Below are 72,089 nucleotides of genomic sequence, written 5' to 3'. Positions count from 1 at the left end.
TTATTTCCAAAAGTGATTGGTCATTTATGGCTATTTTGAGTGGAGAAGCATGTATAGTCATAGGAAGCCCTTGATAGTTCAACCTAATCATTTGATGAAGTGATGATGGTATTGCACCAAGCTCATGTATCCAAGGACTTCCAAGTAGAAGGTTGAATGTAGGTTTAATGTCCATAACATGGAATTCAACCATCTTTTGAATTGGGCCTGTGGTAATTGGTAGCTTAACAATTCCACACACCGATCTTCTCGAGTTGTCATAGGCCCTAATACTTTGTGATGTTGATTGAAAGTCTTTTTCTGGAATAAGGCCTAAGTATTTTGCAGTTCGCAATGGGCAGACATTTACAGCTGACCCATTATCTACCAAAGTAAGAGGGATATTGTATCTCTTGCACCCCACAGTTAGGTATAATGCATTATTGTGGGTAGTGTCTTTTGAAGGTAAATCATCATTAGTGAAAATGATTGATTTGTCAAATTTTTTGCTAGTAAGCAAGCTAACGAGATCCTAAGGGGTCGTGTCTGTGCATACAGACAAGGCCGTTAGAGCATTCATAAGAGAATTCCTATGTTCTTTAGAAGTACTTAAGAGTTCCCAAATGCTAACATTCGCCTTAGATTGGCGAAGTTATTTAACCAATGGATCTTCCACCTCAAGTGGAGGTGGTATTGTGTTTTGCATTTGACCTTGAGTTTGATTTTGTGTGGTCGAAGATCCATTTGGTGGTGGTGGTGCTTGATAAACTCGCCCATAACGAGTTAGATGATCTACTTCATTTGGATTAGTCGTAGGACTCACAAACAAACTTTCTTCTAGAATATTTGGATGTGCCTCCATTTCAAGATGTTCCCTGAGTTGTGCTTGATGCCATTGTTCATCCAAGGAGTGATTTGATAGGTCTTGTGACTTCCCCAAGAAATGATCCCAATCAAGCGCTCCATTTGTCTTATTTTGTAAACAAGATGGAGGTGGGACGGCGGCATACTTAGAGACATATAAGTCTTGAAATTCGTCGCCCCATAATCCACATGCTTTGTTAGTTCCCCCTATGAGTGTTGTGGCTAGAGGTTTTTCTATAGGTGTGATATAGTCCAAAGGATTGAACGTACCACTTCCCATATGATCCTCATCAATATGAAACACCCCTAATGGGATGCATTATTGTTAGGTTTAGGCGTGGGAATTCTCCCATCGTCTACTAAATCTTGTATTTTGTGCTTTAAGACGTAGCAACGTTCAGTATCGTGCCCAACGCCTCTATGATAAGCACAATAAGCATTACCATCCCATTGAGGAAACCTTCTTTCCGGTGGAGTGGGTGGTGTCGGCCCTGTTGGCGCAAGTAAGCCTTTTTCGCTAACTTTTTCTAATAACTCTTTATAGATTACAGGAAATGGAGTAAATTTTCTTTCCTTTGTCCACTTCCTTCTAGGATCATTATTGTTGTATTGATTTGCATTATTGTATTGTGTGGTGGTCGCAAATACATCAATAGAGGATGATGTATTATCATTCCCCTTTTTGTAGTTATTCTTAGGTTGATGATGATAATGGGGTTTATTTGCTTTCTCTTTAGCAAGATCATCTTCAATCCTAGTAGCCACAGAATAGACCTTTTGAAAAGTGTCTAGAGACCAAGGTAACATAGATGTTTGTTGTACTTTTCATGACAGTTGTCGATGAATTTTTGTACCAACTCAAGTTAACGTGGCCTTTGGGCAAGGTGGGCCGCCTTTTCTTTCCATCTACCATAGAAAGCAAGGAAACCTTCATCGTCGCCTTGCTTAAGAATTTCAAGCTCACGTAGAGTCGATTTGAACTCTACGTTACTCTCATATTGGGTAATGAAAGGCGAAACTACATCTTCCCATGTTTTTTTAAATTTTGGATCTAACCCATAATACCACTCTCTTGCGGTTGGGTCTAAAGATAAAGGGAAAGTCAAAGCATAAAGCTTAGGATCAACTCCCTTTAATGCCATGGTGCCAGTAAAACACATTAAGTGGTTTTGTGGATTATTGGTCACCTTAAATATTGGCAAGTCCGTAGCTACGAACTTTTCTGGCAAAGAAAGTCCCGAGGGAGGAGCAAACTTTTCTGCGTCGAAGTACTTGTTCCCCATGGTGGAACGAAGAACAAGCTTCTCTAACGACTTTTCTTTGACGGATAATTGTTCCATCTTTTGTTGCAAGGCTAGAGCCTCGGCATTTTCCTTTTCAACTTTTTCAAGTTTCTTAATTCTTCTTTCCTCGGACTCTTAAGCCTTTTCTTCTCTTAATCGAGTAATCTCTTCTTGGAGTTGTTCGATGGTTGACATTATTGTTGGACTAGGACTAGTTGTCGAGGGAAGGTGGTTTGAAAGAGGTGGATTACTTGATGATAAACGTAGAATACGAGCGCCCGGGAGTCTTCGTTCCCAAGCTTGAGAACCGGCCCTAAAGGAAGTACGAGAGGATAAGTAAATGGATACGCTTGTTTAAAAGGGAAAAAAAAGAAATGACACAAGATATATTCGAACGGATAACATCACCCTTAAATAATTCTCCGATGAAGGAATTGTTTGAACGAGTCAACTTGTTTTTTGAGAAATCAAATTGACTTGTAACAGTGGGCGCGCGAAAGAGATTGAGCTGCGCGCGGATGTCGCACGCAACCAAATCTCTTGTGCTGGTTGGGGTCGCACAACTTATCAAGTTGCGCGTGCTACCTGCTCGTAATTTTTTTTAATTCGGGCGCTTTTTTTTGTTTTGTCATCATTTTTGTATGTTACCCTTCAAATATGACTCGAAATTACGAAGAGACTACTTCGTAATTGGGAACCTAGACCAAACTAAAAAAAAAAAAAAGAAAAAGACTATCCTAACACGTTGCACATAGTCACATAAGAACATAAAGCATATCATAAGCCAGGATTCACACAATGCCATTCTAAGGTCAAAGAGGCTTGGGTGTCCAAAGGTACCATATCTTAAGAAACGATGCACAAATCAATCACTTAATGTGTTGACTCATGACATCGTCCTCCCAACATTTTGTTGGTGATATGGGTGGGATGATTGTTATTGATTTCGGGATAGAAGCCTAGTGTTGGCGACCCCTAATAAATGAGTCAATCCCTAATGGTTACAGTGTGCTATACTTATGCATGAAGCAATGTTGCTTGTTTAGCTCTTACTTTTGCGCAAAAGGAAGATATTATGCGTTCGAGTCTCGCTCTCTAACTATAGATTATCCAACTTAATTCTCGTTACAACCCATAGGATACCTAGTGTTGGAAACCTTGGACCATAACTAAGAACTAATCATGTAACCTCTAAGTCCCCAGTGGAGTCGCCACTGTAAGGAGGGTGATCCCATCGTAGGGGGTCCTTCCTTAGATGCCCATGGCCATTTAAAAGCCTAGAACTTTACACTTGTTAGGGTGTATTAGGATTTGAATTCCAGACTGTTTGGGAGACCTTGAATTAGAAATGATACTCTCGTCACGCTTTTTTGTAAGAAACAAATAGGAGTCGCTAATGAGTTTTAGGAAAACTCATAAACCTCGTTCATGATTTTCTTCCATGTAGAGTTCATGGAATAATTAGCACAAATTGTACGTTTACCCATGCCCAAATTGGTCTACATAAACCAGAAATAAGTTTGGGAGCGAGGGTAATAAAATAACGTTCCTTTTAGGGAGGAATCGCTATTCTAGCCCTAGTACGACCTCTACTAGCTCTTCTTTTTTTGCAATTTCATTACCAAACAATATATGCAACGCAATACCTAAAACTAAGTTAGTTGATTTTATTTATACATGTTAATTCATGTAGGAATTACATTGCAACGTCGTTATTCTTTATTTAATCGGCTTCCCCCTCTTATCCTCTCTGCAGTTCACTTAACACAAAAATCCCAAAAATTTTGCTCTCCCGCGCCTTCACTCCTCCTCTTTGTCTCACTCTTCCTTACCCTCTCTTCTTACTTCTTTATATTCCGAACACCATCACCACCACTCCATTCACTTTGTTTTTATTTTTTTTATTTTTTATGTTTCAAGGTTGTTTGTTGGTGGGTAGGGCTCGAGGCTGCTTGCGCGTGGGTTGTGGCTCTTGCTCGAGGCTACTGTGGTTGATGCACCTAGTTGCTGGTGGTGTTTGTGGGTGCAGTGGGTGGTGGTGAACCGAGCCCAAGCAACACACCACAACTCTCTGTTTCTCTCTCCCTCCATTTGTCATCCTCATCCCTCAGTCTTTCTCTTTCTCACTCTCAAATTAGGGTGAGTTCTTGCTAAATTTTAGTTTCATATGTATTAATTTGTATTAATTGTTTGTTTATTCCAAAATTTAAAGTTAGGGTTTCAAGTAGTTAACACAATTTTATTTTAATTGTTTTATTATTTGTTTGTATATTCGATAATGTTAATTGTTCCTTTAATTGTTTAGATGTTATATATATATATATTCTATTAAAAAATTTCACTTTAAAGCTACTATATATATATATATATATATATAGTAGCTTTAAAGTGAAATTTTTTAATAGAATATATATTAGTTAACATTTTAGTTTGTTAAATTTGGTTAGTAAATTGCAATGTATGAATATAATGGATTGCTATATATATAAGTAACCTTAGTTTGATTGTAGTTAGGTTAATTTAATTATTAGCACTATAAAAATGAATGAACTTGTGTATTGTTGAATGTCAAATAAATGCAAATTATTGAATGCTTGCATCATCATTTGCCTAGATACCCGTTCAAGTCTTTCTCAATAGGAAAAAGTCTTGAATGGTCCCCGATTGGGACTATTCTTGGACATTTAATCTCACTTAGGTAGTGAATGTATGTCTCTTTTTCGATTTTAAGGAATATCTCGGCTTATCATTTTCTCACCATATTCTCTAGGTACATATGTAGGTAAGTTATTACCTACATTGTGTACTTGGAGAACTGGGGGGAAATGATGCCGGATTTTCCTTAAAATTGAAAAGTTGACATACATTCACTAGGGATATTAGACGTTCAAGGATGGGTTAGGTTGGAGTGATAAGGACCTTTTGGGAGCATTCATTTTTACGCAATATGGATGATATATATGCTATGTACTTTGATTGACATAATATATGTTACATTTATACATTGTTTGAAATGTGTTGGTATGTTTAAAGGCAATTTAAAACGTCAATGGATCGCGGTTGGATGTATGGTAGACGTGATACATTGGAATTTTTTAATGGGGTTCAAGATTTTTGCAAGAGTGCTTCACGGTATCAGCTCAGAACGGGTGTCAATTACCTTTATTGTCCTTGTGTCAATTGTAATAATGTCACAAGGGTCGATAGTGTTGATACCATCATGGCTCATGTACAATGTTATGGGTTTAGGCCTCAATATCATGTTTGGGTTTGGCATGGTGAAAAGAGATCGTATAGAGAGAATGTTATAGGCAATGAGACGCATGTTGAAAGTGCCGAGATTCATATTGAAGAAGAAAATGGGAGTGATGATGGTGGTGATGGAGATGAGACCGAGGATGGTGGTGGTGATCACTTGGATGAGATGATGCTTGATGTTGAAGGTGAATTTGGTGACCGATCTGATGTATTTGAGTCATTATCAGAGGCTGCCAAAAAGCCTTTGTATCCTAAGTCCAAAAAATACACAAAACTCTCAGTCGTGCTTACACTTTTTAACATTAAGTCTAAGCATAATTGGAGTGACACTAGTTCACTTCTTAGATGGGAATGAACTTCCTAATTCCTACTATTATGCAAAGAAACTCATGTGTCCATTCGGTTTGGAGTATAAGAAGATACATGCATTTCCTAATGATTGTGTTCTGTATCGAAAAGAATATGAAGAGTTGGAGGAGTGTCCACGTTGCGGCAAGTTGAGTTACAAGCGATCAAGCTACAATGCTGGTATGAAAGGACCTCCTTCCAAGGTATTGTGGTATCTTCCTATTATTCCAAGGTTAAAGCATCTATTTTCAATACCAAAAGATGCTAAAAACTTGAGATGGCATGCTGAGGGAAGAAAGAAAAATGGTTTTTTGAAGCATCCTGCTGACTCTCCACAATGGAAGAACATCGATATGAAGTTTCGTGCATTTGGTGGTGAAGTTAGAAATTTAAGGCTTGGGTTGTGCACGGACGGTATGAATCCATTTGGCACTCTTAGTACCAAACATAGCACATGACCGGTACTTTTAGTGATTTACAGCTTGCCTCCGTGGTTGTGTATGAAATGGAAATACATAATGCTTTCACTTTTGATAACGGGGCCAAGGCAACCTAGAAACGACATCGATGTTTACCTTAAGCCTCTTATTGATGATTTGAGAAAGATGTGGGATGAAGGTGTTACCGTTTTTTATATCCATAAGAACGAGATGTTTCTATTACGTGCTGTCCTTTATGTGGACCATCAATGATTTTCTCGCATATGGCAACCTGTCCGGGTACAAGAACAAAGGGCATAAAGCATGTCCTATTTGTATCGATGACACACCAAACGTGTACCTTGATCACTATGGCAGAGATGTGTATGTGAGGACTCGAAGATTTCTTAGGCGCGATCACCCGTATCGTAAGTAGAAAAAGGCCTTCAATGGGAAAGTTGAGGAGGGGGTTGCGCCTAGGCCATTGAGTGGAAAGAAGGTTTATGCTAGAATGAAGGGTATATCATGTGTTTTTGGTAAAAAAAAGAAACCAATTGACCTACACGCTCTCTTTAAAAAGGAATCAATCTTTTGAAAGCTTGAGTACTGGAAAGAACATGATGTTAGACATTGTCTCGTTGTGATGCATATAGAGAAGAATGTTTGTGATACAATTATTGGGACAATTATGAACATTCCTAGAAAAACGAAGGATGGAAAGAGTGCGCGATTAGATTTGCAAGCGTGGGGTGTTCGTCCGGAATTGTGGGTTAAAGCAAAGGTAGGGATGGTGAAGGTAAAGGAAAAGGGAACGAAAGATGGTGGACAAAACCGTAAGGGGAAGCGCAAGGAAAAGGCCACGGGTATCACAAAGAAGAAAGGAAGAAAAACGAAGGTTTAGTGCTTGTTTGTATGACATTAAGCTTCCATATGGGTTCTCGTCAAACATGAAAAGGTTTGTTTCCTTAAATGGAGAATTGAAGTTGACAAGTATGAAATCCCATGATTGTCACATGATGATGCAAGTATTCCTACCGATTGCAATTCGTGGTATTTTACCAAAGCACGTGAGAGAAGTTATTACAAGCCTCTGTGGGTTTTTCAATACTATTTGAAGCAAAGTTCTTGATCCCTTTACTTTGATGCTCTTCAGGCCAATGTTGTTGTAACTTTGTGCAAATTTGAGATGTATTTCCCACAGTCACTTTTTGACATAATGGTGCATTTGATTCTGCATTTGGTTCGTGAGATTAAGTTGTGCGATCCAGTCTTTATGAGGTGGTGCTACTCTTTTGAAAGACACATGGGTGCACTGCAAGATCAGGTCAGAAATCCAGCCCATCTAGAAGGCAGTATGATACAAGGAATTGTGTCCGAGGAGATTGGGAATTTCGTGGAAGAGTATGTTGCCGTTGCCGAACCTATTGGGCTTCCCACTTCCCGACATGAAGGGAGACTTGATGTTCATGGCACAATCGGTTCAAAAAGGATCTGGGCTACTCGAGATCAAATCATGCAAGCTCACCTATTTGTGCTGCATCATATTGCGGAGGTTCACCCATATTTAGAAGAGCATATGGATAGTTTGTGTGTTGAATTTCCATCAAAAGGGGAAAGAGCACTAACGCAGTTGCATAATAAGATGTTTGTGAAGTAGTTCCATAATCGTGTGATACGTCAATTGGATGAGACTATGTCTGATACAATAAAGTGGCTAGCTGGTCCAAAGGAATTGAAGATGTTCATTCATTTGAGGGATATGACATAAATGGGTACACATTCTAGACTGAGAGTCGGGATCAGAAATCCTCATCGACTCAAAATAGTGGTGTCACTCTTGTGGCTTCATCAAGAGAGTTTGCAAGTGCGAAGGATACATCACCACTGGACGCACTATTATCATACTACGGACGAATTCAGGAAATATGAGAACTAGATTACCGTGAGTTCAAGGTAGGTCTATTCAAGTGTAAATGGGTTAATAATAATAGACGCAACGTGAGAAATGATGACTTCACTCTTGTAGATCTTGGCCACTTACGGGATAGTCTGGAACCATTCATCCTTGCATCTCAAGCTAAGAAAGTGTTCTATGTAACTGACCCATCTAATCCAAAATGGTCCATCGTCCTTGCTGGCAAAAGGAGAATTTTAGGGGTTGGAGAGGTTGAAGACGAGGAAGAATATGATGCATTTGACGATTCTCCCCCTTTCACTGCTCCTACACTTGATGTAGCAACTAATGTAGACGATGATGCTACTTATATTCGATCTGACCACAATAAGAGAATACTCGAATGAGGTACTTTTATAGATGCATGTTTTATTTACTAAATATCTTTCGCTCCTACAACCTTGTTTATTTCAGGAGGTATTTTACATTTTTACATTTTCAACGTATAAGCATGTAATATACACTAAATATATGAATTGTTAAGAGGATTATATGTGAATTTGTTATGAAACCAAAGAAGTTGGGTAAGTGTTTGGCTTTTTTGGTGCCTCAGATTTGATTGTCATTACTGATGACTAACAACATGCTTTGCTTGTTACTGTAGGTGTGTACATATCAAGGATCCTGATGAGAACCTTCATTCTGATGAGGATATGGATGATGAAGATGATGACAAGTTGTATGATATTAATAAGGAGACAAATATGGGGGAACCAGAAGACCAAGCTTATGACGAGTTGCAACATAAGCTTGATGAATATGAGCGTATAGCTGAAAGTACCCCGCCTATTCAGGATAATGTGGTTTCTGAGTTTGTAGGTTATTCACATTATCAAACTCAAATGCAAAGCCAAGTGAAAACCACCGATGGTGGAGGAGGGGTAAAGGCACCGGTGAACAGAAATAGTAGGGGTGCAACAAAAGCTTTCAAGAAACTCGTGGTTCCTATGGTGCTTGAGTTTGATGAGCTAGGTCAACCTACTGGCCAATGGTGCGACAAATTTACTAGTCAAGTTGGCATACTAACTCGTAAAATACCAATCACACTTGACTGGGCCGGTATACCTTACGAGTTGCTTTAAAAATTTTGGGACGATACAATGGTAAGTATGATGATTTAGGAACATAGTGCATAACCTGCTCACGGGATTAGATTCATAGGGAATAACCCACACAAAATACGCACGAGCATAACTCGAGGCCTGCAGCCGGCAGCTACCTGGGCAGCAGCCTAGGCTGCTACCTGGGCTAGTGCAGCTGCCTGGACAACAGCTTGGCTGCTGCAGCTGCCTGGGTGCTGCAGCTACCTAGGCAGCAGCCTGGGCTGCTGCCTTGGTGCCGCATCTGCCTGGGCAACAGCCGGGGCAGCTGCCTGGGTGCTGCCTCGATTTTCCTTTTTTTTAATTAAATGTGACTTTTTTTTTTTACTTTCCTAACGTGGATGTTTGCTCCTATCACAGAGTCTGTTCCATATTCCTGATGAGCCAGCCAAGAGAAAAGTCTTTGAAGCTTTTGTACAAGAGAGATTCAAAAACTTCAAAAGTTACTTGAGGACGAGATGGATCCATAAGAAAAGAAGGAAAAGACCAAAGAAAAATGTGACTGCTACTGAAGAAGAGGAGAAACCTGATAAGAAATCGTGGGATTTATATCCACAAATAAAGGTGAAGGACTGGGAGAAGTTTGTGGAAAAATCTTCCACTAGAACTGCACTTGTATGTTTTTATTTATCACTAGAGTAGGCTATTGAATTTTTGTTTACTACAAAGCCTGATGCTAACATAAATTTCTGAATGTGTAGGAAAAAAGCGAACAAGCTAGAATCAATGCCGGCAGAGATACGCGCAGAGCTGTAAGAACAGATTTGGGAAAACTCACTCCAAGCATTGAACAATATCCTTTCACCTTAGATTTGGGAAAACCATACCACCCTGGGCGAGTAATTGGTTCTGGCGGGAAACAACTAGGGTGTGAGAAGGTGATGGGTTCAAAATACACCAGATCAGGAAAAAGCAGATCAAGTGTCAATTCGCCACATCGTATTGATGAGAAGGAAAAGGAATCAATCAAGGCAGAGATACGCGCAGAGCTGTAAGAACAGATGCAAAGTCAATTTAATGCCATTCTGAAGCACATGAACTTACCGATTTTGCCATTACCCTCGAGTACCCCAGTAGACTCATGTAGTCACCCAGGAGGCCCCAAGGACGATCCAGTAGTTGAGAGAGAGGTAATTTCAGTACGAGGACAAATTACGTCATATGAAGTTGGTCAAACAAGGTCTTTTGCATGCTTAATTATTTTAATTTTGCAGGTTCCTAGTCCTATGGATGTAAAGTCAATGAAGAGAGCAAATCCGATACCTGAACCTTTCCCAAATGTTAAGGTAAACTTCACTATCTAATCAACTTTGCTTATGTTAGGCTTTCGTTTGTTATTTCATAACTTATGTCCTAAGTCCTAATCAAATATGTAGGAAGAGACGCCTTGTGAGCTTCTTCAACCCAGGGAAAAAAAGGATGGACAGTTGCAGTTGGTGGGGTATGGTAGTGCACAACCTTTTGACAAGGTCCATTTTAATTCTAACAATAGCACCCACTACATCTCGGTCGGGATCGATTCTATAGTTGCTGGGTTTGAGGACTTACCACTACCGGTGCCTAGAGAGGAATATGATTTATTAAGCTGCATGATGCGACCGGTAGCTTTGTGCAATGGCCACGTGATCGGCTGAGGTTAGTAGGAGGGGTAAGTATACACTACTTGTATGTAACTACTTGTATGTAACTAGATTACCATGTGCTTTGTGCAATGACCATGTTCTTTTATGTAACTAGATTACAAAGAAAATTAGTCTGCTAAAAGGAAGAAGGTGGAGAAGCCAAAATCCAAGGAAGAAGGTCCTCCGAACATGGAACAAGGACAAGTGTCGAAGAAGAATTCGAGAGCTTCTTGTACTCCACTTGTAGAAGCCGATGTCCTTAAGTCGCTTTCAAAAGCATGTACTTTTCTTCACAACCGTGTTAGTGAGTTGCCTACGGGTACACATATTCAAGTCAACTTGCCTAAGGCATTGTTCCACTACGATGCGGATGCGATCGCATACATTTCTAGAGAGGATGTGACAGAATTTCTAACCGGTTCCATGCTTAACATTTCCATCATTCAGACTTTCATGAGGTAAATTAATGAGACTATTTCTAAACATATTGTATTTTTGATATTTTCGTACCAAAACAATGCAAATAGTAATTATTTGCCCACATTACTTTCTTGAAGGTCACTACAGGAGCTCCTAAGTAGTAAACCCGATGGTGAGGCAGCAGTTGGGTGGTTATGCCCCGAGCAGACCTCCGTAACCAAATGCTTGCATAACCCTCGTGATGTGGTAGATTACCTTGAGCGGGGTATTAGAGAATCAATGCGTACGGGAAACAAGTTCATATTAGTCCTCTGCTTTGAGGCGTAAGTTAAAATATAATGTCACTCTTAAGTTATTCGTTAAGTATAGATGTTGACGTATAACAATTGATGGATTGATATTTGCTTTAATATATATGTAGTCTTCATTGGAGCCTTATGGTGATTTGTGTTTCCAATAACACAATCTACTACTTTGACTCGGCTCGTATCTGGCCACCAAGGAAGTTGCTATTGAATAACCTACTGAATAGGTACATCCCACTTCCTATTGTTTTATATCATCACCTAAGTCATTGAGTGGTTATGTTTCTAATTTTATGTTTTTTTTAAAAGTGTTATGAAGAAACTAAATTGTCGTTCGGTTGCGGGTCCTACGTGGAAATATTCGAAGGTAATGTCTTGATATAGTGATTTATTTAATAAAATTGCCTTTGGTTATGGCTATGCATGACTAGATTAGATTTGTGTCATGTTAGTGTGCGCAACAAGATAACGGCGTTGATTGTGCCCTATACGTGATGAGGTTTATGCTTGACATAGTCAATAGGTGCACGGAAGCTCAACACATTGAGAAGGTATGGATTTTTTGTTTTCGTTCGATTTTGGTTAAAAAAACGTACTAAAACTTAGTTGGGTGCTCATTTGATGTGATATCAAAACTTACGCGCCTAAGACTAGGAATAGCCGATTTTGGATAAAAGTCGTCCTAAAACTTAGTAAATGATCTTTTGATATGATTTTAATATTAGACACCTAAGACTAGTTAATATTAACATGTTATGATAAATAAATAGTTCATAGACAAGAAATGTAGAAATCGGGCAAAGTAGAAGTCAAATAGCCGATTTTGGATAAAAGCCGTCCTAAAACTAATTAGAATAGTATTTTGATATTATTTCAAACATTAGACACCTAACACTAGTTAATATTTACATGTTATGATAAAGAAATAATTCATTATATAAGAAATGTAAAAAATGGACAAAGTAGAAGTGGAATAGCCGATTTTGGATAAAAGTCGTCCTAAAACTTAGTAAAATGATCTTTTGATATGCTTTCAAACATTAGACAACTAGGACTAGTTAATACTGACGTGTTATGATAAATAAATAGTTCATTAGATAAGAAATGTAGAAAACGGGCAAAATAGAAGTCAAATAGCCGATTTTGGATAAAAGTCCTCCTAAAACTAAGTAGAATGCTAATTTGCTATGATTTCAAACATTACACACCTAAGACTAGTTAATATTGACATGTTATGATAAAGAAATAGTTCATTATATAAGAAATGTACAAAATGGCCGAAGTATAAGTGGAATAGTCGATTTTGGATAAAAGTCGTCCTAAAACTTAGTAAAACCATCTTTTAATGTAATTTCAAACCTTAGACACCTAAGACTAGTTAATATGGGTGTGCTATGAGGAAAAATTAGGTTATTTGATAGAAAATGTAGAAAATGGGAAAGTTAGTACCCGAGTCAACTACAGTACCCGAGGTTGTTGCCTCGGGTTATGCCAGGCAGCTGCAGCAATAGCCCAGACATATGCCCAGGCAGCTGCAGCAGCAGCCAAGAAATTGCCCAGGCAGCTGCAGCAGCCATGGAAGCATCCCGAGCAGCTGCAGCAGCCATGGGTAGCATCCCGGGGATTAAATTTTTTTCCTTGTGAGTGGCACCTCATGCAATTTTGTGTACTTTTTGTGTAATTGTTAGTGAATATGGTAAATAAGTCACCGACACCGATTTTGAATAAAAAAGCGTACTAAAACTTAGTTGGGTGCTCATTTGATGTGATATCAAAACTTACACGCCTAAGACTAGGTAATATGGGCATGGTATGTGAAACAAAAAGGTTTAAACGAAAAAAAATGTAAAAAATGGGCAAAGTAGAAGTGGAATAGCCGATTTTGGATAAAAGCCGTCCTAAAACTTAGTAAAATGATCTTTTGATATGATTTCAAACATTAGACACCTAAGACTAGTTAATATTGACATGTTATGATAAATAAATAGTTCATTAGATAAGAAATGTAGAAATCGGGCAAAGTAGAAGCCAAATAGCCAATTTTGGATAAAAGCCGTCCTAAAACTAAGTAGAATGACCTTTTGATATTATTTCAAATATCAGACACCAAATACTAGTTAATATTGACATGTTATGATAAATAAATAGTTCATTGGATAAGGAATGTAGAAAACGGGCAAAGTAGAAGTCAAATAGCCGATTTTGGATAAAAGTCGTCCTAAAACTAAGTAGAATGCTAAATTTCTATGATTTAAAACATTACACACCTAAGACTACTTAATATTGACATGTTATGATAAAGAAATAGTTCATTATATAAGAAATGTAAAAAATGGGCAAAGTAGAAGTGGAATAGCCGATTTTGGATAAAAGACGTCCTAAAACTTACTAAAATGATCTTTTTATATGATTTCAAAAATTAGACACCTAATACTAGTTAATATTGACATGTTATGATAAATAAATAGTTCATTAGATAAGAAATGTAGAAATCGGGCAAAGTAGAAGCCAAATAGCCAATTTTGGATAAAAGCCGTCCTAAAACTAAGTAGAATGACCTTTTGATATTATTTCAAATATTAGACACCAAAGACTAGTTAATATTGACATGTTATGATAAATAAATAGTTCATTGGATAAGAAATGTAGAAAACGGGCAAAGTAGAAGTCAAATAGCCGATTTTGGATAAAAGTCATCCTAAAACTAAGTAGAATGCTAATTTGCTATGATTTCAAACATTACACACCTAAGACTAGTTAATATTGACATGTTATGATAAAGAAATAGTTCATTATATAAGAAATGTAAAAAATGGGCAAAGTAGAAGTGGAATAGCCGATTATGGATAAAAGTCTACCTAAAACTTTGTAGAATGCTCTTTTGATATGATTTCAAACATTTGACACCTAAGACTAGTTAATATTGACATGTTATGATAAATAAATAGTTCATTATATAAGAAATGTAGAAAATGGGCAATGTAGAAGTCATATAGGCCTTATTTGGGAGATTTTGGATAAAAATTGTCCTAAAACTTACAAAACCCTCTTTTGATGTGATTTCAAACCTTAGACACCTAAGAGTAGGTAATATGGGCATTCCATGAGAAAGAAATTGTTCATTTGATATACAATGTAGAAATTGGGCAAAGTAGAAGTCACATCGGCCTTATTTGGGCCATTTTGTGAAAAAAACAAACCTATATATGTTGCCTTTGAAATATTTCACATACATTATTTAGTTTGAATTTTATGTAATATGAATGATTAATGTTTGGTCTTTATATTTTTTTTTCAAAGGTTTGCAAGATTCAAAGGGAAGGCCCGTTAACAAGGGAAGAATTTGATGAAATTCGCAGCATGTGGGCTTTTTTCGTGACATTTGATGGCATCTAGGTAGAATAATATATATTAGATAGTGAGATTGAGTTTTTTTGTTATTATGAACAATTAATATTTAGTTACTATCTTTTTTTTTATATGTACATTAATTATATATAATTAAAACTATATATTATTTGTGAGTGTTATATATGTTATTATTATGCATTTTATTGTTGTTATTGTATTATTATTCTTAAATTTGTAATATTTTAATTATTATTAATATTAATTAATAATCATAATAATAATAATAATAATAATATTATTAATAATAATAATAATTTTTAAAATGAAAGATTAATATGAATATCAAAACAGGTCACTAATATTATTATTATTAATTAATATAAATTTTGGAAAAAAAAAACATTATTAAGCGATTTGGCGCCAAAACCGCTTGCCATTCTCCCCTATTGGCAAGCGGTTAAGAACCGCTTGCCATTTAAATGGCTATTGGGAAGCCCCTTAAGCCCATGCGGTTCAGAACCGCTTGCCATTAGCGGGTTTGAACCGCTTGCCATTACGTTTTTTCTACTAGTGTTAGTCGACAATAGAGCCTCTGGCTTTTTGACCTCAACCTTGCATGTCTTCCTTAGATCAGACACATCATAGATCTAATTTGTTTCCTACCTTAGACCGTAATATAATCTCTAATTAAATATTCTATATTGTGTTTATGATGAAACTTTAAATAAAGTAATAACTCATTTGATATATAAAATTGAAAAGGATCATGTTCCCTTCTAAAAGAAACATTTATTTAATTTAGAAAGATTACAACTCTCTACTAGAAGCTTAAATAGACATGATAAGAACTAGAGTTTATCCTACTTTAAGAGAGATGGAAAATTAATCTTTTTCTCAAGGTGAAAACTTTCTCTACATGATTTTCTAGGACCCTAGAAAGACTATGAAACTCTCTTTAATCATGTCTTAACTCTTAATTTATAATCCTTTCTATAACAAAGGATTCACACACTCCACTGACACTCTATTACAGCATATGAGTTAGAAAGCCACTCCTTTTACAAAGTTAATAGTAACAATTTTAAAACATGGTCGCAGTGAACGTTAATCAAACTCTCTACTAGTATGCTTTGAAAACTTTTTTTGGGGCTTAGTCATCCACTATTTCATTAATCAATATTTCTTGTAAGTCACCTTCACTATCTTTGTTGTTTTCGTAGTGAATGTTCGTATATAATGTTATTAGGGATTCCTTCTTCTATGCATAATTCTTGGGAATATTTAGCTGCATATATATGATCCATCCCGTGTGACAAAGATTTCAAATAGATGCTCTTTTCTTTTTTAGGATAGAAACTTTTCAGCTTCAACTTGTTCAAGATTATATTAGACTAAGCTATAGTGTGTTTCCTATAGAATACCTTATTTTATGTTGTTCATGAGTATCCAATGATTTCTTATGTTAAAATATAGTCAAAAGGATTATGCCTCTTACTGTGGTTTTATGTCTCTTATAAAAATACACATTTAAGGTTACCTTATCATCATAAGACCAACTTGCATTGTAGTTGAATTGGGCTAAAGAGAAAGAGGCATTGGAATAGTAAACACAAATGTTTCTCATAAGTTATGGTATTGCCCAAGCAAAAAACTAGTTATTACATACAAAAATAAATAACCTTTTCCGTTCCAAAAAAAAAAAGTATCCTTTCTTTCTACAAGCTCTTGCTCTACATAAGTCAGCGAACTTCTTGCTCTTGGTTGCGAGTCTTGTGACAAACCTTGGGAAGTAAGATAATTAAGTTCAGCAATTCAATGCAACTCTTCAAAAATGAAATTTAAAACCATATTCGATGAATTATGACCCCGAGGTTGTAGCAATAACAAGCCTTTCGAACTTGTTTACAGCTTCTGAAGTAGTAAAAGTGGTGACAATAGTCTAATAGTGAACTTTCTTCTCAAAGCATTGATAAGAATTCAAGGTAAAGTTCTATCTTATTAGGAAAGATGATACAGACGTTTCGACGCCTTTTTAACCTGTAAGTTGGGTACAGTCTGATAAATTAGCATAATGATGAGGAGTTGAAGAGTAGCATACACAACTTCAAACTTAAAAAACAATTATGCAAGTAAATCAAACCACCATATGACTAACATGAGTGACTGAATTGGCATTACCTCGTCCACCCAATCAATTTTCCATGTAAGGTAAAGAAGCGCAATCGTTTGTGTTACCATTCCACACATCATTCCTATCCATATTCCCTACAACAAAACAAACATATTCGTAAAATACAGCAATACATCAACTGATAAAAATTAATACTACCTCTGTCTTTTATTAATTGCTATGTTTTTATTTTGACATGATTCAAATAATCTACTTTGATTATCTTTTGTGGCATCATGTTAGATTCCTCTTAGTGTGAATTTTATTAAAATTAAATTTTCTTATTAATTTTTGGTCATGGGTATATTAATGGCTGAAGTTAAGCAGTGGCTAAAGAATTTTTACAAAAGTAAAAACAGATATAGTGTTGCATATACTAAAACAAGTGTATGGTTTCTTTCACTCACAATTGAACAATTACAAGATCAATGGAACAAATCCTAGAAAAACAACTTTTTGTAAAATTGTGTCATATTCTTTACTATGAGGGGTTAAGAGCAGCAACATCGGGACCTTTCCCAATCCTTTTAGGACCCTTTAGTCAATCCTGATGAATGTTGTGTGTTGGGAAAGGATGACCCATTTCCTTTCTGGTAAAAGGAAGCTTACCTCGTCCCTTGTGCAAAATTACACATTAAAATATACAAAAACTCACGCGTGCTGCAATCTCCAACGGCTAGTTCCTTTTTTTTTCAATTTTTGGTCATACTTCATTCCGACAAGTGGCAGCATCTTATTGGCTTTGATTTTTTTTGCTCCAAAATATTATAACGGCTATAATTTGCAAACGGTAACTTATTTTTGAAATCCGAAAACACCAACGGTCATAAAATTTTTTTATCTATAAAATGACTATAAATTTGCTATATTTTCACAAAATTTCAGTTTCACTTGTACAATACTCTTAAACACAAAATTATTCTAATCTCCATATTTTCAAGTTTATTTTTCTCCATTTCACTTCCAATTTCTTAGAGTCTTCAATATGGATCGTAATAATTCTAATTACGGTCGTAACCCGAATTTTCCTAACAGTTCAAACTTTCAATTTAACCAATCTAATCCTCCTGTTGACCCTAATCTGTTGAGTAATCCTCAAATTCAAGATGCATTTTTTCAATGGTGTAGTAGTCAACCAAGACCAACAAATTTCAATAATATTCCACCAATACAACCAAATTTTCCTCATAATTCCCAATCCTATCAACAAGCTTTTGGTAATACCCCTTTTTCCCTATATCAGAACATTTAACTCAAAATATGAATCAATCTCCAGGTGGAGTTTGTAGTAGCAATGCTACTCCAATAGAGTTAAGTGGTGAACATGTTGAAGAATTAGCGGGAGCACAACATCTTGAAGAGATTGACAATGATGAAGTCGAAATTGTTCCAGAAGTGCAACTCAATACATCTGCACAAAGGAAAAACCAAGCATGGAGTATCGCCGAAGACAAAGCTCTTGTATCAGCCTATATAAATGCAGGAGGCGATGTGGAGAGGGGAACCAAGGCCAAGAGAAGCGGGTTATGGGCAGAAATTCACAACCAGTACAAAAAGGTTAGAGCTGAAAATCTCAATGAGATTAAGGTAAGAAACGTTAAATCTTTGCAAAATCGGTGGGATCACATAAATTTACATGTAAGTAAATGGGTTGACGCCTACGGTTATCATTTTCGAACTAAGGGTAGTGGTGAATTTGAGCAAAATTTGGAGAGATTCGCTCACATAGATTACAAAGAAACTAACAATAAGATGTTTTGTTATTTGCATTGTTTTGAAATTCTGAGGAATTACCCCAAATGGGATCCCTCCTTGTCCAAAGTTCAGTCCGATATGTTACCGGGTGGTCAAGCATCTACAGATAGTGGGGGGAGCGGTAAAAGATCCCAACCCGATTCACAGTGTGAGGTTGGCGGAAGGGCTAAAAGACCTCTTGGCATAAAACAGACAAAGATGAAAGGTAAAGCATCAAGTACTTCGTCAAGTGTAAATCTTGACTCTTTAAATACAAATTTTAATGACATGGGAGAGAAATTGGGTCAATTGGGAGAGCGACTACTTGATCAGATGAGAGAACGAGATGAAGAACAAAAGGCCCGGGTAGAAGAAAAGAAAAGGCAGAAGGAGGAGGCCATGAAGTTCAGAATATTAGAAAGGTTAATGCAGAAGCCCGTTCTTGATGTCAAGGAATTAGCAATGTATAACAAACTGAGAGACGAATGTAGTAGTAGGTTTTTGCTTTAATTTCATTTTAGTATTTGCAATGTTTGTATTTTAATTAAGTATTGTAAGGTACGCAAGTTATTTTTTTTTTAAATTGTTTGTGCTACTAGTAATGTTGATGTTTATGTAGTGTTGTTATTGTTGTTTATGTATTAAATTAATATTAGTGTATTTTAATTTGTTTTTAAAACTATGATGTCTCTTTTACCTTTTGACAAGACTCATGCATGTATTGGTAAAAAAACTGACCTTACAAAATTCTGCATGCATTGGTCATAATTCTCACCATACAATCCTTATCTTATCCATATCTTATGTGCACCAATTATGTTTTAACAAAATCTTATCTTCTGACCAACAATATCCTATTTTTGTCTATTTAAAGTACATGATTTCTATCTTCTAATGTCACAAACAAACACACCAAAAATAAAACACCAAACACAATATGAGCTTAGATTCAATCTCTTCAAGTTCTTCAAGCTCTTCCTCCTCAAGTATAACTGATAAAATTTATGATCACATGGTCATGAATTTTATAAATGAGAGTCAACGTTTAGTTGCGATGAAAAATTCAGTGCTTAATTCATTACAACCTGAAAAGCAAAAACGTCCGAGGAAACGAAGGGTAACTGTGCCTAGAAATCGTGAAGCGGCTCACGACAATCTAGTTGCAGATTACTTTAGTAATCAACCGGTATACAATGATACCGTATTTCGAAGGAGGTTTCGTATGAGGAGATCCCTGTTCCCTCGCATTGTGGACACATTAAGTGCAAGTAATCGCTATTTCCAACAACGTCCCGATGCTACCATGCGTCTTGGTGCTTCACCCCTTCAAAAATGCACCGCGGCTATACGTATGTTAGCTTATGGTTGTTCAGCTGATCAAGTAGATGAATATCTAAAGCTTGGTGAAAGTACTGCTAGAGAATGTCTTTCACAATTTGTCGATGGAGTTATTGCTCAGTTTGCAACTGAGTACCTCCGCAAGCCAACAATGGAAGATATCCAGCGTCTTCTAAGAGAAGGGGAGGATAGAAACTTCCCCGGCATGCTAGGAAGCATTGATTGCATGCATTGGGTATGGAAAAATTGTCCAGCTGGATGGAAAGGAATGTATCAAGGCCGATCTAAAACGGCCACTGTTATCTTGGAAGCGGTTGCATCTAGGGATTTATGGATTTGGCACGCCTTCTTTGGGACTCCTGGGTCGTGCAACGATATTAATGTACTACAACGTTCTCCTGTGTTTGATGATATAATAAATAATCGTGCTCCACAAGTTCTGTTCACAGTTAATGGAAACACTTACACAAAAGGATACTATCTCACCGATGGGATTTATCCAAAGTGGTCGACATTTATAGATGCGGTTACTGCCCCTCAAACAGCTAAGGATACGTTATTTACTGAACGTCAAGAGAGTGCGAGAAAGGATGTTGAGCGTGCTTTTGGTGTGTTACAAGCTCGTTTCGCAATAATCAGGAAGCCTGCTTTGGCATGGAGTGTAGATCTGTTATGGAAAATTATGATGACTTGCATCATTATCCACAACATGATTGTTGAAGACGAGCGTGATACATATTTAAATTATAAGGATCCACTCGAGTTTGCCGATGAACAGCCTGAGAATATGCCGGGGTCGTCCTCAACTAGGAATGCAACAACATTCACCGTAACTCCCGGACAGTATGATCCAGATAATTTCGGTAGATTGATAGCTTCGAGAGGGGAAATTCGTGATAGAGACGTCCATATGGCTTTGAAGAACGACTTGATCGAGCATTTATGGGCACAGTCTATGAGGTCCGATGAAAATTAAACATTTCAGTTATTTTTAAACTTATGTTTGTTATTTTCTTTGCTATTTTTATCAACGTAATTCATGTTTTTTTTTATTTGTGTCGTTTAATCAATGTATTTCATGTTTTTAATCAATGAATTTTATGTTTTTGAATTCGTCTCGTTTAATTAATGTGTCGGTTAATAGAACGATCTATTATTAATTATTATTAACAACATTTTCAACAATAATAATAATTAAGTATATTAATAAATATATGTAATTTGAAAAAGGAATAAATGGTGGGGTATATGTAAGTAGGAGAGAGAAAGTGGGAAAGGATACTCATTGATGTTGGAAATTTTTAAGGGAAAGGATGAGTAAAAGGATGGAAATAGTGGGAAGTGATGTGGAGGAAAGAGAAAGTGATGTGTCAAGTGTAGGAAAGGAGAGAGAAACCGGGAAAGGATATAAGTATCCCCAACACTAATGATGCTCTAAGACAATAAGAAACTGTTTCCGGACCAAGGGAGTAACATAATGGCTAGTAATTTCGAACTTTTTGGTGGCAAATATATACTGGTATTTATATACTTCAATAGTTCAATGTGTTTCTCAATGCAACAAAGAGACAATCTAGGAACTGCTATCAGTTTATCATCAAAGAATGACACTCTATGTTCAGTCCACTGTTTTCGTCAGAGAAAAAAAAAAAAAAAAAATTAGTCTCAGACAATTTTGATAAGAAATAGTGTAATTTGTTACTTGATTTTATCTAATTTCCATCCATAGTATTCACAGTTATAAGAAGGATTGAGAGTTTCTTACTTTAACCTCCATATGAGCAGCATATGCCAGTAGAACTCCAATCGGGATCCCGATGACATAATATGAACATACATTAACAATTGCAACCACTCCTTGTGATCCACAGCCAATTGCAACTCCTGTGTTGAAACAAATCTTTGAGATATAATATAAACTAGTAGAATACCTAAATATTTGCTAAATTACCTAAATATTCAATTGCAACCATAGCTTTTACCAAATAAAAAGAACAGGTGCAATGTTCCAAAACTTTCTACTTTAACTATGTAATTACACTAAGTTTGAATCAAGACAAGTGAACAAAGTAAGGGCTAGGCAATATGAGCTTAAGATGTATGATGTTCGGACTCTTCATTACAGTTCACGTGTTCATGTAGGATGCTTGACAGTCCAACTGGGCATGAACACTTCGATTTTGCAAAAAGAAGGATATTAATAACTTCCTATCACATAGATAACAAAGAGCGTACATGTTTTTGTATCCATGTTGAAGCTTTGGGCACTCATAACATGTCCTCATGTCTTAAAAGTTTTTTACATTGGATTCTTGAAATACAAAAATAAGGACAGTCGAATATTATGCCTAAGCATCATAACAGTCCAAACTGATAGAAATGAAGAAATTTATCACAAAAACACGAGGCAAGAATGGCAAACAACATCTAGATTGATGTTAAGCAGTGGTAATGACAGTATTACTTACCTGATAGTACTGGTCCAACATTGTTTAGTAGAATCGAAAATGCAAGGGGGACAGAAAGGTCAGACACAGCTTTTGCAACTTCTTCACTGCTTGTAAACAAGTATGAAATTTGATGGCCAAATGCCAAACATAAAATCCAAAAGAATATGCCAATAATAACTGAGGTGTACAAGATCACGTCAACTGAAAATTTCGCTGCCTTGCCATTTCCTCTTCCTAGTTCATTTGAAACCCGGACACTACACAGAGAATTAAATGCAGTGAGTAATGTTAATCCTATAACATAAGCCAAGTAAAGTTAGTAAGAGGCTTACCATACAGCACCCAGAAAGCCAAGGCATATCATGAGTTCCCATGTACTCACATTTAAGCTGTAAAAAATTTATTCAGTTAGATTGAATTCTGCAGAGTGAGGAAGGGAAAATCAAAAGGAAAGCGATAATTCTGTTCAAAATCCTTACCAAATTGAGAAGGCAGAAATGGCAACTGTTGCATATTTCATGTATCCTGCTAATAGAACTAAAATAGCATTGTACCACACCTGGATGCTATGGAAGATATATAACAAAGATCCAATTAGCACAATGTAAATAACAGTTCTTCGGTGAGAATCCCATTACAGAATAGATTAAGGGGGCAAGTAGAGGAAGCGGTATATGAGAACTGCAAGATCGTTTATTTTCATTCAGGTTTAGAAAAAATGGTTCAAGTCGATGTCTTCAAAATTTTCTCTGTGCACATCAAAGAAGTAGTCTTACAGTTGGTACATCACTAAATGCAAAGTTTATGATATGTTGAATACCATTACACATTTTTAGACAGCAACTAATCTCAAATTAGTCAAATATGAAATCTCATGAAAGTTCATACGAATAAAAAATGGTAGCAAACCACTATGATGGCTATTTGAACGATTTACGAACAAACACCATTATAAGTTTCTTTCAACTGTTTATGATCAAGCACCAATACCAATATTAAGGTAAGATGATCACAAAAGCTTGAAATTTGATTATAGTCATAACATCCTTATTCTGGGTTAAAATCTGGAGTTTCATTGTTAATTGATTATACAAATATTCCACTAAAATTTGTGTGAGTGAGAAATGTTTAGTGTAGGGAGAGAAATTTTACCAGAGCATTACACCTGAAGAAGTTGAGGACTTCAGGACAGGCATAAGACCAGTGAATGCTGCTCTATCGAATCCTCTCCATGTAAGTGGACACCAACCTCCAAATATGTAAACAACCTCACCAAGCACCTTCACCGCAAATGCAATGATCAGGGCAATCATTACCCCAGGAAGCCCCCAATCCATTATGTACACAAAAATCCATGACAGTAGGGCATGAACAAAAAACAATATCCCAAACAGCCATGTAACCACCATATTCTTATTTTGTGCTTGCAAATACATCTGCATAGTCATGCCAAAAACATTGAGATACATAATGGGAATGAACCACAAAGATATGCTTCCAGCAGCCACAGCAATATCCTCTTCTTGTCCGAGAAGTCTTAGGAGAGGTGTAGCGAAAATGTAGAATGGCACCATCATTGTTGCTACTGCAGTATTTACAATCCATGATCTTTGTAAGTGCACTCCCATCATGTCATATTGTTTGGCTCCAAAGGATTCTCCACAAAGAGTCTCCGTAACACTTGCCATTCCTAGCTGAAGAAAAACCAAAATGATAAAAAATTTAATGCTCGCAAGGGCTGTAATGCATTGCACCTAGAATAGTGATCTTATTTAGTATGAAGTTAAATCTATGACTAGCTCATATTAAATATTATGTCTCTAGAGTTCAGCCTTCCGATTGATTTTGAAGTAAACACTAACAAAGTTGACATTGAGGCCGTTTCTTTCACCCCAAAAAAAAACTCGAAAAACAGAAATTCTACAAAGTTCAGATAAAGACCGAACAGTTGAGATAAGGAAATCCATCAAGTTCATTACACAACTAAGTTTATGCAGCTCCAAATCAACAAGTTCAGAAAACGAAAATTTAAGAGAAAAGAACTGAAAAGAATGGTTGAAACTCAGAAGCCAACATTAACCTCGGTCTTAAAAAATGACATGAAGAATAACAAACCCAAACTCCTGAGCAACATGATTATAGAGGAATTTTCTTTTAACAATAAGCATCATAAAACACATAAACATAGTTCCTATCACATTGCATACAAGAACAATACTAGTACAATATGCAAACTAGTATTGATGCACAATGATAATAAGAAGCAAAGGGATACATGAGATTAATTACCAAGATACCATTGGCAAAGCGCACTAGTATAGTTTGTACAAGAGCATAAGCAGCAAGGTCCACTTCTCTAATATGCCCAAATGAAGCTTGTGAAACCACATAAGCTCCATACGTCGTTACACGACACACCATTGCAGGGAATGCAATTGCCCATACTCGTTTCGATTCTTCCCAAACTCTTTGCTTAAAGTGATCAACCTTTTCATCTTCACATACAATTAGCCTCGCTTCAGGACCCGAGTCCATCCTCTGCATACAACAGATTTTGCACTTGCAAACTTAAAAGATGGAGGGAAGAGAAGCTAACTCAAAAGCAAAAAGATCTATCTGTCAATTTAAAAGGGTCTTCTGATCTTCAACTTTTTGTTTTACTAGTATATATACCTGTTGATTCATCAACCACAAAGTTCAGAAATCAAAAGCAGTAGTTTACCTCATTTAGCATTAGACCACCACTCCGACCCTTTTTGGTAAGCAGCGCTAAATAGTGGTAATGATAATGAATTTATATGTACAAGTAAGGTCGATGATAACGACTTACTTTATATTAAAATAAAACCCGTATTCGATTTCTCCACAAGAGTTTTTCCTTAAATAATTACACACTAGTTCATTACTATTACCAAATGTGCCGGCTCATTTCTGACAATCAATCATAGGATATTTATTTTTTTTAATTGCAGTTTAATGAAAACAATTGAATTAGATCTGAAAAAGTGCTTAAGTTAAGTTTAATCTGCCAACTTGATTCCTCTAAACTCTAAAGTTCTTTGATATGATTTATAATCAACAACTAAATAACACATAATGTTCCAAAACACAAGTCAAAGGTTAACACTTGCACTTCATGAACTAACATAAATCTTTTTTTTTTTTTTTTATCATAAAAAAATAAAATAAAATAAAAATAACTGTAAAAGGAAAATAACGCACGCACTGACGCATACAGCAATACTACCTACAAAAAATGGAGTCAATAAAAAAATGTCTTCTGAAGTAATTGAAAAGACAATATCGCATGTCCAAAAAAAAACAATATCCAATAAAAAAGGAAAAGTGAAAAAAAAAGAGGAAATTTTTACATTTAAAGAATTGAAGTTACCAAAACCTCGAAAGGAAGTTGATACATGCGGCTGTTGACGCCACAAAAGTCAAGGATTTGAAGTTACCAATTTTATTATAAGGCTGTAATTTTGTGGATGTTTTTAAGATGGTCACTAAATTAAAAATTGTGATTGGGTTTTTGTTATTGGGTCATCAAAATATATACATTTGTTTCTATGAATTCAATCTCATTTACCTTTTTCATGCAGATATTTATGACCAATCAATCTTAAAGTTTGCTCATTCTTTTCCATTGAAATTTTTCATGACAAGGATTTAGTTTTGAAAAGGGGTGGCATGAAGTTGATTTAGAATATGTTGAGAGATAAGGTCTTTGATTATATCAAAGTATGAAACTCGATTTAGAATGATTTGAGAAACACACCAATGTGCTTTACAAGGGGGAATATTTGAAAGAGTATGATGAACTAGAGGTGAGACTTCAATAGTTCAATCCAATAGTGATATTTGAAGGGTTTTAGGTACTCTAAGCGGAATTTCATGAATCACATTCATACGCACCTAAACAGGATCTCATGCATATACAAATAAAGATCACATAATAGTTTAGAATTAACCTTTGAAGCGTGAATCCTCTTAGCAATCTTCTTCTCTACCGGAGATAAAGAGCCTCAATTGCAACTCCTCTATTTGGTCCACCGGATTGAATCAACACTCCACCAATGCTAGTTGGACGGGAAAAACCTTTCACCTTTCTTGGAGTTGAGAACCAATTTTTGGAGAGAAAATATTGAGAGAAAACTTACGTTGTTTTTCAGAAAACTGAATACTCTATATTTTTATTATCCCTGACTAATTAGTATATAATCATATTATTATTAATTAGGTTAGGGTTTTCTCTCCCCTTTCCCTTTTTTGGCCGGTCACCCTAAGGCCCACTTTGGGCTTCGGGTTTCTTTATTGATCCAATCCTAATTTGTGACCTTGTAGGATCCATTTAGGCGGGCTTCGGGTTTGTTACTGACTAACCCAAAGTTCTATAGCATTCTCTAGCAAGACGTATAGACGACCCAAATAAACGAATTACTATCTCCATAATACGATCCATAATTATATTAAGTAATTGCACTAAAGTCGAGGACACATTTCCTTCAATTTCCCACTTGTCCGAGACAAGTATGCAATATTCAAATTCCTTAAGTCTCTTAGCGTCTAATTTGATAGTATGATCGCATCTCTATGCTATCCATACCAGCGTTCAAATTATTTCTTGAAATCCGAGTTTGAATTGTTAAGCAAATGATCATCTTATGATCCATTTGAGCACGGCCATGCATTTTCAATTCTTACTCTTCAAGAGGCCAAGACACCCATCCCATCTAACATAGGAGAAACTATTCAATCTTGTGGCAACCAAAACTCCCACTCAACTTTTAGCACAACCCGAGTGTCGCCTTTATAGTCCCCTTTTACGGCATGACGTTTGACAACATCAAGGTTACACTAATCGTTGAATTGAGTAGTGTTCCGCTTATGTCTAAGGAATCCACTAATATAATTTGCGAAGTTTTAGAACTTCTAAGTAGGTCTGTTCGATCATGTATCGACTATACATATCCATATGATTGACTAAACATCTCCATGTTTCCATAGCGTATGAAACGGCACTATCAATCGATCTTATATGTTAATCCTTTTATTGAGTCATTTATGTCCAAATTAACAACTCAGATTAGGAACTTAAATATTTTATGAATTCAGTTCACTTATGGGGTTTCATTCATCAAATCACGTATTTGACAAGCCCGTTAAATTCAATAAATATATTGGACATTTTATTTAATACTAAACCAAAATTAAATACGATGAAAAATTTCATACTATATAAACATAAAACATGAAAAGCATGTCTTTAAATTGTAACAAGTTTCTCTAAACAAAAAACAATTTAAAGCCATTCTAACACTTGCTTCAACCCTACAGCCCTAGCGTGACGTTCATGCTTGGGTTGAGGGAGAGGATTAGTGAGTGGATCAGCAACATTCTCATCCGTGTGAACTTTGCAGATCTTGACATCATTCCTGTCTACAATCTCGCGAGTGAGGTAACACTTCCTCATTACATGCTTGGATTTGTCGTTTGATCTTGGTTCTTTTGCTTGCGCAATAGCTCCATTATTATCACAAAACAACTCAATTCCTTCTAGAACACTAGGTACGATGCCTAGCTCTGTTAGGAACTTCTTTATCCAAACAGCTTCCTTAGCTGCTTCTACCGCCGCTAAATATTCTGATTCTGTCGTAGAGACTGCTACAGTGCCTTGCTTTGAACTCTTCCAGCTCACTGCTGCTCCATTTAGACAAAAGATGTACCCTGATTGCGAGCGGTAATCATCTCTGTCGGTCTGGAAACTTGCATCAGTGTAACCTTTAACAACCAACTCATCTACTCCTCCATAGACCAAAAACATTCCTTTAGTCCTTCTCAAGTACTTTAGGATGTTCTTAGCCGCAGTCCAGTGTGCTTTACCTGGATTTGCTTGGAATTTGCTACATAAGCTCAGAGCAAATGCAACATCTGGTCGAGTGCATATCATGGCATACATAATAGAACCTATAGCCGAGGCGTAAGGTATGCTACTCATTCGCTTCAACTCGTCAGGCTCCGATGGGCACTGACTCTTGCTAAGCGAAATGCCATGTGACATGGGAATGAATCCTCTCTTAGAGTTTTCCATATTGAACCTTGCAAGAACCTTATCAATATAAGTCTCTTGGCTCAGTCCAAGCATCCTTCGAGACCTATCTCTATGGATTTTGATTCCCAAAATGTACTCGGCTTCTCCAAGGTCTTTCATGGAAAAACAACTTCTCAACCATTCCTTGACTGACTCAAGCATTGGTATGTCATTTCTTATGAGTAGTATGTCATCTACATACAAAACCAAGAAGACTAAGCTACTCCCACTAAATTTCTTATAGGCACAAGATTCTTCTTCACTCTTGAGAAAACCAAACTGTTTGATTGCCTCATCAAATCGAAGATTCCAGCTCCGAGACGCTTGCTTCAATCCATAAATGGATCTCTGAAGCTTGCAAACTCTTTTGGGATTTTCTGGATCCTCAAAACCCTCAGGTTGTGTCATGTACACATCCTCCACCAAGAACCCATTCAAGAAGGTGGTTTTGACATCCATCTGCCAAATTTCATAATTGTAATGTGCAGCAATCGCCAAAAGTATCCGAATTGACTTAATCTTTTCCACTGGAGAAAAGGTTTCATCATAGTATATACCATGTATTTGTTTGAATCCTTTTGCAACCAGTCTCGCTTTATAGATATAGACATTTCCATTCTTGTCTGTTTTTATTTTGAACACCCACTTGCATCCAATAGGTTTAACCCCATCAGGCAAGTCGATTAGGGTCCAAACTTTGTTCTCAGACATGGAGTCCATTTCAGATTTCATGGCCTCAAGCCATTTCTCGGAGTCTGGGCTCGTCAAAGCTTGTTTGTAGGTAGTAGGTTCAAAATTTTCCAAAATCAATATTTCAGAGTCTTCTGTTAACAGGAAATCAACCAACTGCTTGTTTGGGATCCTTGTTCTACTCGACCTACGTGGGGCTTGAGCATCAATAGAAATATTCTCTTCAACATCTTGAAGATTTTCGCATGAATTAGATTCAAGTGGGACGACAAGAGTTTCGCTTAATGAATTAGCTTGCTCCGACACCTGACCTGTCATAGCAGAGTCATGCGCCCTCGCCTCTGACGTGGTTTGATCCACATCCATTTGTTGCTTATCTCGAATTTCTTCGAGAACTATTTTACTCCCACTTGTCTTTCTGGAAATAAACTCCTTTTCAAGAAAGACACCATCACGAGCAACAAACACTTTGTTCTGTTGACGGTTATAGAAGTAGTAACCCCTTGTCTCCTTTGGGTATCCCACAAAGAGACATTTATCTGATTTGGGTGCAAGTTTGTCTGACAGTAAACGTTTTACATAGACCTCACAACCCCAAATTTTAAGAAAAGATAAGTTTGGGACTTTTCCATTCCACATCTCATATGAAGTCTTTTCTACAGCCTTTGACGGGCTTATATTTAGTGTGTGTGTAGCTGTTTCTAGAGCATATCCCCCAAAAAAAATTGGAAGATCAGCAAGACTCATCATTGATCGAACCATATCCAGTAAAGTTTGATTCCTCCTTTCAGACACACCGTTTAACTGTGGCGTCCCTAGTGGAGTCAACTGTGAAATTATTCCACAATCCTTTAGATGATCATCGAATTCTTGGGTCAAATATTCGCCACCACGATCGGATTGTAATGCTTTTTATTGTTTTACCAAGTTGATTTTGTACTTCATTTTGGAATTCTTTGAACTTTTCAAAGGATTCCGACTTATGCTTCATTAAGTAGATATACCCATATCGACTTAAGTCATCAGTAAAAGTGATGAAGTAACTAAACCCACCTCTTTCCTTTGAACTCATAGGCCCACAAACATCTGTATGTATAAGTGCCAAGAGATCATTGGCTCTTTCACCCTTTCCAGTAAAAGGTGACTTTGTCATTTTCCCCAACAAGCATGATTCACATACATCAAATGATTCATAATCGAATGATGTAAGGATTCCATCCTTTCGTAATTTTTGGATGCGCTTTTGGTTTATATGACCCATCCGGCAATGCCATAGATATGTTGGGTTTAAATCATTCGACTTTTGTTTCTTGCTATTTATGTTATAGACTTGTACTATCCTATCAAGTACATATAAGCCATTAATCAATTTTGCACTAGCATAGAACATGTTATTGTAAGAAATGGAACAACATTTGTTCTTAATCTCAAAACAAAAACCTTCATGATCCAAAACAGAAACAGAAATAATGTTCTTAGTAATTGACGGAACGAAATAACAATTATTAAGTTCTAAAATTAATCTAGACGGTAAATGTAGACTATAACTTCCGACGGCAAGTGCAGCAACTCTTGCTCCATTTCCGACGCGAAGCTCCACCTCGCCTTTTGCTATTTTTCTACTTCTTTTTAGTCCCTGCACATCATTAACTATGTGAGAACCACAGCCGGTATCAAATACCCATAAAGAAGTAGAAGTCAAATTAACTTCTATAACATAAATACCTGGTAACTCCTTATCGCTCTCTATGTTAGCCATAATATCTTTCTTGATATAATCTCCATTCTATTCAACTTGTTCAAGTAACTCAAACGGCTTACTCAAGGAATCATCACTGTCCAGCACAAGTCTGTCCTTATCGAAACCACCTTGGAGAGAGTGTAACATGACATCATGGGAGATAGCCTCACCAAGTGGTGCTCCCAACAAGTCCAAGCGTTCAAATAATCGCATCATTGTTTGCAAATGGGCTTTCAGTGATCCACCTGGGGCGAGTTTGGCATTAAGTAGCTGAGTTCGAGTATTATAAGAATCAACTCTGAAGCCTATTCTCCATGGGTTGTTGATCCTCGCAATCGAATTAACGATATCAACAACATTTTCATCTTGGTTACCATTCTTATAAGTTCGAACCTTTCCTCTACAAATGTCACAAAGGTGCTTAAGCAACATGTAGGGTTCATAACTTACAAATCTCGCACTCCAACTACTTGGAATCGAGTTTAGCATGAGCTTAAGAACAATCTTAGCGTCCGAAACATATTTCGAAACCAGCTCAGAAGTCATGTCTTTGTCATGTTCACTAGGGTAAGGACGATCCAAAGGATATTCCATATTGCGATACCTTAGAACAGTTCTTAGGTTCCTTTCCCGATCAAGAAAATTTCCCAAATTCAATTTTATGTCCAACTTGCTTGGAATAGAGGAGTTGTTGTTGTTGTTAGACATGATATCTACGGACAGAAAAAGGCAAAGTTCAATTTTATGTTTATAAAAGCACTAAAACATGCAATAGTTTCTAGGTTACTTAGCACTCTATTCAATTTTAATGTCCCTATTTGAATAAGTGATTCCAAGATCCTATCAACATGCAACGTTAAGCAGACGGGGGCCTTTTCTTAAAATTACATTTTCAAGGTAATTAATTAAGTAAACTCTTTACTAATTACAACATTTGTAATTCTTGGTTAGACAGAAAAACATCTCATGCTTAATTGTCCCTTTGCTTCAAAATCCAAAACGCTTTTGATGATTTTTGTTGAGGTTAACCAAATTAAGTATGCGAAATTCGCAATTTCACCTCACCTCCCAAAATTAATAACAATACCCTGCGGAGGCATGACCTATTACTATTAATTATGGGTTAATAAGTACTTTATATTTGGAAAAGCAAACCTCAATATTTGTGGGACCTAAGTTTATTATGTCGTTATTAATTAGTGAACTCTAGTGCATTGATAACATACATACAATAAACTTATAAGCATTTTAAGAATAATAATAAAATGCAAAATTAAATATGAGCTAGTATGGCCCCTAATCCTAAGAACTAAGCCGAATGGGCACCTCCTTGGACTCTTCATGGATCTCCATCCACCTTCATCATGGGCCTTCTCATCTGGGCTCTTCTTTGGATTAATTAAGAATTTAAATAATTAAACTAATTCCTAATTAAATAAAAATTACAAAAATACTTTACAATACGCATATCGTATTTAAATTACAAAAATACATAACGATACGCAGATCGTATTTATAATTTAAATCTAGGGCCATACTAGTCATTTATAGCAATAATATATCATATATATATAAATGCCACATAATAATATCACATATTATACTTGCCAATAATTAAAATATCATATATTCTTAATTATGGTAAGTGGATAAATCAATTAATTAGGAAATCCTAGAATATAAATCATATTTGATAAACTGAAATCCTAACCACCTTAAAAGATTTTATCCTAAAAATAAGCTAACCAACTAATTTTAATTAAAAAAATCAAATTATGTAATTATCTTATAATCAATTCAAAACAACCTTAAATGGAATTGCTCAATATCCCCTTAAAATCAGTTTTTCAATATTATCCAAAATAAATAAATCGGAAATTTTATTTTTTTTATTTATTTATTTTTATCAAGAAATTTTATTTTTTTTATTTTTTAAAAATTGAAAAACAGAGCTGCGTGACTGAGCTTGCTGCCCAGCCACGTCACAGCCGCTGCAGCAGCCAGGCCGGAGCCCAGCCACCGCAGCCAGGCAGCCGCCCAGCCACAGCAGCGCTGGCTGGCGCACTAGGCAGCAGCCAGCACGCCAACCAGCTCGAGTAGAGCTGAAACCGTGCAACAGTTGCAGGTTCAGCTCTGCTCTTGCCTAACACCGACTCCCCTGCCGCCCCTCCCCCATTTCCGGCCACCGGAGCAGCCACTGTGGCCCACCATTAGGTGGTTCTGCCACCCAGCCGTGGCTGCTCCCCTTCAAGCTATTAATTTTTTTTTTTTTGTTTGAGTTAAATTAATTTCACAACTTTTGCAAAATTAATTTTGGTGATCTAATTATAATTAAACACAAACTCCTTTATGTATAATTTCAGAAAAATTAATCAAAATCTCCATTTTAATTAATTTAGGGCTTTTCATATAAAATAATTCTCAATTCATATAAAACTAATTATACATGAATTAATTAATCATATCTAAACAATTTTAAATATGAAAAATAGATTATATTATATAAATTTAACAATTAAAATCGAAAATTAGGGTTCATAACCATCAAATTCGAAATTTTGGGGCTTTAGGGTTCTTAAAAAAAATATGGTTAGAGGCTATTTGAGCAATTAAATTCACAATTTAATCAATTCCAATCAATTAAAATCATATTTTAATAAGGTTATTTTAATCCATAATTCAATTCCTCCCCTTAATCGAATTAAAATTAGCCTAATTCACACATCAAAATAATCATATTATTGTGACCAGTAAACTATATGCAAGGGGCTAACTGATACCACTAAAGGGTTTTAGGTACTCTAAACGGAATTTCATGAATCACATTCATACGCACCTAAACAGGATCTCATGCATATACAAATAAGGATCACATAATAGTTTAGAATTAACCTTTGAAGCGTGAATCCTCTTAGCAATCTTCTTCTCTACCAGAGATAAAGTGTAACACCTCAATAATTCTCCCTTTTCCAAACCACTTACTTTAAATAAAAATAGAGGAGAACCATTGGCATGTTACCGCCAAGTGTTAAAACGTTAAGGCTTTATCAAAGTATTGCAGCGGATTTCCAACTTAAATGTTAAAATAATATAATTTAGAAAACCAATAAGTCAAAGCTTACAAATTGGAACCATAAAGGCCCTTATTTAAAACCAACCAATAATCAAAAATCCCAAAACATAATTAAAATAGTAAAACATAAATAAGTTCAACACAAAGAACGAATACTCTCAATCACACCAATCCCTTGACAATGCGTATGTCAAATCCCCGAACTTCACATCATCAAGCTAACCTGTGCAATACTGCTCCCCAATAATACAAGTGTAATAATTGGATCATCACAGGGTCATTGAAAGGCGAAGGCCATGACCAAAAGAAAACACACAAAAACACGCAATCAGCAAAGCTGAGTACATACAAACTACAACGCACAAAACCTAGCATGCTCAACTAGTTAAAGTAAATAAATTAAGTTATCTAACAACCTTGAAATCCCTTGCATGTGGGGATATGAAATAAATTAAGTTATCTAACAACCTTGAAATCCCTTGCACTTAAACCATAAATTCTTTTAGTAATACATGTATCAAACATAATAAAGTTATATATTCTTACAAACTTGTTCTTACTCGTAACTCTTGCCCAATATTCAATAATGGATATCCAAGGGGGAGTGTTATGAAATATTTGTGGATATTCATTATCCTCCTTTGTATCATTGCGGAACAATCTAGATCTTACAAATTATTAAATGGACCTGGTTCACACTAATTTATTGTGGACCACTAACATTAGAGAAAGTATGGTTGTTTTATTAATAAAAAAAAGGGTCACTATAATTAAAAAAAATCAATATGTTGAAATAAAAATCATTTTGGTAATATATAGGCCTAAGTGGTTATTTTTGTAATGAAATATTTTATATACTGATCAATATGAATAATAAAGGCCACTATGTTAAAATTAGGATAATAGCGTTGTATTTCAAGTTCACAATATTATTAAACGTTGTAGTAGTTTTAATAAAGGTTACTGTGTTAAAAATAAGGTTACCATGTTAAAAATAATGGTCACTATGTTCAATATAATGTCAATTGCGTGTGTATAGACCTCGGGTCCACAATAATATTATTGTGGACCAGGTCCACGCAAGTCTTTTTGTCTAGATCTAGGGTTTATATTCTTATCCAATCAAACCCTAATATATTGTATGTATATATACACCTTATCATATGGAATAATATACACAGATTTATTCTCTTTCAATCTCTCATCTTTCCCCTTATTTCACAACACTTTTACAATTTTTTAATTCTCCAACTACCCCACTTACCTTTATTTTATTTAAGTCAGCTAAATTGCCTAAAACGTTTTTTGATCCAAAGTGTAAACCCACAATGTGACATTGAGAGTAATCTCAAGGTCCATTTCTGTGATTTCTTAAAAAAAAAAAAAAAGGTCCATTTCTGTGATTGCAACCACTACCATAGCTAGGTTCTTTCCAATTTTTGGAGATGTTAATGCACTGATCGGAGCATTTGGCTTGGTATACTGCCTGACATTTTCTTCAACTTGACCTTTAAACCACCCAAGAGAAGTTGAACTTTTTAGGATGAATCTCATCCTAGGATCTGTCTTGTTGATTATAGTAATCGCAGTCTTTGCAGCAACCAGGCAGATAGTTCCTAACTCTAATGCCGTTTATTCCTTGGATATTCCTTCTGATTCTTTGAGCTGAGGATGCCTTTAGTAGCAAACAAATCTTGGAAGTCATTACCAAATTACTAGGCTATAAATACATAGTCCTTTTTATTCAATACGATCATTGAAGCTAAGCATGGATGCCAATTCCATGATCTCAGTCCTAGAGTATTATTCATTCATTATTAAATTAAAAATGGTAAAATGATTAGGTATACTGTACAGTGATATATCCAATGTACTCTGTACTACATAAGATTAAAAACATTCTTTCAAACATTGGATGACAACCAATTGAAGAGATCGCATTTAAAAAAAAATTAAAACAACCAACTTGTATCAAATTTTAATAAATCACTTTATTACATTTTCTAGCCTGTTTTCACAGGTTCAAAACACCATGTACAATGTACAACTCTGCTGAAGATAACAAGAGAAGTTCAACGCAAAATTAACAACCTTGGCCAATCAAATTATCAGCAACACTTGACAAAATTTTGCTCATGAATTCAATAAGCTATGATTTGATTACCATATGTCCAAGTAGCAATAATTTGTTCCAAAATATAATATCCTACGAGTCAATAGCTTTGGTAATAATAGAAAATTCAGTCCTAATTCATATATTGAAAAATCAGTGATTTTTGGTAAAGAAATTGAAAATGAGCTTGTAAAAGGACAGTCACCGCTTTGATATGGCACTCTGGTTAAATCACTCAACTGAACTAATGGAAGGCGTCTGAAAAAGAGAAACTTGTAGGAAGTAGTTACTCTGATTCATCTAAATGTCCGTACCACTGTTGCCATTTAGCAGCTGATTCTTCCGGTGTCCTAAAAGACCAAATATGAAACTTTTCTTTCTCACGTGTTTCCAAAATATCCTGCATTCAGCAGATAACTTTCTCAGTCAGTCAGAGTAGAAAAACCACTTGGATGAAGATTCAAGAGTCTAAATAAACAGACCAGCATGCATACGGCAGAGGAAGAGAGGAGGGGGGGGGGGGGGGGGGGAGCGCCTTTGCAAGCAGGAGATCAATAACTTGCTGAATCTATTACTACACAAGTCATCAGAACAATTTATTGCTTAAGATACAAATTGAGCAGTAGACATCCAAGATCTAACAGTTGGTCTAAGCAAAATATTTACCAAGGAAAAATACTAGGACCTTGTTTTTTTCACCTAATAAAGAAAATAAGTTTCGGAAAAATGTACAGATAAGGGATACCAATGTTCATCTCACAGCTAGAAATAAGTTCAAATAACAGCTAGTAAGTTCAGAAAAAAGGATGTTCGGGTAATAAGAGCATAACCTAGATCTTTGCAAGTGCAGCTCTAAATCCATATAAGTAGAAGCCACAAGGCAACTTCATGATCTCAAAACATGATGAGACCTGTTTACATCCTAATGCACCTCTGAACTCCCTTTTAAAAATCTACAAAACCTTGTTCCACTTTTCCTTTATTTTCTCTTTTTTCCCCCTTCGTCAATGCAGATTGTATTATGCATATCCATTGAAAACAACCTCACTACCATTAATACTAATCAGGAAAAAGGCGGCATACATTCGGTAAGCTGTTCATCACTTCATTAGATTACTCTTGATTGCATTCACAACTCTTCAATGCATCTACATTAGATTACGATCTATTCTGTGAGTACCAGTTAATCCACATGATAGAATAATTAGGTAGATTGCTGGAAAAGCTTGCCAAAAAACTCTTCCCATTACTAGTTAGCTACACATGCTTTGATTATTTGGCTAGTTTTTTTCTACTACCTCCATTACATATTATTTGCAACGATTAGACATTTTCCCTCTCTACTTTATGTCAAATCGTTGCAAATAACATGTAACGGAGGTAGTAAAAGACTTATCACTAATCCTGCTTTAAAAAAAGGAGAAATTTTCATAATAGCATCAGTACCCTATGGCTTATGTAAAGCTTCTATGAAGAGGGTAGCCATCTTATCTACACAGTTGATCCAACATATTGGCAAGAGAATTCGATGTCATTTGGGATACAGTACAAGCGCATGGGTTTAATGATTTACACTTGCATGGAAACAGTCTCGTAAGAACTAAGAAGTTGAAAAAAAGACATTTGTCATCTACACTAGAACAAAAGAAGTATCCATGTTAATGTGTCTTCATGTACCATTACTGACACAATTGAAACCATAGGTGGTGCATCCTATCAATACTACTTCTGCAAATTCTATATATTACTCTAGTTTCAGATATCTTCATCCTTAATGAGTATAATCTTATAACTATCCAATTTGAATAAACTTCAGAGTGCAGAATTAAAACACATGGAGAGCAACAATTGTCCCATATCCATGGCACTTTAAAATCTTCTGTTGCACTTCAAATAAAGATTACTTATACACAAGCATCATAAATATTTACAACATTGTCAAACCCCTTTTTAAGAAAAGTGTCTGCTGTGCTGGGAATGGAGCATATTAAATTCGCTTATTGGGATTTGTTGCCACAAATCAAGAATGGCCAAGAATTTGGATAAGGTACAAAGCCTCCTCCCCGCAGAGGAATATAATCATAAAAATGTCCCAACTAGATGCAAGGTTGTCTCCATCCAAGAATTTAGTACTTCCTCCGTTTTCCTAAGTTCAAATCACTTTCCGTTTTTATCCATCTACTTAAGTTCTACTCTAACTTTATTCCTCTTACGATAACCTTTAACTCATTTTTCTCATTTACAACCCCACTTTAGGGAGCTCGATTTTAGGCCTTATTTGGTCGACAACATTAAATAGGGGAAGTAGAAATCCATGGGATTTGATAATTTGGACCGTTTGGTGGATACACAAAGCAAAAATGGAGCAATTGGAAATTCATGGGAAATTCGATCAACTTCTCACAATACATGGAATTATTTACCAAGCCCACCGCCCTCCCCTTCTCTCCTTTGGTCAATCAAAATTCAAGAGAACTTTAAATTCCTATATGCCAACCAAACAAGTTACGGAATTCCTAGGAATTTCATTAGGGAAATAACTTCCCATGAAATGCAATTTCCTACATTCCCCTGTCAACCAAATGAGGCCTTATGTAATAAATCCCTTACTCTCTATCTCTCTCACCTTCAAAGCAAAATACCCACATACATTGTCCCTATTTCCACTAGAACTCTAGAAAACAAAGGAAGGGAAATAACTTCCCATGAAATGCAATTTCCTACATTCCCCTGTCAACCAAATGAGGCCTTATGTAATAAATCCCTTACTCTCTATCTCTCTCACCTTCAAAGCAAAATACCCACATACATTGTCCCTATTTCCACTAGAACTCTAGAAAACAAAGGGTGTAAATAATAGGCAAGTAGACGGAAAAGACATAGTAATTTTAATTCTAGAGAACCTAATTCAGGGAAGAATGAAAAAGATACAAAATATGGATACTCTGCTAAACAAGAGTGAGGAGGCAAGGGATAAGAACAAGAAGAGTTTCTATGAAAAGTTAACAATTCAAACAAGTTCTTAGTGTTAAAGAGGTAAGCCCTTCAGGAGAGTGAGTCTACCAGATGAAGAGCTCATTGAGCTTATTGACCATTGAGAATTTCAATAAATAAAACTCAAATATCGTTTTCATAAAACATAACCCAATAAAAAATAAATAAATAAGGGGGTTCTTCCCTTCTGATTTGAAGAGTGATTACAAATTATTAGCTCAAGGAAAATCTGATAAGTTTGGGTTGGAGGCTTGACTGTTTAACGCCTTGGTTTAACAACTACCCAAGAAAAGATCTATGGAACACAAAAAAACTGATGTTTCCCCACTTTCAAAACCCCAAAATGTTTCTAAGATATCACCATTCTCATACTTTTGATACCCATAAATGGTTGGGACTTAAGGCTTTCCCATTCTTGAAACCCAACTAAGTTCATGTGGAGAGCATCATATCATTTTGCTTCAGCATTGATAATGACAAAGTAACCTTTAAGATAACGACAATAGCAGCACCTAAAACTCCTAAAAGTCTAAAACTGTTGATAAGCAACAGTGACAATTAATGCGATCATAAAAGGAAATTAAATTTCATGAGCAAATTACATGCTACTCATTAGTTACAAACTTCCAACCTTCCCCACCCCTTCCTTAAATAAATTAGGCAAGATTGGAAGTGGCTCGCCAACAACTAGAAAGAATAAAAACCAGTATGAACTACTGACGAGTGAAGAATGCAACTAAGAGATTAAAAAAATGACTGGAACACTAATTGATGGTAGGTTTATAGTTTTAACAATAGAAGCAAAATAGGCTTGACCAATTATCTGCAACATAATTTTTGGACAAACCTGCAATTCAGCTGAACTCTTAGTTTTCAAACTCAAGCAGTCAACAAGCTTACTCCACTTCCCTGAACAATTGTCAAGAACTCCAAGCCGATAATATTGCTGCACCTGATGAACTGGTGCTGTGAAAAACAAAATCAGTCATTAGCAGAAATTTAGATCAATGAAAAAAGTAGATAATCTGAAATGACAAGAACACAATCCTACATTATGGCTGAAAGCCTGAAACAATTTTTGAATATTATAATAGATTAATAATACAAGGTTAAAAGCAAGATTCAGCACAAATATCAGAAATCATCACTTCATCAGCAAGATAACAGAGAAGTTATCACAGAAGTAAGAACCAGAGTAATTTCCTTTATCAAATTGCACTGGCTGCATGGTAGTATTTCAATAAAAGTGTTGCGATTAATACAAAGTATTGTGACTAAGGACTATGCCAATAAATTACACACCAAGCAATCAACACTTTTCCCCTTAGAATCACTAGCTTTCCCACATTGTAAAAAGATAGAACAAGAATTACTGGTGCCGATATGGCGATATATTCCACATAGATTCCAATTGGAACTATACTCTAAATTCCCAAAATGAGTGAAATCTTTACCAGTAACTGGTAACCTCATAATTTAGAAAGAACGAATTTCAGAAATATGAAAATATGAATTACCGCAAGAGTGTTCAAGAAATTAATTTATTTGCACATATAGTCACAAAATTGCCATGTGATAAACAAATTTTGTATATCTCAGAGATTAACCTATATTTACCCAATTTGTAATTCATACTTATTTTTTCAGCCCAACAATTAGGAAAGCAATTAAATCCATCAAAGCTTTAACAAATGTCCATTATCCACCATTGAAATTCAATCACAACTCTAATTAACAACAAAAGAATAACTAAATTCACAATGAAACTCTAACAAAAGCAAGATCAAAGTTCAAAAAACTTCAACATTCATCAATTACCTAACATCATCACCAAGGGATCAACAAAAGTAAGATGAAAGTTGAGTGAAATCAAATGAATAGAGGAAGATTATTTGTTTGCACAAATTACATTAACAAACGAACTATTCCAAACATAATTGTAATTTCAATTCTGTCACAAATTTGATTTCAAAGAAGAAGAGAGAGGAGAGAGAGTACAGTAGCAAAACCAAAGGGCGTCGAAGCAAGGCATACAGGACAAGCGCCGCCGTGGAGCTTTAGTAGTCTTTACTTCCTCCGCCGCACTCATCGCCGGGAAAACCTTCTTTGACGGCAGTCTCCAACGGCGGAAAATTAGGCAACTGGTGAAATAATATTTATGTGGGTAAGATCGAGCTTTGTGAATTACTGTACTACCCTGAAGGCCTAAACAAAAAAAAAAAAAAAAAAAAATATTACTCTCTCCATTCAAATGTTAGACCTGGTTTAGTTAAGTAAAATTAATTTCACCCCACTAAAATTAAATAGATAAATCCCGTGTAATGCACAGTTTGTTTGAATTTTTTAAAATATATATAGTTTTTTCCCGAGATTTTAGAGCGCCACGTAGGATTTTATTTTTAAAAAATTATTAGAGCGCCACATAGGATTAATAATTATAAAACGCTACAATAGGATTATGCCACTGATGTGTCTATTTTATATAGTATTTTACCCCCGTCCCTTGGTCATAATTAGTAGTGTTTTTGGCTCTTTAGAGCCCACTTTTGTTACTAATTGGGGTTTTCTAGTGTTTTCGTAGATTTGGTTGACTTTTGCAGGAATTTATGCTTTTGGAGTATTTTCCCGAGATATTTTGGAGCAATCACGAGCATTGGAGAAGCACGACCAGAGTTTATAGCCCAGGGCCGGTTAGAGCCATCGAACCGGTGATTAAGGGCTCGGTATAGGTGATATCGGGGCATTTGGACCGAGTATTCAAGACCCAAAGAGGAAACCCAGATTGGCCCGAAGAATTGGAGCCCAATCGAAGTCCAAATAGTGGCCCAAATGAGCTGCCCGGCCAAAGAGGCTGGCGCCCGGAGGCGTGCCCGGCCGGGCGGGAGAAGCTTAGTCTGGCGCCCGGTGACGCGCCCGGTCGGGCGCAAGATTTGTTCTATGATAAAAAAGGCGTGCCCGATCGGGCGGTGCCTCGCCCGATCGGGCGCGTGTTTTATTAGTTGATGTTTAACGTAGTTTTAATTTGTTTTAGTTTAGGATTTTTGTACGGAGTATAAATACTCCTCCGTAATACGTTTTTAGGACTTCTTCTTCTTTTCCTCTTTACTCTTTCTTTACTCTCTTAATTATTCTCTTAGAATTCTCTCTCTAAACTTTGTTCTTGATTCTTCCATTAATTCCATATTACTTTTTGGTAACAATTTCTTCCCCTTTAACTTCAGTTATTTTATTTGCTTCCTTGATTATGCTTTTATTTATTTATTTGATTAGTTTAGTCATGATGATTTGTGAGTAGTTTAATTTCTAGGGTTTATGGGGATCTAATAAATAATATGTAGGGGTAATTTATTGTTGTTAATTATCAATGCTAGATTAATTTCCTATTGATTGATTTAATGCTCTGTGACTAGATTAGGCCTATCTTTTATGCATGAGTTTGACAATATTGATTCAAGATTCGAGAGATGAGAATTAATGTTTAGGTCTAGTTTCAATAGGCAGATTAATTTATAAATGGTTAAGTCGAGATTCGAGAGATGAGATTTAATAACGGTAGATTAATTCTGTGATTGTAATACGTAGCGAAAGCCCTTTACAATCTGGTTAATTGATGCATTGATGATTGACTATTATTGATTTTTGATATTGCATGATAATTTCCTATTGAATTGTTTTAATGTTTTACAATTGCAGCTTGTAAAAGTATAGCAATATTAAATTGATGAATCGAGCAGATGTTAATTTGATATTAAAGGCTATTTTCAATAAGAACTTAGATCTAGTAAATTGCGAGAGCCTGTTAGATCTATGTTGATTAATAAATTGTGAGAGCCTGTTAATCGTGTTATTTATGCAATGTCAATGATTGATTACTACGTTTTACCCTGGAGTATTATTTATTGGTGAACCTATGCCCTAGATCCTTTTATTCATTGTTTTCTCCCTACTCTTAATCTTCGTAGTTTAGTTTCCTTTAATTACAATATATTGGTTACTTTATAATCTGGATTATTTTAATTAATTAGGAATAGAAAGACTCGTTTCTCTGTGGATTCGACCCTACTTCCCTATCTACGTTAGTTAGAGGATTTAGGAATTACTTTTGATTAGGGGATACGACTTTACCCTGTCAGCCACCTAAGATTAGTTAACATGTCACGTAGGATTATAATTTATACTTAAATCCAATAAATAATTCAAGTGCCACATAAGCATAATTGACCAATGAGATTTTAATGGTTACATTAATTAAATACGAAATATTATCTTTAGAGATTAGAAATTTTATCTAATATTTTATAACAAATACGGAGAAAATGATATATTACGTACAACTAATAAAATAACAAATGTAATCACATAAATATGAAAAATATATTTTTTTAAAAAAATAGATCGACCCGTGCATCGCATGGGCTTCATCTAGTTTATTATATATTTAGATTAATTCCTGATAAAAAACTGATATCAAAAGATAATATTTTATATTTTTAATTAATTGAAACTGAAAAATTTCACTCGCCAATTTTGCTTACATGTCATTTAAATTATTTAATTACAAAAAAAATTAATAATCTCATATTTAATTGGCTACCACTAAAATTTATTATCTTGGTGCGCTGAAAAAAATCATATCTTACGTGGCTCTCGATAATATTTTATATTTTTAATTAATTTAAACTGGGAAATCTCATTCGTCAATTTTGCTTACGTGTCGTTTAAATTTAAGTTCAGTAAAAATAATTTAAGTTCAGTAAAAAATTATAATAGAAAATCAATAAAATTAATTTAAGTTCAGCAAAAATAATTTCAATTCTATAAAATTAATAAGTTCGGTAAAAATAATTTAAGTTTAGCAAATATAATTTTGTTTCGGCAAAATAATTTCAGTTCAGCAAAAATAAGGTGAAGTGAACTCGAAACCTCAAGAGCAATATGAAGCTCCTTACCTCAAAAGCAATATGAAGCTCTTCTCAAGAGGTATGGAGTTCATCACAAAGTTGGTCTTCCCTACCATCCTCAAACTCAAGGGCAAATTGAGGTGTCAAATTGAGAAATTAAGAATCTTTTTTAAATGGTGGTAAGCAAATGTAGGAAGGATTGTTCACTCAAGCTTGATGACACACTATGGGCCCTAAGGACGGCATACAAGACTCCAATTGGTACAACCCCCTATCGGTTGGTCTGTGGGAAGGCTTGTCACTTGTCGGTGGAATTGGAACATAAAGCTTGGTGGGCTATCAAGGAGCTTAACATGGATATGTCATTGGCCGGTTAGAAGAGATTTCTCAAGCTCAATGAACTTGAAGAGCTTAGATATGACGATTATGAGAACTCAAGACTATATAAGGAGAAAACCAAGAAGTGGAATAACCAATATATAAGAAACAAGAGCTTTAAAGTTGGAGATAAGGTGTTGATACTCAACTTAAGGCTTCGTTTGTTGCCCGGAAAGCTCAAATCTTAATGGTCGGGGCCTTTTGTGATTTTAAAGACAACTCTTTATGGTTTTTTTTTTGTGTTGGAGGCGGGCGATCATAAGTTCATGATTAATGGTCATCGTTTGAAGCATTATTTTTGCAAAGAAGAAGTTGGCTTGATTGAATGCTTTAGGTTTGATCCTTTGGATCCTAAGCCTCCCAATTGATGATATTTCCTCATGGTCAAGCTAATGACCTCATAAAGAAGCTCTTCTCGTGAGGCAACCCGACTTCTCAACCCCTTATTCCTTTATTTTCAATTTTTGGATGGTTTTAGTTGACTTTTCCTATGGTTCTTATCTCATGTTCTTTGTTTTCTCTTTTGTTAGGTACTTGAAATTTTTGGCCATGGAGTTTGTGGAGTAGGATTTGAGGTGGTTCTAACCTCAAGATACTTGATTTGGAGAGCTATGACTGCGTTTTGAAAGAAGGAAAAGGTGAAATGAAAGACTCGAGCCTTGGTATGCTGCCCGCGCCCAAGGAGAGCCCTCTACAGAGTGCTGCGGGCGCGACGGTATCACCCGCGGGCGCGGACAAGCAAAAATACAACCAATGCTAACTTCTTGTAGATGGCAAGCCGCGCCCGAAGAGAAGGTGTAGCATCACCTACCGCGGGCGCGACATTAAGACCCACGAGCGCGACTACCTAGTCTGCCGCGGACGCGACCTCATGACTCGCGGGCGCGTCGAAAGAGTTTATACTCAGTTTTTGACCTTTTTCTCTTTTATTTCTCCATATTTTCGCCCTCATCTTACTCTCCCTCTCTCTCTCTCTAGCTTTCCCCATTTCACTCAAATCGTAACCTTCAAATTCAATCAAACCTCTTGAAATCTCATCCAATTTTTTTTCATTTTTCCATCACAAAACATCAAATTCATCACGTTCACCATTTTTTCATCATCAAAGTTCCGAAATTTTCATAGTTCTCCATTTTTGGTCATTGAACCTTGGTTGGAATTCTTGCTATTGGGGATAGTTGGAGTTGATATTTGGCACAAATTGTTGGTATAATAATCTCCTCTCTAGTTTTATTTGAATTTTGAGCCTTGTTTTGGTAATAATATTTGTCATATTTTTGGATTAATTTGGTGAATTTTGATGTATAGATGGTATTTGTGTTGCAAATTCTTGAATATTCTTGGATAATTGTTGTTTGTTGGTGATTATCCGTGGTTTATCTTGGTTGATTTGTATTATTGGTGGATTGTGGAGTGTGTGAATTGTGAGAATTGGGTATAGTAAGTGGGCTTGTTGTTGATATTGGAGTGAATTGTTTGATCTTAGTGGTTGTGAAAATGGTGTTTGGTCTTGGTGGTTCAAAGAAGAGAAAGAGTGGTAAAGAGCCTCAAGGTTCAACCTCCCAAACCCCTCAAAACAATGAGCAACCACCACCACCCTTGCCACCTCTCAAATTCCAAAACTAACACCACAAGCCTATATATGAGAACTTACTTACCCGAAAACTCAAATACACAAAGAACTACCATCAAGATACAACAACCAAGCTTGTCATTGATGAGGATTGTTTGTTCCTATTCAATAATTTAAGGTTAGGTTCCTTAGTAACAAAGGCTTACCATACTTACCGAGAACCTACCCTTGAATTTCTCGCCTCTTTTGAATGCCATGCCATCAGAGCTAGGGCTGGCAAATGGATCAGGTCGGGTCGGGTTCGTGTTCGGGTCACCTAATTTCGGGTCAGAAACCCCTCAACCCGACCTGATCCATTTAAATTTTTCGGGTTGGAGATCCTGACCCGAACCTGATTATTTCGGGTTCGGGTCAACCCGAAATTAACCTGACTTTTTTTTTTCTCTCTAAATCAAGTTTCTTTGACATAAAACTGATTTTTGTAACAAAAGTTTATAAGTTTTCATTTCAACCCAAAATAAACAACAAATTAAAGTAACAATCCTAAATTCCAAATTAACGATTACAACCCAATTTTATTATACTTTTTAATTAAAAATTATACCTTACAAATCATACATTATAAGATATATAACAAAATATGAGAATAGTACTGTAAACATCATCTTCATCAAACCCTTACGTTCTTTAGTTTCACTAATTAGAACTTAGGCCTTGCTAGTTGATACTACCACTAGTACCGCCGCCACCATCTCTCATTCTTCTATAATTTAATGTTTGGGAAGTATGGGAACTGCCTACCCCTACCTTACTCTTGAATTGCAATATGGATCTCCATGGTTGAAGAGAGAAAAAAATTAAAAGGAAACTTGAAATAGGAGAGAGAAAGACCTTGATACGGCTGGATTGAGAATGTGAGAGGATTTAGGGTTTTAGTTTTATTAGAACTTATGGGCTTGGGCTAGTTTACTTTGGCATTTTGTGTGTGTATGTTTTTTTTTTTTTTTTTTTTTTTTTTTTGCTATTTAACTTATTTCGAGTTAAGTGGGTCGTTTTCGGGTTGAAAATTTCAACCTTAACCTAACCCATTTAATTATCGTCGGGTTCGTGTCGACCCATTTAAATTTTCGGGTCAAAAATCTCAACCCAAACTCGCTATTTTCAGGTCGGGTTCGAGTCGGGTTTTCGGGTCGGGTCAGTTTTTGCCAGCCCTAATCAGAGCTAATGATCTTTCCATCTCTTTTCAACAAGAAAGAAACCATGAACCTTCACCAATTCAATCAACACCTTGATTTTAACACTGATGTCGACCTTTTATTTCCCAAAGTTGAAAATTTCATGACTACAACCCCTTCATTGGTGAAAATGCATTTCGAGGATGGACAATTTCAATGCTATGTACTCCTTAGCTAGTCAATTATGCACTCTGCCATTCGTCTTCTTCACCAACTTCTTGGGTATACAGTTTACAACAAGCAATATTTAGGTAAGATAACCGCGGAGGAAATCCGAGTTTTGTGGCTTGTTGTTCAACCGGAAAGGGGCCATAGAGTGAATTTTGGTTTCCTTTTAACCAAGTGCATTGAGGCTGTTGTCACGGGGATGAAGACGAGTGAAATCCATTGTAGGGGTATGGTGACAAGGTAGTAGAGAAGTTGGGTCATTCGGCTAAGCTGCGTTCTTGCACCCCCATGGGGAAGGGTGATGGAAATGACATTTGGTTCGATATTGATCAATTGAAGACCATAAAATTCATTGTGGATACAGAAATAGAGGGAGGACATGGAGCTTGCTTCTTTCTTGAGCATCATTCTTTCATTCCCAATCCGGAGTTCACTTCCTTCACTAGGGAAGGAGTTCGTCACCTTTGGTGGATAAGGAGGGATTCGGGTGTCCTTCCTCAAGCAAGAATGGAGGATGATGGAGTTGGTGATGAGAATGGTAACAATGAGGCGTGGATGAAGATGAGGTGGAGGTCATTCCTTTTATTCAACAACAACAACAACAACAACGTCAAGGAAGAAGAAGAAGACAACAACAACAACAACAAAAACATCAACAATTGGACTACCAACGTGAGATGGCGGCTATGAGAGCAAAAATAAAGAGCATGCAACTTAACATGCAAGGTATGATCGCATTTCAACAACATAATTTCTTTCAAACTAATACAACTTTATGATGCTAGTGTGCGTAGAGGGGAGGTCACTACTCCAATTAACTATCCTTATGAGCAGACTAAACAAGGGCCCGTATGTAATAAGGGTGTGCCCATCGTAGGGGATCCTTATCCTTATATCCCCATGGACCTTTAAAAGCCTATGACTTTAAACTTGTTAGGGTGTATTAGGATTTGAATTCCTGACTGTTTGGGGGACCTTGAATTAGAGTTGATCCTATCATTATGCTTTTTTGTAAGAAACTAGTAAGGAGTCACCAATGAGTTTTAGGAAAACTCATAAACCTCGTTCATGTCTTTTTTCCTAAGTAGAGTTCAAGGGATATTTAGCACGAATCGTAAGTTTACCCATACCCAAATTGGTCTACTTGTACCAGAAATGGGTTCGACGGCAAGGGGTACTACAATAAAGTTTTCTTTAGGGGAATCGTTATTCTAGCCTTAGTGCGGCCGCTATTAGATCTTCCTTTTTCACAATTTCATTACCAAACAATATATGCAACGCGATACCTAAAAACTAAGTTAGTTGATTTTATTTAAGAGCATTTATCACGTAGGAATTACATTGCAAAAGTCGTTATTCTTTATTTAATTAATATTCATGAAAAGAACCATAAATAAACAATATTCACCTTGTCTAAAGTGATCAAACAACAATTAATTATTCAATTATATTCTTTATTTAACGCAAGATACTATGTGAAATTAATTAATTAAAAAGTTTGTTTAAAGTGATAAAAAAACACTAATTAATTAGTTAAAGGTTATTTAAACAAGAAAAGAAAAGGTGATTGATCTAAGTGCTCGGGAATTTACCACTTTTCCTTGCTAGATCTTCGTTTAGAACACTTATGGACTCCTTCTTTTTCGGGAACCTCCACCATAGTAACAAGTAATAAAGGGGATGAGTGTTTAGGATGAGAGGGTTGATAGTACACAAGTTCACAAAGTTTCTGCCAGAATTTCGGGTTAATTTATGTCTGATTAAGCCTCGTATTAAGCCTCTATTTATAGGGAATGGATGTGTTTAAGGTTTCGAGTGTGCTTCCACAGCAGGTGTCGTGCGCATCTGAATGGGTTGCGCGCGCCTGCTTAGCGTAAGTGATTCAGGTGCACTGATTAAGGCAGCGCAATGGTACGTCTTGCGTGCTGTATTATGGTAAGATTCGATTTATATTTTCATAAAATTCTGAATCTTCCGAGAGCGCATCATTAGAGGCTGCGTTGGGCGTCACGCGCAACCCTGTGAGTTGCGCGCGCCAGACCAGCGCGACTCTTTGAGATGCGTGCGGATTTTCTGCGGCAGCTTTTATTTTTAACTTAGGCGCCTCTAAGTCCGTCAAAATTAGGTTTAGCCTTCGGGTTTAAGCCTAATTACTGATCGATCTTAGTTAATTGGACTTTAATTCATTTTTTTTGGGTTAGGCTAGGTGTTTTGTTTTCTTGTGGCTCAATCAGTTGTCCATAAGCATTCTTCACGTTGATCAACACAAAGATGGTTTTATTTATCGTCATAGCACTTCCGGTCGGGACAGGAGGCCAAAAGTAGATTTCTAAAGTTAGCCCCCACTTTGATCGAGTCTATAATAGAAAAGTATCAAAGTAGCCAAGGAAATAAATTTGAGACTCATTCTGCAAAGTTCCCTAAGAACAAAGAATAATCTTTCAGTAGTGTTTAAGGATGTCGAAACTATCTTTGATTTGCTAAGTGTTCGAGACAAGTAGCTACTAAGGCTAGACAAATTATTTTCTAGACTTAACGCGCTAAAAATTCTAGATTGATCCTTTGCAAATGTAGAATGCTTTTACACGTAAAGGCTGTCCTAAGTGATGTCATGTCATGAGAAGATATCGGTTTAAAAAAGAGTAAAAAGGATGATATCCTCTCAATTATGGCATCGTTGATCTAAAGTCCCTCGATATGTCATTGAAACTTTAGTCCATGATTTTAACAAGTTAAAAGATGATAAAAGAGAGGTGTTTCGGCATTTGGAGCCTAACACTTGAATAGAGGTTTTGACATTCGCTTGCCAAAAACAAGTATTCGGGGTCCACAAGATAGAAATATATGTCTTAAGACTGGAGTCATATATCCAAATCCAGTAAGAGAGAAATAAAGTCGGCAACTCTCTCAGCAGTTTTGTCCACAAGATGAAAACACGCGTCTCAGGACTGGGGGCACGTGTCTAAATAGGTGCGACTTCGACATGTTGCTCTTTACACATGGGGTGGACGGACACCCTAACTGTTCGGTAATCCGATCTAGTAATCTCACTAACTACCTGTAGACACCCATTTGTGTCTCCCCAAAACCAAACCCAGTGATGAGTACCTTTCACGTCGAATCATAATCGAATGAAGTGAAAGTGTGGAAAGTTTAGTGTTGCGGATAGTTTTAATTTCTTTTCTCCTCTCTCTGTTTTTTGAAAACTTATTTTAAGAAAACAGCCAATCTAGTTTGCTTGGTCCATGATATGGTTCCAATAGTAGTGTAGTTGGATAGGGCTTGACAAGAGCTTTCCAGCGATATATTATAAGCCCAATTCCGATAAATATTGAGGAAGTTATGGCCAATTTACTGAACCGGGCCTGGTTTGAGCCTTATATGCGGCCCAATGATCTAGGGGAGAGTCTAATATAGATTTATCATTCCTAAAGCAATTAGGAATGGTTTTAGTCTTCTAGATTCTTCTAGAAGGTTCTTTTCATTCCTAATTCAATTAGCATTGATAAATTGACTTTTGTTGACTTTTCAGAGTTTTAATTAAACTTAAAGAACATTTTTTGAGGAAAAATACGATTTTATCCTCCTCTTCAACAATTTTTATCTGATTTTAAGAAAACGCGTGAATTTCTGAATCAGCGCCAAACGCCAGCTGTAGCGCCTGGCGCTAATGTTGGCGTCTGGCGCCAATAGCCAGCGTTGGCGCTAATCTCGTTTTATCTGCGCCAGAACTCTGTTTTGATATTTTATCTTTTTGGCTGATTTTTCCTATAAATAACGTATTAAAAACTCCGTTTTCGATAATCAATTTTTCATCTACATTCATCAACAATCATCAATTCTCCGATTCTCTCTATTTTCACCAATCCTTTCTTTCTCTCTTTTCTAAACTAGCTTTTCAAAAATACAAAATTCCGCATTCATTAGATCTAGATACACCTAGCCATATTTGAAGTTGCCTTCGCCCTAGACGTGAAAGGTTTAATTTCTGAGGGTTTGGTCCCAAATCTCTCTTTCAATTATTTAATTTAATTGTTTGTTTATTATTTTCCTTGAAGTTACTAACGTGTGTATTTTGTTATTAGAAAGAGGTACAAGGCATCAAAGTAAGTGTTTGAATGATTTTTATTGATGTTATGATATAGAGTTCATGCTTAGGTTATTATTTTGATTCCTAGTATCATGTCTAGGGTAAATTTAATATTAAGTATGATTAAAAGTATGATGCTTCCTATGTTCTTCGTAATATTTATTGATGTTAGTATCATGTTAGGGTTAAAGATTTGATTTTTATTGCTTAGTGACATGCTAGGGTTTGTTATTAATCTTATTAGTATCATGCCTAGGATCTTGCTATTATTATTATTATACTTTAACATGATTATAATTATGATTATTATTATGTTGCTTGATATTTATTTTTATTGCTTGATCGCATCTTTTATGCATGTTTAAAGGGAATTTGTACTTGTAATCACGCTTAATAAGATAATTAATAATCTTGTTTAGGGTTAATTTGATTATAATTCAAGTGATCGCCAATAATAGATTTATTTGTGCATTAATATTCAACCAACATAGATAAACAGGTTTAGGGTTAATCCTATTGATTGCATGTTAGTCAGAAAGCGCACATGAATACGATCAGAATAAAGTAGAGGCCTATTATTAGGGCAGGTTCAATCTCTTTTAGGTTGGATTTGTACCTTCATCCCCGAACCCTTATTTGGTTCAAGACCTTATGGACTTGATGATCTCTTGGATCGTTAAGGGGTGTAACCTTCACCACGTGAATGGTTTACAAGTTCCTAAAAAACTTGTTGGCAACTCTTTTGCTCTATCTTCTTTCCCTTTGGACGCCACCGTACTTTAGTGTATGATCACAGTGGGGTTCAAGCTAGGGGATTAACGCTTGAAATATTCCCTACACTATCGTATTTGCTTCCAATCGAGAATATGTCGTGTCCTCGATGGTTCGGCTTACGTGACTGTCGATTCATAAATCTAACTCCTAAATAAAGAAAATCTATCGTTTTCTCTAGGGAGGTAGATCACTGATGAGTGTCATTTATGGCACTCATTTATCCTCTTTTAGGATGAATTTTGATTGCTTTTATATCTATTTTTTCTCTATTTTGTGTTTTCCTTAGTTGTTTTCCCATTTTCTTGCATTTCTTAGTTTATTTTGCATTTTCTCTTTTATTTGTTTGCTTCTCTTTGATTTCAGGTGTTTGACGATGTTCAAGGAACTCAATGGAGTTTTCTCGGGGTTTATAAAGCTCAAGATGCAAGCCGGACTCTCCCTTTGAAGCTCAAATGTGAAGGATTGCAAAAGCCAAGTCTTCAAGGCCACGTTTTCAAGCTGCATGGGCATTAAAATTGGTGTTGAACCCATAGTGAAGACCTTTGGAGACTGCCACTCCCAACATTTATAAGTGGAGAGCATGGGAGCATCAACGACCGGACAAAGAAACATTCCCCTGCTCCCAGTCGCGGCAACGCAGGTGGGATGTGCGGCCGTCACCTCCTTTCCCCCTGTTCCGTACCCATTTCATTGTGGCTGCGCATTTAGAGGAAAGGGCGTGCCTATTGGGGTTCTTTTTGGACGTCTAACTAACTTCTCCTTTGTTAGTTTTACTATATATAGAATCCTTGAATTTATTTCTTAGAGTTTGATTTTTACCCTTTACTTTTTAAATAAAATGAGCATTTATTTCCTTACATATGATATTGCATTGCAAAAAAAAAAAAAAACATTTTCAAACTAAGCACAAGGTATACCAATGATTTGAGGCACCCCTTGTAGCCACATCATATTACCTTTCACCCTTCAAATATACAATCTTTTCTTGATAAACCACTTTGAGCCTCGTCTAACGACAGACCTTTCATTTTTCAACCCATATCTACCTAACCTTGGGATGGGATGGTGTGCAACTTATGCAATTTTCAATTTCATAAAAATCTTGAGTGATTCAAAAGATTAAAATAGCAAAATAGAAATAATAAAGTGTACAAAAGGGCAAGTGCTCCAATGTCTTTGACATGAACATGTCTTTGATATGAACACGTCTCAGATTGCGTCTCTTATCGAGTGCTCGGTACCGTGCCTGAGAAACATGAATGCCAAGTGAGTGATAGACCGCATGATCGGGATTACCCACACTTATAAAAATAAAATAAATGCTAAATCAAAAGAAAGAGTGCTAAAAAAGAGTTTAAAGCCTCAAGCGTAAAAATATAAAGATTCAAAAGCAAGGTTGCACACCTTGTGAGCCTTTTATCCCCTTCTTCTTCAACCTTTAGCCTAACCACGTTACAACCCTTAAAAAGAACTTTTTGAGGTATACACATACTTGTGCGAGGTTCGGCTAGAGCTACATTCGGCCTGATTCCTAACGGATACATAGGCAACCTCACATCGAGGTGCGGCCGTAATAAAATTACATTCATATTTACACACATAATTGATCATATCTAGAAATTTCCAATGCTCATCCCTTTTCATTTAGAGCTAGACTTGGGGGCTTGATCCCTACATCATTAGCTTACCTAGCCTAAGAGTCGCCATTATTTGACTCTTCTAAAAAAATAATATCTTTCCACACACTTAGCTCTTGCGGCCTAACCTTAGTGTCACTTTCACACACTGCACAGATACATGAACAAATAGTCCTTTCCTTAGGAACCCTTTGTCATGAAATCTTAACACAAAATTGAAGCATACTTCGTCATAACAAAATCACTCATCACTCATCATTGCATCACAAAGTACGAAGTGCTTAGCCTCCGTGCCTAAGTTACCCAAATACTTTCATCATTGAGTCAACAATTGAGATAGCATAGGATGAATTAATCCTTGCACAACACTTGGCTAAGCTCATTCAACATGCACCTTCAAAAACTTCTTCCTGCGTCTTTCTTTTTTAGGAGAAAGTCAGTACCCTCACAGAAATGACGAAATTTTTTTGAATTTTTGCCTTTTCACATTTTGAGTCAAGCACATCACAATACAACACACACACAGGTCATGAGTCACACGTGTCATTTCACCTTGGGTCAACCTCAAGTCAGTCAGTCACGTTGAGTCAACCTCAAGTCAGTCGATCACCTTAGGTCAACCGTAAGAAAAAACATCAAGCCTTAGGTTAACCCTGAGAAAAGCGCTAGCAAAGTCTTTTTGCAATCTTTTGATTTTTACAGGATACAACTATTCAGCAAAGCTCCCGTTCGCAGCCAACCGAACGATCGCAACAAACATTCAAGTATTCAAAGCTCTATTGTTCAGAGACGCGTGGACATATCATCAAAGCTCTTTTATTCAGAGACGCGTGGACATATCAAAAAGCTCTTTGTTCAGAGACGTGTGGACATATCATCAAAGCTCTTTTGTTTAGAGACGCGTGGACATAACATCAAAGCTCTTTTGCTCAGAGACGCGTGGGCATATCATTCAAAACTCTTTGTTTAGAGACGCGTGGACATGTATTTCAAGCTCTCCTACTCAGAGACGCGTGGGCATAAGCTCTTTTGTTTAGAGACGAGTGAACAATCCTAAAAAAGAAGCTCTTTTGTTCAGAGACGAGTGAACATTAACAGCGGCAAAGCACGACCACAACATCAAAACAGTAAGATGGCGTTCCCTAGCTTGTGGAAGGTTGTCACAACGACAAATGCAGCAACAAATCAGTTACCCCAGAGACGTGTGCTCGACGGTGCAAGATACACATTTCTTAACTCTCTTATTTGTTTTAACTAACACTAGTTTGCAGGTATTGCCGTTAAAAGAATGATTTAGGATCGCAGAACGTTCTGAATCATTCTCTGTCCCTATTGCTACTTTGACTTTTGTTTTCGAAACTTGCGTTTCTCCAAACTCAATCAAAGTGGGGGCTTCTGTAGACACCCAAATGTGTGTCTCCAAAACCAAACCCGGTGATGAATACTTTTCACGTCGAATCATAATTGAATGAAGAGAAAGTGTGGAAAGTCTAGTGTTGCGATTAGTTTTTATTAAAATTCTCTTCTTTCTCTCTGTTTTCGAAAACCTATTTTATAAAAATATCCAATCCATTTTAGTTTGGTCCATGGCAAGGGTCCAATAATAGTGTAGTTGGGTTGGGCTCAAAAAGAGCTTTCCAACGATATATTATAAGCCCAATTCCGATGAAAAAAGAGGAAGTTATGGCCAAATTACTAGACTGGGCCCGGTTTGATCTTTATATGCGGCCCAATGATCTAGAGGAGGGCCTATTATTAATTATCATTCCTAAATCTATTAGGATTGATTATATTCTTCTATAATACTCTATAAGGTTCTCTTAAATCCTAATGGAGTTAGGATTGATAATTATGTTTCAAAGAGTTTGAAATTGAATAAAACTACTCCTTTTAAGAATCCTTGTTTTGTACGAGTGGAATATATTCAAATATTATTTTCGTGCCTCATAATATTTATCTAAATCTTATATGGTTGGATAGATCTTGAAATTATCTTCCCAATGATATATTATAATATTAATTCCGAGCTATAACGAAAAAGATATGAATGAGAAATGAAACTCTATCCAAAACTGACACCTTTCCACTATTTCGGCCATATCTTTTTATCTAAAAAATATTTCAATCTGATTCTAATTGGTTTCAAAATTAGACTTCAAGATCTTCCCACGACATATTTTGCCTTATTTGAACTTCTGGATCAAAAGATATGATAAAAACAAAATTCGCAAAAACTGCTGTCCATCGAGTTTTATTTCGATTCGAATTCGGATTCTTTTCTTATTCTTCGACCCTCTTTTTTCTCTATAAATAGAGGTCATATCTCCCCCTTTTCAAATCATGAACTCTCATCAAGAATTTCTTGATTCTCTCTCTATAGACACCTAAAAATGTCTCCCAAAAACCAAACCCGATGATGAACAATCTTTCACCGCCATTATTGGTCGGGTTCAGTATTTAATCTCGAGAGTGCTTAAAAATTCGTGTTTAATTAAATTCAGTTTTTGAGTAGTCCATGGATCAGTCTTGATGTTTAGTCAAAGCATAATTTATTTTTGGCCCAAACCTTTTATTTATTTTATTTTATTATTTACTTTATTAATTTGGCCCAAACCTTTTAATTATTTATTAATTATTTTATTATTTTAGCCCAATTAATAAATAATAAACCAGAAATGGCCCGAAATTATCAATCGGCACTCAAAAATGCTGAACGAAATTAGGGTAAAAATGAATTTAGACGGAAAAACGGACTACAGGTTCCCGCGTCACAGCAGTAAGCACCGTGTTACGGAATCCAGTGTCGCACCACGATGGGATTCCCCGTGACATGGTGCCTGTGCTGCAACACGGGGCAATTCCGTGTCCTTTTCGTGTAAACCCTTCACGCGTTTTATTCCCCTTACCCTAAATATTTCCCGCGTCACACTGTTGTCCACCGTGTCACGGGAATTTCCCCCGTATGATGGTGCCTAGCACCGTGTCACGGTGCCCTCTGCCGTGTCGCGGTGCTATTTTTTAGGATTTTTATCTTTTTAGGGTTCCGTGTGTTCCCTCAGCTCATTTTTTCTATAAATACCCCATCATTTCTGATGTACGTGGCATCAATTAGTTCTCTTTTTCTCTCTTCTATGCTCTAGCCTAAACACTAGCCTACCTTTTCTCTTTCAAAATTCCCTCTTCAAGCACTCCAAGGAGTTCATACTTTACTCGTGGTTCTATCCTTAAGCCAAGGCGTGAAAGGTAGAACTGTTTGAGGGTTTGGCTCCAAATCAACTCTAATTAATTTAATTTAATTTAATTATTGTTTTATTATTCCTTGAAGTTACTAATTCGTTTATTATTTTATAGTTGCAAGCAAACAGAATTAAAGTAAGAATTATATTCTTTTATTTCTATTATTTTTCTAACAAATTTATATTGTTTGATTTATTGTTAAATTGCTTCCAATATTAATGTTAATTCTATTGTTATTATGATCACTATATTTCATGTTAAAGGGAATATGTAATTGAAAATCACGCCTAATAAAATAATTTGGACTATCGGTTTAGGATCCTTTTTAATCTTGTTGTTTAATCAAGTGATCACGATATTTTAGAATTATGTGTTTCATTAATATTCAACCAATTTAGCTTAATAATAGTTTGGAGCGAATTGAATATCTGTTTGTATGCCTTTGAGACCGCAAGAATGCTTCTCACTATAAGAATCGAGTAGAGGCTAATACGGGCGAATGTGACTCATGACTCACTTTGTACCATCATCCCCGATCCTCCTTTTGTGGTTTCGAACCATATGGAGTTAGTAATCTCATGGATTATGAATGGGGTGTAACCTTCACGGGTCAATTGTTGTTGTCTTTCGTTGTCCCTTATTCGTGGTTGCCTTTTATGATCCGTGAACGGTTTACAAGTTCCTTAAAAACTTGTTGGCGGCTCCCTACTTTGCTTTGTCCCTAATCGTATTATGTCAATTCCCATTTCCTATGAGTGCCAAGCATATTCACAACATGCTTTAACGTAGGCGCACTTCGAACGACGCCTACAATTTGGCAACTCCACTGGGGAGGATTCTTGGTTATTTATCGATTTGAGTGATCGGTATTTAATTAAGATGAGTGGATGAGACTTGAAAGATTCTTGAAAAATATTCCTGTGATTAATTTGGCATTTTTGCATAAGCATAAGACGTTTTAACGTCGCATTTAGGTTTGTCCCGAGGAAAAATTGAATAACTTGATTGCGAACAAAGGAAAACAGGGCACCAGTCAGATTTTCTGACTATTGCGCCACGACATATTCTGCCGTGTCACAGTGCACTACACCATCTAACGGTGTGCAGCATTGTGACACGGTGCTCTTAAATCAGTCCGGTGGCTTATTTTCTCTTCTCACAGTCAACTTCTTTCGATTTTCTGAAAAAACATGTGTGTTCTACATACGTCTTAGCCCCGGGGGATTTAAGCTCTATTAACCCAAAAACGCTCATGGCAATAAGGGTTCATCTGAGTTATTAAATCCACCCAAACCATGGAGTCGAGTTAGATTTCATCACGAACTCGCAGAGCCGCCCGTTGGCATACACCCTCAAGGGAGGCTGCCTTTCTAACGCGTCCAAACTCTTAACCATGGTACCCTTTTTGACACCCAAAGCTTGACCAATAGTTGAACATAGATCTTGACCTTAGGTTGCGAACTCTTTTTACATCATCGTGACTAAATGCTACGTGGTTTATTTGGTGCTAACCCACACGTGTTTGTTTATTTTGTTTGACATGTGACCGAGGGTTTTTTATTTCCACATAGTAATTAGTACGGACTTAAAAATTGATTAAAACCTGGAAATTTAAGCCTGGAATTGCGCACCGTGTCACGGCAGGCCAGCCTCGCCACAGTGTGCAATGCCGTGACACGGTGCTTTGTCCCGTCTGACGGTGCACTGTACCGTGTCACGACAGTCAGCACCGTGACACGGTGCCCAAGAGGATTGTCCAGTGAGTCTATTTTTGTCTGTGTGCATGCTTATGTGGTTTGTATATCTGGTTTGGTGTCCTGTCTAGTTGTAAGGTCATAACACGTGTCCATAACCTTCACTTAATCACTCACATGTCGTGTTCACACACTTTTCTGTTAGTCGTGCACCATTTCATGACTGTACTTTAGGGTGGTCTTGTGTCGCCTTTTTTGTTTCGTTTTTTTTTTCCGGAGTAAGTCGGATGGTATCCTCCCATACTTTTTTTTTAAAAAAATATAAAGCAAATTGTTTTAAAAAAATATTGTTTTTCTTTTCCGGATGGGTCAAGGTTAAGTTTAGTCATTAAAGGTGTGTTTGTTTCGATGTCACAACACTTGGTCAAGAAGCAGGGGTAGATTGTTACAATTCGAGTCAATACCTCAACAACCTCTTATACCAAAGAGGCGTACAAGGAAACCACCACAATTAGCTCCTCAAAGTCCGTCTCCAGTTTACTTTCAACCAATGGCTACTAAAGAGGATATTGAGAACATCAACAAGACTATTGAGATGTTGTCTAACATGATGCAAACGCTCACCACCAGAGTCAACACGGTAGAGCAAGACAATCTAAACAGTGTCACTGCCGCTGCAATGGACAAGATCAAAGAATAAATGAGTAAGATCTCTGAAGAGTTCACTTATGTGGAGCAACCTGTCACATCTTCGTCCATAAGGGATAAACTTCTTGAGAAGTTTTCCACTGTCGACATTACCAAGTTCTAGCCTACTGATAATCTGCTGTTTCACTTGAGGGCTTTTTCTGCGACCATGGCTCTTAAGGGATTAGATGTGACACTCTTCCCTACTGTGTTCCCTCTTTCCTTGGAGCATGCCTGTCAACAGTGGTTCTATTCTTTAGAAACCAAGCATGTTGCGACCTGGGAGGATGTTACTAAAAGCTTCATGAACCGCTACAAATGTAACATCCAAGCTAAGACTTTTGAACGTGAACTCTCCATTCTCAAACAGAAGGAGAATGAAGGCTTCACTACTTATCTAAGCAGGTGGAGAGAAACAGCTGCACTCTTTGCGGATCCTCCCAAGGAGAAAGAGATGGTTCGCCTGTTTATTGCAAATCTGACTCATAAGTACAAGCAGCACTTGAAGTTCCTGCCTTTGTGATATGTCCATTTTATATAGTATTTTACCCCCGTTCCTTGGTCATAATTAGTAGTGTTTTTGGCTCTTTAGAGCCACTTTTATTACTATTTAGTTCTTTCTAGTTTTTTGTAGATTTGGTTGACTTTTGTAGGGATTTGCACTTTTGGAGATATTATGGAGTATCCACGAGCATTGGAGGAGTACGACAAGTTTTTATAGCCCAGGTCCGGCTAGAGCCATCGAACCGGTGATTAAGGGCTCGGTATTTGATATTCCGAGGCAATTGGACCAAGTATTCAAGACCCGAAGAGGAAATCCGGATTGGGCCGAAGAATTGGAGCCCAATCGAAGTCCAAGGAGTATCCTAAGAGTGCCGCCCGGCCAAGAGAGCTCCCGCCCGAAGGCGCGCCTTTCCGGGCGGGGAAGAGTAAACTAGCGCCCGAACTCGCGCCCAGCCAGGCGCGAGAGAAGCTATTACCGAAGAAAAAGGCGGGCCCGATCGAGCGCGTGTCAGCATTAGGAGATGTTAAGCGTCGTTTAAGTTTTTTTTAGTGTAGGATTCTTGCTTAATATAAATACTTTTCCGTTAAGCAAGTTTAGTATCTCTTTTTACTCTTTCTTACTTCTTCTCTTAGACTTTCTCTCTCTACTTAGCTTTTAGATTAGTTCTCTCTCTACAACTTTGTTATTTACTTAACTCTTATTTCCGGATTACTTTGGTAACGATTTTTTTCTCTTAATCTCAGTTATTTATTTTATTCTTTCGATCATGTCTTATTTTATTGCTTTGATTAGTTTAGATTTAATTTTGTGTGAGTAGTTTCCTTTCTAGGGTTTGTGGGGATCCATAAATAATATGAAGGGGTAATTTATGATTGTTTATTGTCAATGATGGATTAATTTCCTATTGATTGATTTAATGCTCTTTGACTAGATTAGGCATGATATTTTATGCATGTGTTTGACAATATTGATTCGAGATTCGAGAGATGAGAATTGATGTTTAGGTATAGTTTCAATAAGCAGATTAATTTATAAATGGTTAAGTCGAGATTCGAGAGATGAGATTTAATACCGGTAGATTAATTTTGTGATTGTAATACGTAGCGAAAGTCCTTTATGATCTGATTAATTCATGTATTGATGTTTGATTATTATGTTTTACCCTGGAATATTGTTTATTGGTGAACTTATGCCCTAGGTCTTTTATTCATTGACTTTCTCTATTTTTATTCTTCCCTACTTTTACTCTTAGTAGTTTAGTTATCCTTCGGTTACAATATATTGGTTACTTAATAATTTAGAATGCTTTAATTAATTAGGAATAGAAAGACCAGTTTCTCTGTGGATTCGACCCTACTTCCCAATCTGCATTAGTTAGAGGATTTAGGAATTACTTTTGATTAGGTGATATGACTTTAGCCTGTCAAAATTTGGCGCCGTTGCCGGGAAGACGGTTTTATTTTTATTTCTGATTGTTTTCTGTAGTCTAGGTTATTTCTTTCTGTCTTAGAGAACGTTAGTTCTTTGAGGCAAGTCTCATATTTTTCTTTTAGTTCTTTGTTTATGCTCAGGTCTTCCAGATCAGGTTATATCCCATTCGATCCAGAGATCGAACGATCCTTCCATAGACAAAAGAATTTTTACAGGAAAATCCTGGCGGCAATTGGTGATAATAATAACCGCCGAGACCCTCCAACTGATTCCAGTGATTCAGATATACCTTCAGATCCAGAATCAGAGATGGCGGTACCTAAGAAGCTCAGTGATTATTCACAGCCAAAGCTTACAGATTTTCCACACCTTACTCCCACTCCAGGTCTTGATGGGGTACAATTCGAGATTAAACCCCAATTTATCACGATGATAGAAAGGAAGCAATTTAGTGAAGCTAAGGGTGAAGACCCAAATCTTCATATTGCAGACTACTATTAGTATTGTAATACCATCAGGCAAGCTGGGGTCACACAAGACCAAATTAGGGAAATTCTCTTTCCTTTCTCTTTATGTGGAAAAACCAAATTATGGTTTAATGGATTGAATAGAACTGCACTTGGTATAACTGATTGGGAGACTCTTGTTTTAAATTTTTATAATATATATTATCCAGCAGAGAGAACAGCTATACTAAGGAGTGTTATTTAGAACTTTGCCCAAGAAGCCGATGAAACTCTATATGAGGCTTGGGAAAGGTTCAAGGATCTTCAGAGAGAATGCCCCACCATAATCTGGCACAATGGCAGTTGATCCAAGCCTTTTACAATGGGATTGGAAATTCATCTAGAATAATATTGGATTCTGCAGCTAGTGGGAGGTTTATAAACCTTAATGTTGATGTTGCAGGTCAAGTTATTGAAGATATGGCAATACATAATTCCCACTATGGGAATCCTAGAGGGTTTGCTAACAATGGGAAGCATAGTGTCGACTCTGTATCCTTTTTACAAGCTCAATTAACCTCTATTTGCCAGAAATTAGATAATCTTAGTACTGCAAATGTAGCTAATGTTTCTGCAATTAATAATAATGCTAATTAGGCTTTCTGTGAAAATTGTGGAATTGTAGGTCATTGGGAGCAAGATTGCAGGAGTTCCGTGGAGCAAGTCAATGCCTTTCCTATCTTTCCGTGGAGCAAGTCAAGCTTATAGGGAGAATGACCCATACTCCAACACCTACAATCTCGGGTACCGAAATCATCCATATCTTTCCTATCGGAGCACCAATGTTCAAAATCTGCCACCTCCACAAGAATCACAGGCGCCACAACAAACTCAGCAGAAATATTACCACCCCAATGCTGGCTAGAAGAACCAACCACAACAACCCTCCTCATCTTCCGACCCTGCTTTGGTAGAAATTAGAGCGATGCTGACTAGTATGCAGAAGAACATGGAGAGTAGAGATGCCCAAATTGATTCGATCATAGAACATAATAAAATTGTAGATAATCAAATTGTGCAGATTTCTGCTACTCTACAAGCCCGTCAACAGGGAGCCCTGCCAGCACAGCCAACTAGGCCTACAGATTCAAGCTTATGCAATTACTCTAAGGAGTGGTTCACACTATGAAGGGCCCCGTATGCCCAGAGATGATGAACCTGTTTCAATAAATAATGCTAATCTTGATTCCATTAAACTTGACAATGTAGCTAATAGCCCTACAGGGCTAAAGAGTAGTACTAATATTTCTGATAATACATTGCATGGTACGACTCTAGGGAAGGTAGCAGCTCTAGATAAGAGCAGTAATGCTCCAAAGCCAGTTATCAAACTTCCATTCCCAAATCATCATTTGAAAATAAATTTGGATAAGCAGTTTGGTAAGTTTCTGGAGATGGTTAAAGATTTTCTAGTAACAGTTCCCTTCACTGAATTAATTACACAAATTCCTGCATATGAAAAATTCATGAAGGAAATATTGACAAGAAAAAGGTCTATTAGTGAGGTAGAGACAGTAGCTTTCACTGCAGAATGTAGTGCCGTACTTCAAAATAAATCTCCACATAAACTGAAATATCCGGGTAGTTTTTCTATCCCTTGTCATATTCGCAATCTCTTGATTGATAATGCATTATGTGATTTGGGTGCTAGTGTTAGTATTATGCCATTGTCTGTGTGTTCCAAGCTAAATATGGGTAAATTAAAAGCTACTAATATTACTCTACAAATGGTCGACCGTTCTTTTAAATACCCCTTAGGTGTTTTAGAGGATGTTCCTGTTAGAGTAGATAAATTTTATATACCTGTTGATTTTGTTGTTCTTGATATGGCTGAGGATATGCAAACCCCAATTATTTTGGGTAGACCATTCCTTAACACTGCAGGAGCAATTATAGATGTGAGATGTGGAAAATTGACACTATTAGTAGGGGATGATAAAATTACTTTTAATCTGAATAATACCCCTAAAATCCCCATGACAGAGGAGAAGTGTTTTAGTGTTAATGTGGTTCATAATTATTCTAAAGAGCCCCAAGCTCTTGTAAAAGATCCCTTGGAAGCGGTATCTTGTGTTGCATCCTCTACAGATGAAATAGACAAATGACAAAAGGAAGTTGATGCAATAAAAAGAGCCCTCTACACTGTCGGTCTTGGCTTTGAAGATGAGAAGGTGGAAATAAACAAGCAAGTTGTGGAAATTGAGCCTACAGTAAGTGTTCCGCCAGATCGAGTTGCAATTGCTAAATCTAGTGACAATTTGAAGCAACCATCGATCGAAGAGGGGTCTCTAGTATCTAGTATTAAAGAACCCGTAGTCCAAGTCAAGGAGGATCCACCAGATAAGGTGAATTGCCGTCCCACAGGGTATGTCAGGAAGGCGCGTCGTGGCCTAAACACAACTCGACCGGGTGAGAAACCACCCAACCAAGCGTTAGGCCAAGGTTCCTAGTTTTTAAACTTGGTAAGAAGGTCGTGCGGGACCTAGATAAACCAGCACTTTGCGGGAGGCAACCCGTATTTTCTTACTTTTTAGACTAATTTTTCTTTCTTTTTCTTGTGAGAGGAGAGAGGAAGGAAGTTAATGAGTTTATTGAGTTGTACAGGTTTGGAAAGAGTTATTCAAATTTGGAGAAAAGAAAAAAAAATCAATCCTCAAAAGTTGCCTCGGGCCCGACCAGGCGAAGCTCGCCCGATCGGGCGCGAGAGTAAAGGAAAAAAATTGGCAATTTTCGCCCGATCGGGCGCAAGATTTGACGAAATACGGAGATTTTGATCGCTCGATCGGCGAAGCGCGCCCGACCGAGCACGAGAGTAGAACAAATTCTGGGTAACAGATCGCCCGATCAGGCAAAGCTCGCCCGACCGGGCGCGAGAGCAATGAAAAAAATAAAGAACCAGATTGCCTGACCGGGCGATAGCCCGCCCGACCGGGCGCGACACCAAAGCCCCATCTTTTTCTTCTTCTTCCTTCCTTCTTTTCTCATTTCTTTCCCTTTCCTCCATTCTTTCTCTCACTAAACCTCCATTTTCTCTAACTTCTCTCTAAGTTTCCCTCTCAATCTCTTACCCAAATCCAATAATTCTTACATATTCTTAATCCTCTCTTCACCCTGTACACTTCTATACCGAATTTGCCCAAATTCAATCAAATATTTTTATACCCATTTTTCTATTATTGCTACAAAGAGGTCCCGATCGATTTTTAGGAGGAGTTCTAGTTCAAGGGAGGAGTATGATCCGGATTTGCAACTTCCTTATTGGCCAACAATCCGAATTGCTATCCAGGAGCAAAAAGAACGGCTAGAACACCTTTGCGGGCGGGAGGTAATTCCTTCACGGTGGTTACACCACTCTACCCTTGAATCTTATGGCTTATATGATTTTGTTAAACGTTTTTTGAACGATATAGGAATGAGAAAATTTGTTGACATGCATTATCCTACATATCGTGAATTAACTTGCGAATTTTTGTCCTCTTTGAAAGTTGTAAATAGTAGAAATGGGCCGAACTTATTTTTTAGGTTGAACAATAGGAATGTTAGTTTAACTTATGTTGAATTTTGTAAAATTTTTGATTTGAATTCTTAATTACCTCATCAATGGCATGCTGATTACAAAATGGTGATATTTATCATGCTTTAACTGGTTTACCGATCCTCGACCCCCAACATGTTAGTACGAAACCTATCTGTCACCCTGTCCTGAAAATCTGGCAAAGATTTGCAGGTTGTTGTTTTCTTGGTAGGTACGTGAAGAAGTTATGTCTTCGATAAGTGCAATTACTAGATATATCAAGGATCACTATTATGGAGATAATAAATTCGTTCTCTTGGGGCGTCATCATCTGTTGTTAGACTATGAGAGATGATCTTTGAACTAGTCAAATAATCCTAAGCCCGCTAGAATGGATCCTATGAGGTCACACACAAGGGTATTGGGTTAAGCAAGTTAGAGGCCCATTAATGGGCCTCATGAGCATTTAACTAATCATGAAATTGATTGGGCTAGCATAGTTAGATTGGAATTAAGTTTTGGGCTTTTAAAATGGGCTCTTATTTAGAGATGAGATCTATAAATAAGATCCATGCCTAGGGTTGATAATAAGTAGTCATAATTCACACACAGTGTATTTTGACATCAAGGCAACCAATCCCAAAACCATAATTCCTCTCTCTAACTCACAGATTTATCTCTCCTCCCCTCGTCCGTACGGCCGGCCACCTTGGTGCCGCGTGTGGTGGTTCATGGTGGTTCGTTGCTCGCACTTCTTCATAGAAGGTCAATTGAAGGGTTCAATTGCAACTAACTAGCATTAGTGGAGGTCTTAATCTGTGCCCGTGGACCAAGTAGAGGAATCACGCTTGGGGTTCTTTATCTCCCATTGTTCTTGCTCGATTGCACGTGGAATCACGCTTCAAAGGTACAATTATATGTTCTTTATGTGTTATGCATTAGATCTTGGGATTAGGTACTGTATGAATATGATTCATGTTTTTCCGCTACGTAGTACCTATAATTCCCTACAGTGGTATCAGTTAGCCTATTGCATTTACGCATATTGACTATAATTCTTTGATAGTCCACAATTTTAATTCAATTAAGAGGGAGATTAATTTAATTATGGTTCAATTATTATTTTTTAATGTGATTAAACTTTTGGAATCGATTAAATGTGATTTAATTATGCTCAAATAGCCATGAAGATGACTGTTTTTAGCCCTAATATGTTCGAAAATTTCGAACCCCCTAACCCTAAATTTCAAATTTTTCCGAAAATCCTAGCCCTAAAATATGATTTTTGTGCTTGATTTTGATTTATTTCGGTTTATTTTATGATTCATAGTTTTAATCGGATTGATTTATGCATAAAAATGTTTTATGTATGATGATCAATTTAATTTTACAAGTTAGAATCAAATTGGGATTGATTTTATGATATACCCTAGTTTTAAAGTTGAATATTATTTTAATTTTAATCTTATGGACTGATTTAATTTAATTATGATAAGTGTTATTTTAATTAGATTAAAAACACACACAAAAAAAATTTATTTAAGGTCGGCAACCGCGGCTGGGTGGCGCAGCCACGGCGGCTGCCGACCAGGTGTTGGTCCAAGAGAAAGGGAAGGGGAGGGCGGAGGTCGGGGGTGGCTGAGGCAGCAGCTGTGCAAGCGTCGCACGCTGCTGCCGTGGCTGCCACTGCTACGGGTGCTGGCGCCTTACGACAGTGGCTAGCTCCGGCTAGCCAACCACGATGGCCAGCAACCGTGCTGTCACGGTTTTTCAAAAAAAAAAAAAAAAAAACTATTTTGAAAAATTATTTCAAGATAATTATGAATTATTTTGGGATAAAATCAGTTTTATTTTGGATAAGATAAAATATTTTGAAAATATGATCTTTTATTTTTAAAAGATAAAATTGGTTTTATTTGGATAAAACCTTTTATTTTAGGATAAAGTCAAATCTTTCAAAAGTTGTTATATTTGATATTATCCATATTTAAAGTTGTTAAATTGGTAATTATCCATAATTAAAGTGGTTAATTTTGGATAAGATTTGTTAGGATATTCTGAGCATATTCCGAAAGGATAATAATTGATTTAAATAATGTGATTATCCCATAATTAATTTTGGATATAATTGATTTAAAATTTTGTGATTGGCTAGTAATTAGGATAGAATTTCCTAACTTTGTTAGGGTAATCTTTGAGGATAAATATGATTTATCTTTTAAGATTAAAATAAGATTTGATTCTATCTCATGACTAATTTAAAATATATGATATTTTATTGATAATGGTCATGAATAATATATGATATTATCTAATTGCATTAATTAAAATATGAGATATTTTGGTGCTATGTTTCCTTAATTGTGAACATTCGATGTTGTAGTTTAGGAAAGCATGATGAGTGATTTATTATGTGGCAATTTTATAATATATGATGTTATTTATTGCTATATAAGGACTAGTATGGCCCAGTAGATTACTAAATACGATCTGCGCATCGTGATGTATTTTTGTAATCTTAGTACGGTCTACGTACCTATAAAGTATTTTTTGTAATTTTATTTCATTTTATTTAAGTAGTAGATAGAATAGAGTAAAATTACAGATTGCAGTTAAACCAAGAAATCCATGGAGTGAAGGCCCAAAGGAGCAAGATGGATGAGATCCATGAAGGTTCAAGTGGGAGCATTTACTTTATTAGTTTTCTTAGGATTAGGGGCCATGCTATGTCTTGTTTATGCATTCAGTTTATTATGCATGTTAGATTTTATTGATGTTTTGTGATGATGTGCTAGAGTTCACTATTTAATCACAACATAATAAATCTAGGTCCCAGTAATATTGAGGTTGCTTTTCCAATTAAAAACCCGATGAAACCTTCGATATTTATGATAGGTCATGCCTCAGCTGGGTGTCATATTATATCTTAGGGGAGTGGGGGTAAATCACGTTTTACAATTTTTATTGGTTATACTCAACAAGGTTACCTAAAGAGTTTAGAACCTTGAAGCTAAGGGTAATAATTAAACATGTGATGGTTAATTATTCAACCAAGAGTTACAAAGAGTTGTAATAAGTAAAGAGTTTAATCACCTTGAAAATGCAATACTTGATGGTAGGGCCTCAGTCCGGTCAATTATTGCACAAATAAAGGATCTTGGAATCATTTTATTCTATAGGGATCAATTAAAATTGAATAAATGCTTTAAAGTTGCCAATTTAATTCGCTTATGGCACTTTAAATTTTTATTAAACATAATTGAATTTTGCATTTACTTATAAGTAACATGTCGTTCTAATTTTATTATTATATATAATCTCCTCGATTGAAAATAAAGTTGAGAAACGTTCTCAAAAGGTTAAAAGATAATCCATAAACCTATATTCCAATTTTGCTAAGATGGTTCTAAAAGGCAAGTTTTAGAAGCCCATGTCATATGTCTGAAGTTGGCTTTATTCAAAATGTTTGAGTAAATTACCAACACATCTTCATTTTGAAAAGTGTTTCAAGGGATATAATGAGATGGGGGGTACAAACCCTCTAAAAGACAAGTATAGAAGTCCAATAAATACTCTTATCTTCAATATGATTGAATATAAGAAAGTGATTGGAAATCTCAATGATCAAAAGTTGATCAAATGACGCTATTCTTCATCCACTTTATATAAGAGTTAAATAGTTGATTAAACTCTAATATGAATGATGATTGAATAGACTTAGCAAAATCATGAAATGTGCTTAAAGTAGTTAAGCAAAGCATCATTTTGAACCTAAGAGAAGTGTTTTAAGTGGCTCAAATGGGAAAGGTTTAGGAATATATGAGGATTGCATTAAGAAGTTATAGGCCAAGAAATGCAAACAAGTTGCTACTTCTCAAACCTAGAACTACTTACATGCTAAAAGTTATCATGAACAACAAATGTTTCAAATTAAATGGACCAATTCCAATTGATTAGAAACTACCTCATATAGTTGGAAGGTAAAAGAATGGAAATGTTCCAATTTAAGAAGTATATTATAGAAATTGATTTAGCATATTGCTACTTCTTGGACATATGATGTCTTATTTAGATCACTCATTGCACAATGTGGTTGAACTAAATGAAGAAGTATGGCTAAAGGAGAAATAAATCTACAAGTTTAGAAGCAAATGTTGCTACTTCACTAGTAGAATCTACGAGTCTGGAAGCAAAAATTGCAACTTTACAAGTAGAACCTATATTTCACCTTACCTTGTTATTGACTAGAATTAAATAAATGTTATTCATTCTTGCCATTATCAAAACACCATTCAATGTTAGTAATGACTAAGCATCGAAGATTCAAAAACGTGGAATAAATGTTATTCTATGCTTCATTGAGTCATAATGTGTTTTAAAATTGCTAAACAGGTTTAAAGTTCTATATGATAGAAATAATTAAACCATTTCTATATATATAAATTATCTCTAATTTGTCAATTAATTCGAATGAAAAATGAACATTGCATGCGAAAGATCCAAAGGGATGGACTTTCAATATCATTGGATTATGAATCCATTGATATATGTAAATATCATTCTAATTTGAAAGTATTGACAAAGTCACCATTTAGAGAAATGATGATGAGAACTCAAGGTCGAATACATATCGATGTAAGAAAACCAAAGGTTCAAAGGCTAGAGACGGACAATGAAACTTCATTTGTGATATGATCACATGTGCTTAGTTTAAGCATAAGTATGAAAATTTTAAAATGTTCAAAATGTTCAGTATGAAGTTCAGTATCAACTTGACAAGATAATGATTACAATACAATATGATTGTATTGTGGAAATTTAAGTCAAGACATATACTTGGCAACACATTCAAAATATTGCGATATGATCGTAATAATGAAAATTTAAGCCAAGACCTTGATGAACATCCAAGAGTTGTGAAATTGTTTTACGGCAAACTCCGAAAGAAAACCTTGTGAAGTGTTTATGAAAGGAGCTATCAATCTATATGAGATATATTTTGATAATGGATGAAAATTACCTAACTTCCAACCATTGTTCAAGGGATATACTTTTAATATAAGATACAAAACTAAACAAACTACATAAGTCAAATCAAAAGTAGCAAAGGTTTCATATGTGATATGAATAAGAAAAGTTCTTATTAAGTCTTTCTACAAAGCAAGGAATATAAGTTGTATTAAATTTTTTGATGCACGTTCGATTCCTATATGGAGCACGGGGTACTACTATACAAACCATACTTAGCACAAAATGTTTGTTGCTCAAGTAGGTTCCCTTATGGAAATTGTTCCAAAAGGTCAAGTGGGAGTAGTATAAATCTCAAAAGAGTTCAAGAAAAGCAACAAACAAACATTGTTCAAACCATGGTTGGTTCACCCTATGCTAAAAGTGCCTCCTCAAAAAGGCAACTGGGAGTATAAGAATCTTGAAAAGTTCGAGAGCCTTGAAAGAGTTCAAAAAAAAAAAAAGTGATTTCGAAAATCTTGAAGAAATTTAAGAAGTAATCGAATAAAAGCAACAATATGAGCATGATTCACCTCATGTTACAAATGACAACGTGTGATCTCAATAAGTGTAATGGGAATAATAACCATGTGTCGAAGGTAGTACATTCCAAGTGCACATCCTCAATTGTCGTTTCTCATTGAAAGCTAAACAAAGCTGTTGTATGAGTTTCAATTGTTGCATAAAAACCCACAATGATGACTAGCATATGTAAAACTTAGCCAAAGAAATATGATTTCATATTGACTAAGAGTTCTAAAATATTTATTTTGGAACATGATGATTACGCAAGTAAAAAAGATGATTTGACAAGTTATAACTCCAAGTGGTTTAAAAACCAGGAAATCTGAAATAGATTCTAAGTCTGTAAGAAAGTGTATGACACTTGATTAATTTGCCTAATTGGGTGAGACCCATTATAAGAAAAAAAGACAAGAAAGAAAAATGTTTTCTAACTAAGAAAAGACTTGTTAATGGATTTAACAAATTCATAGTATGACTATGATTATGATGAAACCTTTACATTAGTCATGTTGCAAAGATCTATTAAAGATATTTTAGTGATTACTACCTTATAAGATTTGGTAGATGGATTTCAAAACACTTTCTTGAAATTGTTCATGAAATAAGATTTGTATATGATACAATCAAAAGTTTGAAAATCCAATAATCCTAAAGATGATAAAAGATCCTTTAATGGATTGAAGTTAGTATCATGGAGTTGATTAATGTTCTTAATTTTTTGAGTAAATCAAATAGTTTGATGTTCTCGTAAAATGAAGAAAAGGTCTTGTGTGTACAAGATGTTTAGTTGAAGCTATGAAGTCTTCTTGGTCTAGTATAAAGAGAAAATTATTCATTTCTTGAAGAGTCAAGTGGTGGGTAGTGCATTTTGTATGAAAAACCTTGAAGATAATGATGAGTACATTTGGGATTCAAAATCTATAGAGATAG

The 72,089-nt window shown here is 36.1% G+C and overlaps 2 protein-coding genes and 1 non-coding gene across 4 annotated transcripts; all 3 read right to left on the bottom strand.

Moving 5' to 3' along the window:
- Positions 1-16,603: 16,603 nt before the first annotated feature.
- LOC145584837 (protein DETOXIFICATION 24-like) lies at positions 16,604-25,459 on the bottom strand. The gene is made up of 9 exons (XM_081641630.1): positions 25,318-25,459; positions 24,885-25,133; positions 23,748-24,289; positions 23,075-23,161; positions 22,928-22,984; positions 22,614-22,852; positions 21,911-22,029; positions 17,082-17,168; positions 16,604-16,940 (listed from the first exon to the last, which is right to left on the bottom strand). The coding sequence occupies exons 1-9, from the start codon at positions 25,327-25,329 to the stop codon at positions 16,902-16,904; spliced, it is 1,431 nt and encodes a 476-aa protein (XP_081497756.1). The 5' UTR covers positions 25,330-25,459; the 3' UTR covers positions 16,604-16,901.
- Positions 25,460-36,177: 10,718 nt separating this feature from the next.
- LOC145584790 (uncharacterized) lies at positions 36,178-41,455 on the bottom strand. Of its 2 annotated transcripts, none has more exons than XM_081641589.1 (3): positions 41,332-41,431; positions 40,145-40,263; positions 36,178-36,703 (listed from the first exon to the last, which is right to left on the bottom strand). In XM_081641589.1, exons 1-3 carry the CDS (start codon positions 41,384-41,386, stop codon positions 36,590-36,592), a joined length of 288 nt encoding a protein of 95 aa, XP_081497715.1. In that variant the 5' UTR covers positions 41,387-41,431; the 3' UTR covers positions 36,178-36,589. The 2 variants fall into 2 exon arrangements, with proteins under 2 accessions (XP_081497715.1, XP_081497709.1); XM_081641583.1 differs by having other exon boundaries at positions 36,187-36,703; positions 41,296-41,455.
- A 20,842-nt stretch (positions 41,456-62,297) lies between these two features.
- LOC145607473 (small nucleolar RNA R71) lies at positions 62,298-62,403 on the bottom strand. The gene has a single exon (XR_014105568.1). It is a non-coding gene; the product is annotated as a small nucleolar RNA R71 (small nucleolar RNA).
- Positions 62,404-72,089: the final 9,686 nt, after the last annotated feature.

This window comes from Chenopodium album, chromosome 2 (genome assembly GCF_948465745.1).
Source record: "Chenopodium album chromosome 2, dcCheAlbu1.1, whole genome shotgun sequence".
NCBI classification, from domain to species: Eukaryota; Viridiplantae; Streptophyta; class Magnoliopsida; order Caryophyllales; family Amaranthaceae; genus Chenopodium; species Chenopodium album.
Note: the sequence above shows the minus strand (reverse complement) of the source record. Positions and strands in the feature narration are given on the sequence as shown.

What these genes read in the sequence shown, in the direction of transcription:
- LOC145584837 (XM_081641630.1), bottom strand. An exon ending in ATTTCTGCCTTCTCAATTTG is followed by an intron (nt 22,985 to 23,074) that starts GTAAGGATTTTG and finishes AATTTTTTACAG; the next exon opens with CTTAAATGTGAGTACATGGG. An exon ending in CTGCTCATATGGAGGTTAAA is followed by an intron (nt 17,169 to 21,910) that starts GTAAGAAACTCT and finishes GTTTTGTTGTAG; the next exon opens with GGAATATGGATAGGAATGAT.
- LOC145584790 (XM_081641583.1), bottom strand. Translation starts at nt 41,386, where the DNA reads ATGAGTGCGGCGGAGGAAGTAAAGACTACTAAAGCTCCACGGCGGCGC. An exon ending in CGCCCTTTGGTTTTGCTACT is followed by an intron (nt 40,264 to 41,295) that starts GTACTCTCTCTC and finishes TGTTTTTCACAG; the next exon opens with CACCAGTTCATCAGGTGCAG. An exon ending in AGAGTTCAGCTGAATTGCAG is followed by an intron (nt 36,704 to 40,144) that starts GTTTGTCCAAAA and finishes TGCTGAATGCAG; the next exon opens with GATATTTTGGAAACACGTGA.